The 54813-nt window shown below is 38.3% G+C and overlaps 2 protein-coding genes across 6 annotated transcripts; one reads left to right on the top strand and one right to left on the bottom strand.

Annotated features, from left to right (window-relative positions):
- Positions 1 to 16833: 16833 nt before the first annotated feature.
- On the top strand, positions 16834 to 34611 carry GUF1 (GTP binding elongation factor GUF1). 3 transcript variants are annotated; one of them, XM_040555303.1, is made up of 18 exons: positions 16834 to 16927; positions 16965 to 17186; positions 18147 to 18258; positions 19788 to 19936; positions 20190 to 20270; positions 20720 to 20797; positions 21198 to 21281; positions 21589 to 21653; positions 22724 to 22927; positions 24467 to 24606; positions 25758 to 25881; positions 26488 to 26620; positions 28850 to 28993; positions 30016 to 30149; positions 31119 to 31220; positions 32005 to 32124; positions 32997 to 33033; positions 33977 to 34611. In XM_040555303.1, exons 2-18 carry the CDS (start codon positions 17049 to 17051, stop codon positions 34112 to 34114), a joined length of 1983 nt encoding a protein of 660 aa, XP_040411237.1. In that variant the 5' UTR covers positions 16834 to 16927; positions 16965 to 17048; the 3' UTR covers positions 34115 to 34611. The 3 variants fall into 3 exon arrangements, with proteins under 3 accessions (XP_040411237.1, XP_040411236.1, XP_040411238.1); XM_040555302.1 differs by having other exon boundaries at positions 16850 to 17186; positions 33436 to 34104; XM_040555304.1 differs by lacking the exons at positions 16834 to 16927; positions 16965 to 17186; positions 18147 to 18258 and having other exon boundaries at positions 19930 to 19941.
- Positions 34612 to 35993: 1382 nt separating this feature from the next.
- GNPDA2 (glucosamine-6-phosphate deaminase 2) lies at positions 35994 to 43866 on the bottom strand. Of its 3 annotated transcripts, XM_040555306.1 has the most exons (8): positions 43717 to 43839; positions 43453 to 43581; positions 42566 to 42729; positions 42156 to 42257; positions 41472 to 41654; positions 40943 to 41127; positions 40675 to 40849; positions 35994 to 37018 (listed from the first exon to the last, which is right to left on the bottom strand). In XM_040555306.1, the coding sequence occupies exons 3-8, from the start codon at positions 42687 to 42689 to the stop codon at positions 36960 to 36962; spliced, it is 828 nt and encodes a 275-aa protein (XP_040411240.1). In that variant the 5' UTR covers positions 42690 to 42729; positions 43453 to 43581; positions 43717 to 43839; the 3' UTR covers positions 35994 to 36959. The 3 variants fall into 3 exon arrangements, with proteins under 3 accessions (XP_040411240.1, XP_040411242.1, XP_040411239.1); XM_040555308.1 differs by lacking the exon at positions 43453 to 43581 and having other exon boundaries at positions 43717 to 43866; XM_040555305.1 differs by having other exon boundaries at positions 43453 to 43842.
- Between the last annotated feature and the right edge of the window lie 10947 nt (positions 43867 to 54813).

The raw sequence follows: 54813 nt of genomic DNA, 5'->3' as shown, positions 1-54813 counted from the left end.
AAAAATACATTAATCTTTTACTTTTTTTTGTAGTAATTTCTGCACAATAGATCATGAAGTGTTTTACTCAGGAAGCTGGTATTGTTACTGTTTACAGTTGAAAAGAGAGTTTAGGCAACCTATTAAAATGTACTCAGTCAACAATGTACATGGGAACAGAATTTTAAACTTCTAAGACAGACCTAGGACAGAATTCTTCTACTATTCATAGAAATATTGGTTCTGTGACAAGTTTTCTATAAGACCACAAGCCTTAAAATAAAATGTGATGCTTTTTAACAAGCACAAGCTATTCAACATTTGAGAAGTATTGTTCCTTACTTCTCAAAGGGCTCTTAGTGGGGTAGCTAAACTGCAACCATACATCCTACATAATCACCATGAATCTTCTGAAACTGTACTGAGAAGAGGAGAGATTATAACAGTTCAGCAAAAAGTTTCTTCTATGTGGAGGTCATAAAGCTCCTAAGGACAAACTGTAATTATTTCTTTAGAATAAGCGCACATGGGCTCATAAGCTCTAAAGGTTTCACAAGAGCAGCTGCAGCATTTTGTGTCCATAATCTATGGATCACAAGTTGCCTAAAGGGAATGTTATCTCCAGAAAGTGAGTTTGATTTTTGGAAAATATGTAGATGCATTCAGTATCCTTACAGGGCTTCTCAGGCAAAATTTCAGTTTCCTTCCTGTGCCTAAAGTAATTATGCACAGAGCAGTGTAGCCAGGCTTGGAGCCATATAAAAAGCAGAAAAAAAGTTGTTGATGATTTATAAATCTGACAATCAACCTCTGGAGATATATGGTGCTTTGTTGCTGTTATTTTGTGCATATAGTGGTTGTACAGGACAGAAATGTTAAGAGAAGAGAAAAGCATGCGACAAAAGACTCTTATTTTGCTCCCACAGGAGGGGAGGAAAAGGAAGAGGAAATAAATCCAAATCTTGGAAACAAACCTAAATCACAGGGAGAAAGCCTTCACAAATAATTAATCTGGGCCTCCTAATGAATTTCTCTTTAGCTGACCTTGCCAAAAGTCTGAGAGGCGTAACATAGATCCTGCAAGCTCCTAACACAGAAACGGGATAGTGGCACAGAGCATGTTCCCTTGTGCAGCAAAATCTGCCATCACACATGAGGATGGCCTTCTTAGACCTTGTACAATTTGAATAGGAAAAATATACACAAGCCATGTTTGTCCAGAAGTGAATTCTATACAGTGACACAACGCTGGATGCCAAACTGGAGCAAAAGAGATCTGTGAGTTCAGCATTCATCTCAGCTAAGGTCATCCAGGGTACAGGCTTGTCGTGACACAGTGTGCGCTCAGTCATAAACCAAGCAACAGATTAGTGCCATAACCTGTGCTGTAATTAAAGACCTTATGTAAAGACCTTGTTGCTTATAAGTTTGTAAAATCTTAAGATGCCCCATGCATCTAATTTTCAAGGCAAAGAAAATTCAGTGCAAAAAATCTTACTATTTTCTGATAATTATGTTAGGAAAAAGAAGATATGGTTTATGAAAGAAAAAGTATTTAATCAAATAAACGCTAATACATGAGGAAAAAAAAAACTAATTTAAATCATATTTGTAAAGAGAAGCTCACGCTTCAAACTTTTCAGCACCTGAATAACATTTAATATTTGTTTAGCCCAGTTCTTGCGTGTTCTCTTATGGCTAAGAGCCAACAGCATAAGTTCAAGAAACATGGGACTAAGGTATTTTGTCTATCAACCCAGAAAAGATCCACAACAAAATAAAAATACAGCTATAGGTGTACAAATATCAGATACAAAATTCTAATGGGAGAAGTGCTTTTGGAAGTGCTTATTAAAATTATCGCTATTCACTATTAACTGCATTTAACATTAAGCTGAGTACGGAGAGAAGGATAACTAGGAAGGGAAAAATGTAAAAGTTTTATGGCAAGGTTTACTAGAATTCTTACTGCATATCAGTTTATTCTTTTTGAATCCCACTTTTGAAAGATAAAGAAAAGCCTGTCATGATTACATGATTAACCAATTCTTACTTATTGTTACTGATTGAAGAAGTACCCAGAAATATACCATGTAATTTTCAAACAAAGACGTTCATTTATCTGGCTGGGCAAGTCATGCAGCTTAGATATTGCTAGCTCAAGGGAAACCTACATGGACAAATAATAATAATAATAAACACAATAGTACAGAAGACATGTATCCTTCTATTATTGCTGAAAATATAAAGTAGAGTTACAACTCTCATTCACAAGATATCAGGTTTTAAAAATCAAATCTTCAAAGCTGTCCTTTTGGAATATCTTTCAGTCTAATAGGAACAATCCTTTCTCTCTTGCTCAGAAACTTTTTTTTTTTTAACTTGTAACTGTTTTTTAGGCAATAACCATCAAAAAGATTTTAATTGTCCCTTCTCCACAGCTGGATGAGTCAAGCTTTCTAACACAGACAAGTTAATGGTAAAGAAAAGCAATTAAAATAGGGATGAATGACCTCCGCCTGATCTATGTCTGGAGGAAATTGAATAGAAATAGCAAGGAACATGGATTTTCTTCCTCCAGATATGCTTCGTATGCCCTGTTGAATTACTGTTGTCATCCTCAGGACTGTCCCATATAAAGGGCCCTCATTTTTAAACATGTGCTAAATTGTCTTTTCTGCTTCAGGAAAATAAAGCCTTAAGAAGAGATGGTAATCTACTAGAATTAAAGAGAGATGGCAACCAAAGGGATGCAGCTGTCTTGTGTGTCTAAAAAGGCTGGGATTCTGCATGCTGGAGGGAAGGCAAAGAGAAGCATGACTGAAGGCAAAGGGATTGATTGTACTGGCCAAGCTTGCATGGTCCTGGTAAATAGTATGTCCTGCTACTGGCACTGGGCAGCACACTGGGCTGGGCAAACTATTCATGTCACCCCATGTGGGTTATCTTATGCTCTTACTCTGTTGAACTGCTGTGATAAATTACCTTAAATAATATATCTAATTAATTAAGAGATAGGTGTGAGTTAGGTCTATCAAGGTATGTAAAGTCTTGTTCTATTAGACAAATGAGGAAATTAAAGTGAGGCCATTTTTTGTGGATAATGAAATAAGCTATATTAACCCATATATACTCTTTGATTTTCTTGACTTTAAGAAATGCCACAATTGGTAATCTGCTTCCTCCTGCAAAATATGCATTAGTCTTAAGAATTGACCAATTTTTTGTTTTATTTTATTTATTTTTCTGAGAAACCTAGTTGCTGCTGTTTCACTACAGTTTTGAGAAGTCATGTAGCTGTGATGGTGGCTGAGGTGGCAGGAATGTAGTGATGAAACTTACACACTACACAAACCCATCAGATATGTTCTCCACAGGCAACTGTTAAGTTGCATAGGTTAAGTTAAGTCACAGGCTGGCCAGCTTTCCCTTTTCCAGGAGAATCTAAACTCATTCTTCTAACAGTTTGGCAAAGTAACTTTCTTTTGTTCCTATCCTTTTGAAGCTGAGCTGCTCCAAACTGAACACCAGTTGTGAGAAAACATTATTTGGTAGGTCTGTCACAGGGAAGTACTAAGTCGTTGAGGGAAGCAGAATGACTGCAGTACCACATTTCTACAATATTCCCAGTTAATGCAATTGTGACTCCGACTCTTTTCGCTAGTAAATACCAAGGAAGGGTAAAATTCAGGTAGCAGTTGGGCAGCAGGTGAAATCGATCGAACCAGAAAACAGAAGACCTTGGGGTGGGGTGAAATGGGGATGTGACAGTATGTTACCATGTGACACACTTCATGTGGCACGCAGAACATTTATTCCCAAGGCAGAGTCAAGCAATCCCTGAAATGAAGACAGAGCAGACGTGTGTCTTGGAAGGAAGCCTAATGAACGAGCAGCTGCAGCAGACAGCAACTGGCATAATCACAGTGACACCAAAAGAAATACCTATCCCTCAGGGAGCTTAGTAACAGAGGAGTTGCTCAGACTACAAATGCAAATTGGGCTGAAAGGCCAATGCCTTAGAGAAAGTGAAAAGTTTCTCAATAGGCTGTAGTAGCTCAGAAATTGTTTTTTGACGGTGGATGTGGACCAGGAGCACGTGATAGGATAGCTGTCATATTAACCATAAGTATACTTGAATCGCTTATGGACACTCAGGAAGAAAGTTCCTCACCTGTCTTGAAACCTGAGCTTGGGATTTTGACAATGTGCCTGTAGCTGCTTGACATAATTTTCTCAGTTAATCTATTCCATTTTTTTTTAATAAACATTTCAAGTTAAATAGTTAAAATTGATACATTTCTGGGTATCATAGTGAGTGGTTAGCGGGTCTTCCTCTTCTCTCTTTTAGGTGCGTCCTTCTCTAATGAGATCTGGCTCTCTTCCATGCCATCTCAAAAACAAACACTACTGCAACAAAATGAACGATCTCCTTTGCAGACTCTCACACTTCACAATCTTATTCTTTTAGTGCCATGGAAAAGGTGCTTTAGGAATATGTACAATGCATTGATCAATGCATCACTGAGTAGACCTCTGGTATTCTGAAAATACATCTCCAGGCCTCACATATTACAGACATGACAGAGTAATATAGGTTAGCAGCAGTGTTTATTCTCACTAAAGATGTGGTAATTAAAATCACTGTGTGTATAGAGATATTTACGGTTTCGTATCAAAAGCAAACTTGAAAAAAGCATTTTAATATGAAAGTCGGAATCTATTATCACTCTGTTGCAGGTTCTGTACTATTCAAAATATCAGTAAGTAGTATGTACTCATTCTCACGGATGGCTGGAGCTGAAAGGTGTTCCTGCTTCAGTGACTTACTCACTCTTTGCCTGACTGAAGTAATTTTAAATAAAACTATGTATTTATCTTTTTACACAGGTAACATTGGTTAAAAATATTTTATATAAATATAATATATAATAAACTTATAGATATATAAATATATATAATAAATATTGTGCTGCCTTCTGTTAACCATTGAATCACCTGTTTTCCAGGCAACTGTTGTGAAGATATACATGTAAAATAATATTATACTTGCTTGTTTCACACAAAGAACTGAATTCTGTCCTGAAAGACAGTTCAAACTGACTCACATTGGCTGAAAGCCTCTGTGAAAAGGCAGTATCAGAGCCACTACTTTGGAAATAAATAAATAAATAAATAAATCAGGTCAAACTGGAAGCAGTATTAACAAGCCTAAAAAAGTTGTATACAGGACTGAGACATCTTGGTGGAAGATATGGGAAATGTGTGGTATGAAAGCTTTTTTCTTTTTTTTTTTTTTTTGGTAATGCTTATGAGGCCCCAAATCATTAAAAGAGTTTATTGTTATTTTCAAAAAGTTTAAGCAATATATTTATTAAATGGTTAAAAGAAATAGTTATGATAGATGAGGGCTCACTTTTATGTTCTACAAGCTAGGAATACAAGCACAGAAAATCAATCTTCTATAGTAATGAGCAAATCTGTTGCCTTTCCTAGCTCTGTTTGCACTCATACATAATTGCAGAATGCCTCTTGCAGTATTGCTATTAAATTTTAACTCAGAAAAATAATCACTGAATTACATTAACAAAGGGAAAGACAGCAAAAATGGTTTCTGAACTAAACAAGCTAAAATATTCTGCTCTGTAGCATAAAAATGGAGAAAAAAGAAAAGAAAATGGTAAAAATATTCAATTTCTTAATTTGTTATTTATCTAGCTAGCATGATCTGATTACTAGACACTGACATGGTGAATCTTGGCTCTTGAATTCTGTCAGTGCCACTTTTCCCTGGATAATAAAGAAAATTTCTTTTTTGAAAAATGAACAACCTTTATAAACCTTTTTAGAAAGGATGGGTAAGGGAACAAATGCAGCGTGGCATCCTAAATCTGGGTTTCCTTGGAGCAGTAAGGCTCAAAGTCAGGCTAGTTTGACATGGCAATTTCATAGACTTGATTTGTTTTTGAGAAAGCCTACCCTAAATATTTTAAAACATAAAGTAACCTGTTGGGAACTCTGCTTCTAATACCCATTAACTATAACAGAACATAAATGTGGGCCTAGGGTACAAGGCTCTGTCTGAAATCCAGAACCAACAAGCATTTTGTTAGCTGCTTAAAGAACCACAGTGTAGTCAGTGAAGACAAAGGCTAGTTAAAGCTAAAGATTAGTCTTAGAAGGGAAGTAAAGGTATGTATTGGGTTTACATGGCAAGGTTTTGGTAGCAGGTGAGGCACTCCAGTGGTAGCCTCTGTGAGAAGAGCCCTGAAGCTGCCCCATGTCAGAAAAAGGGACCTGCTGCTGGCCAGAGCCGAGTCAGTAAGCAATGCTGGTTAGGACTCTGGGAGAGCAGATTTAAGAAAGGGGAAAAAAATAAAACTGCTGCACAACAGCACCTGGGAGAGCAAAGAGTGAGAAACAGCCTTGCAGACCCCAAGGTCAGTGCAGGAGGAGCTCCAGGCATGGAGCAGCAGTTCCCCTGTAGCCTGTGAGGGGCCCCTGTCCCCCTGGAGCAGGCTGTCCCCCTGCAGCTCATGGGTCTCACATGGAGCAGATCTCCACGCTGCAGCCCATGGAGGAGCCCCCGGTGGAGCAGGTGGATGTGGCCTGGAGAAGGCTGCGGCCCATGGAGAGCCCCCGCAGGAGCAGGCCCCAGGCTGGAGCTGCAGCCCGTGGAGAGGAGCCCATGCAGGGTATCTGGGGGGAGCAGCCGCCCGTGGGGGACCTGTGCTGGAGCAGTTTGCTCCTGATGGATGGACCCTGTGGTACGGAGCCATGTGGGAGCAGTTCTTGGAGAGCTGCTGCCTGTGGGCAGCCTCCACAGGAGGATGGCATCCTGTAGGAGGGACCCCATGTGGAGCAGGGGCAGAGAGTGCAGGAGTGGTGGAGACGAAGTGTTAGGGACTGACCACAGCCCCCATTTCCCGTTACCCTGCCCTGCCTGGGAGGAGGATGTAGAAGAGGGTGGATGGGGGGGAAGATGCTTTTAGTTTGCTTTTAGTTTCTCAACGCTCTGTTCTATTAGTAATCAGCAATAAATTATTTTAATCTCTCTATACTGAGTCTGTTTTGCCCGTGACAGTAATTGCAGAGCGATTTCCCCATCCTTAACTCAACCCTTGAACCCTTTTCATTGTATTTTCTCCTCTTTTTCCTTTGAGGAGGGGGAATGAGAGAGCAGTTGTGGTTCAACTGCCCAGCTGGGTAAAACCACCACAAGGTAAAAGAAAAAAGTAATCCAGAAATGAAAGAAAGTGAGTTGATAATAATTACTGTAAATAAGGAGATAAGAACTGTAGACATATAAGAAAGTTGTTTAGCAGAATTAAAGATGGTAAGTGCTGACTATTTAAAGTTTTCAAGGAATTAAATCTATTTCTCAGGAGAAAAAGACTTCCAATCATATTGACCCATTAGGTGATTGACTTTTTGGATGAAACATAATATTTATTATACAGAACAGTTAATTTCTGTCCAAATACAAACCAAGAAGATACACGAACATACATATGTACACATGTCCATCTATCTATCTATACATGCAAAAGATAATGAGGGTTCAATTCTTTCCATTCTAATAGCAAACCAGAAAATGTTGTAAAGTTAAATTTCAAAAATCGTTGTATCCAGATAATTTGCATACAAAACTTTTTAAAGTGCTGCCTGATAAGACTCTGTGCATTGCTTTTCAGTAACTCTTGAAATTCTGTGTCAGTTCCAGAATGCTGGTAGACAGCTAATGTGTTTCAGCTTTAAAGAGAACAATTATATGCCTGTCAGCTTAATGTCAATCATATGCAGAATAATGGAATGGATGTAACAGGACTATAATTAAAAATTAAAGGAGGATAACATAATTAATGCCAATCAAGCTGGATTTGTGAAAAATATATCCCATCAGAGTAACTTATTTTTTACTTAAAGTGAGGTTACAAGTTGGGTTGACAGAGGTAGTAGACAACACTCTCAATAGAAAAAGTGTAGATCTCTATAAGGGAGAGGAAATGATCATTAAGTACTTGTGCTTCTAGTGGAAGTCTAGCAGAGTTTTTCCTTAGTCGTATACATTTGAACAATTCTGTCTGTTGTCTCTAGAATACATTTCTAATAGACTTGAAGGTAACGATAAATAACTCAAAGGTCCTCTAATAATAAATAAATGACTTGAAGGTCACTCCAATAGACTTGAAGATAACACAAAGATAGAGGATTGTTTAGATAATGAGAGGGACAAGTGTTACAGATGCAAAGCAGAGTGAATTGTACTGTTAGGCAAGCATAACCAACCTGGGTATTTATGAGGTGGTCAAACAAAAAGTTACTCATCCAGGAACAAAGAAAGCAGGCTTTGCTTTCATGGTGGCAGCACTAACTTCAGAAACTTCATGGCAAAAATTTGTCCTTGATACATATACAGGTTAATAATGAAGGCAGGGTTATGCTACCAGCCTTTCCTCATTGAACAAACAAACAAAATAATTAGGGGAAAACTATCCAAATATGATAGGAAAAATAACTAATTAGGAAATAGAGAAAGAAAAACAGTAAGAGAAATGTAACTCCAAGGATCAAAAACTCAAGGAACTTAGTTTGGTTTACAAAGTGGAGATTAAAGGAAGACTTCTAATCATGTAAGAATTTATATGGGAGAGAAACTTTTATGATGGTCTTGGCAACAGGCAGCTGAAAATACAGTCAGAACAGAAATGAATCCCTTTATAAAAAGATTTAAAACTAGCTAGCTACTAGAGTAATTCCCCCATGTGGAAAAAGATTCTGTGTCACTGACAGCCTTCTAAATCAAGATGTCATCCTTTTATTAATAAACGTGTTCGAGGGAAAAGGAGAACTAAATCCAGAAAGTCTTAGAGACTTTTTTATGTTTCGTTAGAAATAAAACTTCTCTCATCTGTAATCTTTACTGTTCATGTATTTTTTCTCAATATGCAGTTTGTTAAAACGATGCTACCTATAAAACATTATTTTGTAAACACAAATCAAATGGATAGAATCACAGAATCATAGAATGGCTTGGGTTGGAAGGAACCTCAAACATGATCTAACTCCAACCCCCCTGCTGTAGGCAGGGAGGCCACCCAGTAGATCAGGCTGGCCAAGGCCCAATCCAGCCTGGCCTTGAACACCTCCAGAGATGAGGCATCCACAACTTCGCTTGGCAACCTGTTCCAGTGCCTCACTACCCTTACAGTGAAGTATTTCCTCCTAATGGATGAGAGTCCATCTAACATTCATTAAGCCTCCTCAATAAAACCTTAAAGCAGGCAATTTTCCATTAGATTAGTAAACTCATGCAAAGCTGCTGTTCATAGCCTATATTTTAATAACTTAATTTGAGGGAGAGGTAGGAGAAGAAATATTCATTATTACTACTTAGTAAAATGCATTGGAATTATGAACCCAGGGAAGTATACACAACATAATTCTAAAGCATTGTCTTTCTAGTAAGTAGAGTGTAGAAGATGAATGTCTTAAATGACAAAGGTATCCGGTATGAAGAAAACTAACAATTATTCTGTTAAATTATGTATTTCACTATACTCTTTTTCCTCCGTAGGCTATGGCCTAGAATCATGTAATTTGGCATGACTTATGGGAAAAAAATGAAGCTTTCATTTCTTTTTTCTTCTTTTTTTTTTTTCTTTTCATTAGACAGACTAGAATAATCTCAGGTGTTTACTTTCAGAGACTAAATCACTGTTATTTTCCTCGGAGTCTGCTATGGCTTTTGATGATTAGACAGGAAGATTCTAACTGCCTTTTATATTTTATTTTTAAGGCAATAAATACATGTGTTTTCTACTTCTGTCAGCTTGGCTACAACAGAAATGTTTGGCAACTGTCACCACAAAGTGCTGAGAAATAGAAGTTTAAGCTGCATTTTCAAGCACAACTTGAGAACAACTTGACATATTGCGGTAATGTGACAAGTTAATGTCAAGGAAAGGCTCCAAAACAGAAATTGACTGTCAACTTGAAGAGACAAAATAGTTATTCCAGCCACTGCCATCACTTTGCACTATTTTCCCTTCACCTTAAATTTGGCTGAGAAAGGTATATCGCAGATACAATGGCAAGTATTTTTGGACATTGCAGTTAACATTTCTGCTTGCAAGAGGAAAAATAAGAAAAAAAAAAAAAAACAGATTTTCTAGTTTTCCGTCCTCACAAGAACAATACGGACTTGACAAACTCAAACAGATTACCTGAGGCAAATGGGGTGACTCTCCTGGTTAAGAAACTCACTGGCTGACCAGGTTACTTAATTCAGGTGTCTCTTCAGGCACCTCACTCTGCTGCGTAGACATACATTGAGAAGTTGAGTATTAGTGACCTGTCATATAAAGTGTTTAGAAGTTCCAAGGCTGAAATTTATTAACTTTGGTTTTGTTTGTGTTTTGTTGTTGTTGTTTTTTCCCCAGGGTAAATTTTATTCTTTTAATTCAGTTCATTACTATGCAATTGAAAGCCTGTGAATTTGGCTTAGGAGAACACATTCTAGAGAAAGGGAAAATTTCTGCCAATGTTATCAGTAAGGAAATCACCCTGCTCACAACTGTGCCTCCCAGTGACAGAAAAGGTTTTTGGCATGGCTATTTAATGTGCAGCTAACTACATGTGGAGAATAGAAATCTTTGATTTGCTTTACCCACCTTCTGTCACAGAAATCGTTACAAAGGACATACAGAAATCCTTCCCCCCACTTTTTTTTTTTAACAACCACCATGAAATCTTATTCTGTTTTCATTTCTACATTTCCACAGTCCCATAGTGTTATCAAAGATTGCTTCCAAATTAGATATGTTCCCGACTGAATAGAAAGTGTTATACTTTCCACTGTGCTTCATAGATACCGTTCATTATCAATCTTGTGCATGTATATATGTACATATCTTATGCTAAGAAACCTAGGCTGCATTTTATCAGCTCATATTTTCCTATCGAGGGAATGCTTGTTTACCTTTCCTATTCTTCACTGCATTGTGATATGCTATTCCATTCTGTGTGACCGTCACACTTAAGGAAGTTTAGCAGATGACTAAAATCACTGAATGTGTAAATGCTCACTTCTGCAGTTTTGTCAGTTTATAGGAAAACATACAGCCCCTATTAAAATTCAGGCTGTGGCACCACATCAATTAGGGAACATATTTGCTTCTATTGAACACAATTGCCAGGAAATAACACAGAACACTGACTGATCTGAAACTATGTCAGAATTATATTAGCTCTTCAACTGAAATAATTATTGATAAGACATGCAATGCTGCATCCATGTGTAGCTATAATAAAATTCTTGTCTTGGGAATTAGACAAGAAATTTATATTTCTTTTTCTTTTTTTTCTTTTTTTTTTTTCCCCCCATATTTTCAGTCATGAATTGGCAAATATTTGAATTCATCATTCTGTGTAGTTGGCTTCAATGTTAGTCAATACAGCTAATGGTAGCTACATTTAATTTACCCTCATTATAACTAATGGCTTTTGGAGTACAGGAAATGTTAATTGTGTACATCCATCCATCCCATTTTGACACATAAATGGATCACTTGAAAATTCACGTTTATACCACTAATATGCTGTCCTGTAAATACGTTAACATTTATTATTTTGCTGAACTGTACATCTTTCCATAAGTGTTCTAGTAAATATACTTCATTGCATATGGAGCTAAAAGCAAATAGCTGAAAAATCTTTGCATTTGCTTCACATATTTGTGCAAGCTGAAAAATGAAGGTAAAGACAGATGACTTTATCATTTTTACTGTGCTCTATTGTGGCTTAATGAAAGATCAGTGATCTGAACTTGTTTAATATATTGTTGTGGCATGACTAGGAGTCACACTTGAAAAGCAGGTCCATTCCTTGTTTTCATCTTTTATTTCAGAATGCTAAAATAGGTGAAGTTGCCAATAGCTCACTATTAAGCACCAATCTCTCTCTGTGTGGACCAGCACTCACTCCATAGTTGTTCACGCCATGCCACCAAGGCAGGTTCCAGCATGAAGATGCAGTGCACGAGCTCATTCAGCAACCTCTCCAGCACACTTCCTTGAATCACAGCTATATTCAGCAAGCCTTATGTGCAGGTTCTCTAAGGAGTAGGCATGGAGTATAACTGCAACATTAGTCATGCTATTTGGTTTGTAATAACTTTTGCTTCTGCAGGTATTTTCATGACTCTGAATGTGCAATTTAGCTCTGAAGGTTTTTTCTTCTTTTGAATTCCTCAAACTTTGTATCTGTCTACATTGCTCTGTAGTGGTGATATTTGAAGATATTCTATAAAGCATAGTTTAATTCCTACTACTAAAGAGATTTGGCTATATAATAAAGATTTAGCTTTGTTGGCATTCTTGTCTGTTGGGATAGTGAAGATAATATCCATTTAGCAGTTATGGGATTGCTATGTATTTATGTTCTTTGTTATTACACTTAGGTAAGTCAATGTCTGCAGTGCATCAAACATTCTATGTCAAGCCAGAACAGAGTTTTTCTCCAAAAATGGCTGCTATACTTCTTTGTATGCTATGGACCACGGCTTTGGATTCATGGCTCTTGTCACACTCATTGTCCATTCATGAACATGCTTCTCGTTCCCTATACATTTTCATGAATTTGCTAAAGGTCTCTATCCCATTACTACATGAGTTCAATGTGATCTGACAGCATAGTGAACTATCCTAGCAAATTTACTACTGCGTGCTCCCTGGCTCGTATACATAGAAGAAGTCTTACACCCTCTGCACTATTTATCAGATACTTTTATGCAGCTTTTTGAAATGAAATAATTTTAACTTAAAATGAATTTATGAATTTCACATTTATTCTGCTATTAAACCTCCTTTAAATGGTTTTAACCTCAAAATGCAGTATATCTTGCTTTATTTGGCATGGCTTCAGATTGTGAATCTGACAAATACATTTGTAGTGTTCTTAGCTAAGTGACCTACTGGCATTTCTGAAATATTTTATGTAGCTACAGCTGAAATTCTGATTAGATTGCACAAATGAGAAAGATAAAGCCAGTATATGTAAACTGAGGAGTGACCTTAGGCCTGCATATGTTTCCCCAAGTCTGTGAAACGTTAATGGAAAATGTTCAAATAAGAAAAAACAAAACAACAACAGCAAACAACATGTGGGTAGTACTACAAGCTAAACTACGGAAAATATAGACTAGAAGAATATCTGGAAAAGGCAATGTTAACCCATGAAGACTTTGATAAAGACTAACGCATGGAAAGCAGCTCTGAGAAGACAACACCATTCTTCTGTTCCTAAAATTTTACAAACCACAACTGAGAAGGACAGAAAGCTGTATGCTGACAATGTAGCAGGCATATAAGACAACAGATCTCTCTGCAAATAGGTATTTCAGGAAAAAATATCATAGAATCATAGAATTCACAGAATCATAGAATGGCTTGGGTTGGAAGGGACCTTAAAGATCATCTTGTTCCAATCCCCCTGCCATGTGCAGGGACACCTCCCACTAGTCCAGGTTGCCCAGGGCCTCATCTAACCTGGTCTTGAACACCTCCAGAGATGTGGCATCCACAACTTCTCTGGGCAACATGGTCCAGTGCCTCAACAAGGTCTGTGTGAAGAATTTCCTCCTAACCTCTAATCTAAATCTCCTCTCTTTTAGTTTAAAGCCATTCCCCCTCGACCTGTCATTGTCTGTCCGAGCAAAAAGTTGTTCTCCATCTTTTTTATAAGCCCCCTTTAAATACTGAAAAGCTGCAATAAGGTCACTCCTGATCTTTCTCTTCTCCAGGCTAAACAACCCCAGCTCCCTCTGCATTTCTTTGTAGGAGAGATGCTCCAGTCCTCTGATCATCTTCGTCTGGACCTGCTGTATATACAGATCAACATCTTTCTTGTGCTGGGGGCCTCAGACCTGGTTGCAGCACTGCAATTGGGGCCTCACAAGGGAAGAGTAGAGGGCGACAGTCACCTCCCTTAACCTGGTGGCCATACCTCTGTTGATGCAGCCCAGGATGCAGTTGGCCTCAGCTGCAAATGTGCACTGCTGGTTCACGTCAAGCTCAAAATGGGACCCTCTAGTTTGATCTTTAACCTATCAGAGCTTTTCTTTGTTGCTTCTTGCTGAACTGCCTGCATAAAGCATATCTGAAGAGCAATTCTAAAATCAGTATTTACAGCTAGAGGCCCCTCTGTTGTGAAAGCTAGAATTTGGACAAAAAGACAAACACATTTTCCTTGTGCTTGAAGAATAGCCAGTAATGACTACAGTAGCACAGTCTCTAAGGTATGAAAAAAGGAAGGTTAGCAAAAGCAAAAAAATAATGGAGACAGTTCTATGGTATGCTTGTAATATTTGAGATTAATAAAACAAAATATCATTTTGATAACGAGCAAAATTTATGCTCTCTGTCTAAATACTTCATGGAGCTTAGAAAAAGTACAACAGAAAAGAAATCCTAGGAATGTTCTTGCTAAGACATTGGGTACAGAACTCAAATGCATACAAACTTTGCAGACAACACTAAATCAGAAGAAGCTGTTGACTCCCTTGACAGTAGAGAGGCCTTGCAGAGAGATTTTGACAAATTAGAGGGCTGGACAATCACCAGCCACATGAAGTTCAACAAGAGCAGGTGCTGGATTCTGCACTTGGGACAGAGCAACCCTGGCTATATCACAAAACCATAGAAACACAAGGTTGGAAAGGACCTACGAGGTCATCTAGTCCAACCGTCCTCCTATCACCAATACTACCCACTAAGCTACTAAATCATATCTTGCAGCATCTCGTCCAGGCGCTTCTTGAACACCAGGAGGGATGGTGACTCCACCACCTCCCTTGGCAGGCCATTCCAGTGCCTGGCCACTATTTGAGAGAAAATTTTTTTCCTGACATCTAATCTAAATCTCCCCAGGCGCAACTTGTGGCCATTTCCTCGAGTCCTATAATTAGTTATCTGAGAGAAGAGGCTGACCCCCTCCTCATCACAACCTCCCTTCAGGAAGTTGTAGAGTGCAATAAGGTCTCCCCTGAGCCTCCTCTTTTCCAGACTAAACAACCCCAGCTCCCTCAGCTGCTCCTCACAAGACCTGTGCTCCAGACCCCTCACCAGTTTTGCTGCCCTTCTCTGGACACGCTCCGGGGCCTTGATGTCTTTCTTGTAGTGAGGGGCCCAAAACTGAACACAGTATTCGAGGTGCGGCCTCACCAAAGCTGAGTACAGGGGGATGATCACCTCCCTGGTCCTGCTGGCTACACTATTCCTGATACAGGCCAGGATGACATTGGCCTTCTTGGCCACCTGAGCACACTGCCGGCTCAGTTCAGCCAAGCATCGATCAACACTTCCATGTCCCTTTCCTCTTGGTAGTCTTCTAGCCACTCTGCCCCAAGCCCCCTATAGCACTGCATGGGGTTATTGTGGCCAAAGTGTAGGACCCAGCACTTGGTCTTGTTAAACCTCATACCATTGGCCTCTGCCCAGCAGTCCAGCCTATCCAGACCCCTCTGAAGGGCCACCCGACCCTCAAGCAATTCGACACTACCTCCCAACTTGGTGTCGTCATCAAATTTACTGAGGGTACACTAAATCCCCTCATCTAGGTCATCAATAAAGATATTAAACAAGATAGGACCCAGAACCAACCCCTGGGGGACACCACTTATAACGGGACACCAGCTGGACTTAACTCCATTAACCACTACCCGCTGGGCATGGCCCTCCAGCCAGTTCTTTACCCAGAAAAGAGTATGCCTGTCCAGGCCACAGACAGCCAGTTTGCCCAGGAGAATACTGTGGGAGACGGTGTCAAAGGCTTTGCTGAAGTCTAAGTAGACTACATCAACAGCCCTTCCCTCGTCTACCAGTCTGGTTGCACGATCATTGAAGGAGATGAGGTTGGACAAGCACAACCTGCCTTTTGGGAACCCATGCTGTCTGGGCGTGATCCCCTGGATGCCATGCAAGAGCTGTGTGATCTCACCCAAGATAATTTGCTCCATAGCTTTTCCTGGAACCAAGGTCAGACTGACAGGCCTGAATGTACAGAATGGGGGTTGAGAGGCTGGAGAGCAGCCCAGCGGAAAAACATCTGGGGGTTCTGGCTGATGTCAAGTTGAAAAAGAGCCAACAGCATGTCCTTGCAGCCAGAACGGCCAACCATATCCTGGGTGCATCAAGCATGGCACTGCTAGCTGGTTGAGGGAAGGGATTGTCCCGCTCTGCTCTGCACTGGTGTGGCCTCACTTTGTGCAGTTTGGGGCATCACAGTATAAAATGGTTGTAACACTATTAGAGAGCATCCAATGGAGGGCGACAGATGTGGTGAAGGGTCCAGAGGGCAAGACATATGAGGAGCAGCTGAGGTCCCTTGATTTGTCCAGCCCAGAGCAGAGCAGAGCAGACTGAGGGGATGCCTCATGGCAGCCTGCAGCTCCCTCATGAGGGGAGCGGAGGGGCAGGCACTGAGCTCTGCTCTCTGGGGACAGCGACAGGACTCAAGGGAATGGCATGGAGCTGGGACAGGGGAGGGTCAGGCTGGGTGTTAGGGAAAGGTTCTTCAGTGAGAGGGTGCTCGGGCACTGGGACAGGGTCCCCAGGTCAGTGGTCACAGCACTGAGCCTGCCAGAGTTCAAGAAGCATTTGGACAACACTCTCAGACACATGGTCTGATTTTTGGGTGGTCCTGTGTGGAACCAGGAGTTGGATTCGATGAGCCTCGTGGGTCCCTTCCACCAACTCAGGATATTCTATGATTCTGTTGGTAACTGCAGCTGGACCAAACTTTTTTTTTTTTTTTTTCGCGAGGGTCGGGCAGGAGGCGGGGGCGTTGCCCATATAGCTTCCGCCTCCGGCCAACGTTGCTTCCGGCGGCTGCTGTGGCGGCGGCCATCTCAGGGCGCCGGCGGGCGGGTCTTGAGGCGGCACTGGGGCAGGCGGCGGGAGGGGTGGTTGCGGGGCCGTCAGGGAGCCGCAGCGCTGAGGGTAGCGACCGGAGGCGGGCCGCCATGGGGGCTGAGACCACGCCGTGAGGGGCTGAGCCCAGCGGCGGGCGTCATGGCTCTCGGCAGCAGGGCGGCCTTGTGGTGGGCCCGGCTGCTCAGTCCCGGCCCCGCTGCTGCCCCGCGGGGCTCGCCGGCATGGCTGGCTGCGGGGCTTGTGGTGTGCCGGCGGCCCTACAGTTCCGGCGGCAAGGTGAGTCCCCTCCCCGTGGCCGCGAAGTAGCCTGCTCGGGGTTTGTTTGGAGCGGGTCCCGGATTTGACGGCCCTACGTGTAGAAGGTGGTTTTTTCAAATAGGTGGTGTCTTCTCGAGTCAGGCTTCTCGCTGCAGAAGCGTTTGCAGCTCTCTGGCAGTAGGAGGTCATGCACTTGCAAGCTGAGGCATCCTGCAAGTGCTTACAACATACATCGTTGCTTTATGCTGTGCATTGATGCTAGCATAGGTCTCCGGGCATCGCTGAAGATCTCCAGACATCTTCTTCTGCCAGGCCCGGAGCTGCAAGCACAGCCTGGGTAGGAGAGATGAGCCAGTGTATCTCAAAAATCAGGGATCAGTTTTTCAGCAATTGTTACTGGGGGTCTCCTGGTACCTGATGAAAAAAGGCTTTGAAAAAAGCTTTTGTTGAAAGCTTTGAAAAGCAAAGCTGCCTGTCTTCAAAGCGTTGTATTACTTGGAATGAACAGGAGTAACGAAAAGTTTTAGTGTTGGTATTGTTCTGTGTGTGAGTCAAGGTAGTCAGGCTTTTTCTACTTTTATTTTTGCTTTAGACAAAGTGCATTTTACCTGTAGCTTCCTTTTCAACAAAGGTGCTCCTTATCATAAGGCTGGCATTGTTATCTGAATTGTCAGGTAATGTCACAACATTTTTCTTAAGTAGTTTAACAAACTTAAACTGTTTCAAGTTTTTCAACTTACTATATTTAAAGGAATGTAGTACCTTTCATAACACATTGTTGCATACTCCTTGATTAATAAATCAGGGAAGTACATGTTTATGTATGACTAAAATGCTAGCATTTTAAACACCGATGACAATTTAAGGTTTTCCACCTGTGCCTATTCTAGAGAAAAGTTACATTTCTTTTAAAGGTTTAGTCATATTGAACATAGAGATTGTATCTGTGGTTTGTGAAAAGAAATTTCTATTTTTCAGGAAAAAATAGATATGTCAATATATTCTGTTGAAAGCATAAGAAACTTCAGTATTATAGCTCATGTAGACCATGGCAAAAGTACATTAGCAGACAGGCTGCTGGAAATTACAGGTAAGTGTTCTAATCTCATCCACACTACCTTCTCTTGACATGTAAATTTCTGTAGCTTTGATTATTACTGAACTTGCTATTAGCTTTGTTCTTCTTACTGCTAGGTTGCTTGTACTTTTAGGCTGCCACTTTTGTAGTGTTATATATGTGAATATGATGCACTTCTCTTTCTGGTTGAGATCTAGTTAGAGTAGTGGTAAGAAAGTGTGTAATCCTCTCAAGGAAGGAATGCATTCCGGAAAGAGATTGAAAAGGAGTATGGTTCCTAGCTTAAGATGCTACTCTTGTCATTCCTGACTGGTCATCCATTAGACCAGTACACAGCAAGTATAAGGCTTACTGCCAGCTTTTGGGATGGACAAAAGGGGACTGGTCATGACCTAGGCGTTCTGGTTAAAGTAGTTTTCAGAAGTGTGATTGAAAGAGGGAGGAACTAACTGTTTTTACTTAATATGAAAGTAACAGTGTGCCTCCCTCTTGAGAGCAAACTGTAAACAACTGTTTCACATGGTGGGGCAGCTCACTGGTACTAAAGCTGATATAATCCTGTATGAGTAAGTACAGCTCTGTTTTGATTTAGATTTAGTGTGTAGAATAACTGCTAGTAGTCAAGTGTAAATTTTATGGATTCTCAACTGATTCATAGACTTGCTTTTTCCTCCACCTTAAGTGTTAGTGCAGTTGTGTTGCTTTCTTCTTCAGAGGTATTTATTTTGGCCTCCTCTGAGATACTCTCTGTCTTCAGTGTTCTTATTTTTGTGTTGTTATTCAGGGAAGGAAAACTAAATCCCCTTAAAAAATGAAAGTGTGACAGAAGTGCTAAGGAATCTCTATAGATATAACTGACACAGAAACTAGGCTTACCTCAGAGGAGAGAGACCAAGGTTACCTTAGAGGGTGCTTTGAAGTAAGCTATGAAGCAGTTGCTATGTCTACCAAGAAAAGCCCAATTTAGGAGGAGAGCTTTACTTAGCTACTCAGAAATACCCTTTGGAAGAGTCTTGCTTTTCCGCATTTAAGGAGTAGGCAAAACAAAACCTGGGAGAGAAGCTTTAGATCAAAGTTATTCTTTGTTGTTACCTCATAAATGTCACTACAGGCAGTTTTACTTGTTATAGAATGCTGTAGAATGGAGTTTTGAATTTGGGTCTTCCAGACTAATGCTCCTTTTGCCCTTGAGATGAGCACTGTTTGGAGCCACAGAGTTGCTCTCCAGTGATAAGAGTTGAAATTTATTTAAACATCAAAATTATTTAGCTACTTCCGAATCTCCAATTTAGACTTAACGTACTGTTTTGTGTTCTGTTTATTCAGGAAAGTTTTTTTTTTACATAACTTCAAATGTAAGTCTATTTAACAAATGTTAAGAGTTGAAGCATAGTTTTAGTTGAAAATTTAGCTTAATCAGATGGAAAAGCTCCATTTGAAGCTGCAAGTCCCATGTTCTTCTGGTTAGTGGCATTTTCAAGAATGGTTTATTTGCAGAGCTTATCTTTTAAATGAGGCTAATGAAACTTTTTCCATCTTAGGAACAATTGCTAAAACTGACTGTAACAAACAAGTGCTGGATAAACTGCAAGTGGAACGTGAAAGGGGAATTACAGTTAAAGCACAATCTGCGTCTCTCTTTTACAATCACAAAGGAGTAAACTACCTCTTAAATCTTATTGATACGCCAGTAAGTTAAGTACAAACAGTGATTCATTCACACAAAGTTATGTCTTTATATTTAAAAATGACCTATCAGATTTCTGGCTTTTTGTGTTCATTCAGTGCTTTCTCTCCATTTTTTAGTTTTCCTTTTTTTTGTTATTAAAGGTAAGAATTGTGTTTTGGATGGACAGATACAGAAATGAAACTGTTACAATATAGAAGCGTTTGCAAAGGACTCCAGAAATTTGTGAAGTAATAAACATTTATTTTCTCCACAGGGCCATGTAGATTTCAACTATGAAGTATCCCGGTCACTGTCTGCCTGTCAAGGTGTTATACTTGTAGTGGATGCAAATGAGGTGGATTTCTTATTTCTTGCTTCCTGCTTAGAATTTCAGCAGTTTGCTTAAGGAAACTAAAGTTTGTTTAAGGAAATGATTTGACATATGATTTTAAATATGGACATATTCTCACAGAGTGCTTAGATAATAATGCTCTCTATGGCATATTTATGATTTTACCATCATTTATTATGAAAGTCAAATGAATGCTATTTTTTCCTTAATACAGTGTTAGCTATAAATAATTATCTATAAAAATGTAATTACACATACAGCATTATTAATTTGTGTACTTTCAGATAATGAGAAATGATACTTGGGAATTTTCTTTCTCAGCAATGTGTATAACAAATAACCATTTTGCACTTCCCAAGTGAAGGAGTAAATAGAATAGCAAAGTAGTCTTAATATGCTTAAAAAGAAACAGGGAAATTCTATGTTAAATGTCTTTAATGCGTATTTTCTAGGGTATTCAGGCTCAGACAGTAGCAAACTTCTATCTTGCTTTTGAAGCACAACTTGCAATAATTCCTGTCATAAACAAGGTAATACAGTTTTAATTTCATATTAAGCAGTTCATTGGTATAAATTTAAAGAAAGAAGATTGCTAAGAAATGTGTCCTTAAATAGGAGCATATAATGAATAATTAACTAGTATGTAATAAGAACTTTTGTGTTTAATGTCTTTGTTTTACAGTAAATACTGGAAACTTCAGTTTTTATTTCCTAAAATACATGCAGAAGTATTTTTATAACCAACAATGGAAAATTGCACTTTTTTAAACATGGTAGTGAAAAGTTCTTGATACAGATCTTTTCCTAAAAATGTTTAATATTTATGAATAAACATACAAAGATTCCTTAATTTGTACACTTGGGAACTACATTGCTGGATTGTGTATAAGATGCCGTTGCCTGTATATTTAGCAATCTGTTGTTTTTCAGATTGACTTGAAGAATGCAGACCCTGAAAGAGTTGAAAAACAAATTGAGAAACTGTTTGATATCCCTGTTAATGAATGTATAAGGGTAAGATCTCTAAAAGTTTTATAATATTGCTGATAGTATACCTGTATCTACTTTCTAGCCAAGGAAAGATGTGTACACACAAATAATTCAACAGGCTGTCATCTGTCTGCATGTATTTGTCTGATTCATTACAGGCATTTATAATCAAGTAAGCATTTCATAGTAATAGCATCCTGTGCTTCAGATTGCTTGTATGGGTAGTATTGCCCCTGACCAGCAAAACTATCTTAAGTAAAGGTGATGCTTTTAATGGATACTGAATAAGTGAAAAACATGTCTGATAAAATTATTGTTGGATTTGTTTTAGATTTCTGCTAAACAAGGGACAAACATTGAAAAAGTTCTTGAAAAGGTCATTGAGAAGATTCCACCGTAAGTTACAATACCTTGTAAGGCTATCTATGAAACCATGAGTTGTATATTATGGTATATTACTGTATTTATGGTATATTGGTATATTAGTTTTGCACTTACTATTAATATCAGATCTATATTTTATAAAGAGATGTGGGGGAAATCTAACTTTTGAGCTGGAGATCTAATTTTTGAATTAATTTTCTAATTAGGAAAAAATGACACTTCACACTTAAGATACCTTTTAAAAAATGAATGTGTGTATCTGTGGTGAAGTTAAGTATTAATGGATATCAGCAGAGAAGACTTTTTTTTCTTAAGCAGGGGAGGGAAATGAATTATCCATAATGAAAATTGAGAGGTAAGCCACTAAAGATGTTTTCATTGAATATATAGCTTCCATTTGAAGACATTGATTTCTCCTCTGAAGCTCAGTGTTTGAGGGTATATTATTTCTTTTGAATGTTATGGTGTTACAGTGATAAAGGCAATTTAAGTCTGCTGAGTTTAGTGTTTCATATCCTGAACTTAATATTTAAAGTTAACTTTTATTTAAATTTATCTAGGAATTTGATGACAAAACTTATAAATTACAGTTAAAATTCAAACCATTTTTCAAACCAAAATGCTTTTTTCTATTATTAGCTAATAATTGAAGTTTTCATATTAAGTAATTATATTTAAAAAAAATCACAACGAAAATTCAAGCTTAAGCTTCCATGAAAGATAACAAAAAGTATTGGTGGACTTTTTTTAACCTGATTGTTGGAATATAACAGATTTTTTTGATTCTAAATAATACAATATTTTATGCATGTTTCACTTGTTGTGAAATGGGAATGATGGGTATGCATTTGGTTCTCTTCTATTCATACTACTACTGCACACAGGAAAAATTAAATGTAAAGACCTGCTGCATAATACATACTGAAACAGTGAAATGAGGTCTGGTATGTGTTTGTTTACTGAAAATTACTCTATAGTTTCAGCTATATTAACATGGATGCTTTTGGGGTGGGGGGTGCTAGTTCATTTCATATTGAATGATAAATAATCTTAACTACATTGTTTTAAATCTTTTGTGGCAGACCCCATTTTAATACTACTGATCCGTTGAAAGCTTTAGTATTCGACTCCACCTTTGACCATTACCGAGGTGTCATAGCTAACATTGCACTCTTTGGTGGGGAGATTCAGAAAGGGCATAAAATTGTTTCTGCACACACAAAGAAAAGATATGAAGTTAATGAAGTAGGAATTCTGACTCCAAACGAACAACCAACAGATAAACTGTAAGTAAAAATTTCTTTCAATGGAACAAATCATAAATTGATGTAAGATACAAAATCCTGCATTTTTTCTGTTTTTACTTTGAGTAGTGAGGCTGGGTTTTCTGCTTTTGTTCTTTTTTGGTTTGTTTATTTTTTCTTATTATTTGCAATTGAATGCTAAATGACAGTCTTTATCATAGTGGGCGTGCTGAGACAAGCTTTAAGAGACTGCTTTTCAGGCACTGCCAGTGGGAGAGAGCCATTGTATCAGTGCACCTGTAGTACACATAAAATCTGGACAGCTAGGTCTTTTTAAGACTAGCATTTGATATTGTTATTTAGCTGTCCAATTTATTTCTAGGAACTACCTTGTTTGAGAGTGGAAGGGAATGGGGCTTCATCTTAGTAATTGCTGTGGCATATTTTGAGGGTGGAAAACTTTAAATCCATGAATGCAACAGCGTCCAGAATCTGGCTCCTCATGGCAGCAATGGGAAGAAAATCAGGTACTCTAGAATTAGTGGAGAAGCTTTATCAGTTTCTCCAAGTACATGTTAATGACTTTCTTGGGAGATTCTTAAGTGAAAGACTGTTACTTTGTGTGGCGGGTTGAACCCAGCCATCAACTAAGCACTCAGTCAGCCACTTGCTTGCTTCCCCAACAGCAGCAAGGCATGGGAGAAAATCAGAAGTGAAAATGAAGGAAGACTCATGGGTTGATGTAATGACAATAAGTGAAAGGGAGGGAAGGGAAATAAAGTGATACAAAGGCAATTGTTTACCACCACCCACAAGCAGCCTGATAGCCAGCCAGTCAATGAGTGGCCACCTTGGAAAGACTACACACTGTTTTTTTATTACTGAGTATGACATTATGTGGCATGGAATATCCCTTTGGGCAGTTCGGCTGTCCTGGCTGTGACACCTGCTGGCCTCTCACCCTCCTGCTAGCTTGGGAGGGGCAAAGTGAGAATGGGAAAAAGACTTTGTTGTGCGGGCACTATTCAGCTAAAACACTGTTGTATTATCAACACTGTTTTTGTCATGAACCCAAAACACAGCAAAATATGGGGCTGCTATTCAGAAAATTAACTCCATCCTATCCAAAAACAGTGCATTGTTTTTATCTGCCATGGGTTCCTCAACATTGTGATATACTGATGGAGAGCACTTGTCTTTGTTTCTCCCATTTAGTGTATGAGAATTGCTGTGGTGGCAGCTAACAACTGTTATGGCTTCTGTGTCGTAAATGCTTGACAACTTGCTACTAGCTCCAGCTTTCAAATTGGGAATAGCACAGAATTCAAAATCGAGAACTAAACGTGCTGTTTAATTGTAACAAAAATACATCTACTTGAATCGACAGATGGTTCTTCCCCTGAGATGGAAGTTCAGAACTCAGAGCAGAAACAGCTTAAATGTGATCTTTGGACTGTGCATGGGCTCTTGGGTGGGGGTGGGGGTGTGTGATTTATTTTAACACCTGGCTGGACTGGGGAAAAATAGTGGAAATATTAGTAATGCAAAGAAGCATGTCCATATAATACCAATTTTATTCAGATATGCAGGACAGGTGGGCTACCTGATTGCTGGAATGAAAGAAGTAACAGAAGCCCAAATAGGAGACACACTGTTTATGCATAAACAGCCAGTGGAGCCTTTGCCTGGCTTTAAGTCAGCGAAGCCAATGGTTTTTGCAGGTGAGGAGTAAACTGATTAAAGGGGAATCATTTTTTTCCAGCAGCAAGAGCAGGAAAGCTGTTAGAGCTTCTAATAGCTTTTAGAGCTTCTAACACAGGTGTATATTAAAGAGTTGTAAGGATTAGAATTTTAGCAGAATTAAGCTGCAGAGGCACATGCTATTATATAGCTTTGTGTAATTTTGCCTCTTTGTGACTTAGGTAAAATTAATAGTAGTTTTAGACTGGTTTTAGATGAATACAGGACTAACATGTATTTTTAGCCGTGGTTATTGCTTCTGATGCCAGTAAACTTTTGTAGCTGGAAAAGGATTAACACTTTCAAAAATTAAGTCAATTTTTTGGAATAGACTTTTTCATCTTGATAATTAATTTCTATATACTTACTATGGAATCTTTATTTCTTTTAAGAAATAAGCAGTTTTTTCCTTTTTGTTAAATGTGGTGAAGTACAAAAGCTAATACTTGAGATGGTTCAAAAATATTTGACTTACTAAGGTCAGTCAGTTCTGTTGAGTTGTTGCCATCGTCAGTAACTACTACACATGCTGTGTGTATATAGAAGGGAAAGTATAATCCTGTAAATGTGATTTTTGTGCATGTGTTGCATCCTAGTGAAGAGGAATCTGTTTCACGTCACGTGCCTTCATGTAAAGGGAACCTATTTCAAGCAGTAATTGTATAGACAACTGCTTGTATTCACTTATAAAATTACAGAAACATTAGCAATGGCCTTCTTATTTTCCTGTTCATTCTGACATGTTGAAGGGACATCCCTGTGACACTTGTCTGCTCATTTACTTATGCTGAAGCTGTATGTTTACACTGTAGGCCTGCAAAAAATTGAACTCAGAACTGCGTCTTTCACAGCTGTGAGGGACGAGATGAGTACAGTATACCTACTGTTATGGTTTGTATGTTAATTCCTGTTTTTCTGAGGTGATATAAAACTTTTTTCCAAAGACTTATTAAAATACAATATTTTTCAGATGAAAAAAAGTTAAATTTCTAGTTGTAACAAAGTAAGCTATTTCTGATTTTATTAATATGTTCGTGGTAAGAGGCATATTTGAAAGGTAAGTGCACACTAAATGAAGTGTGACTAAGTAAAGAAAGTTCTGCATCACAGCACTTCTAATGTGTTTTGACAGGAATGTATCCTGTAGATCAAACAGAATATAATAACCTCAAAAGTGCTTTGGAAAGGCTGACATTGAATGATTCCAGTGTGACGGTTCATCGTGACAGTAGTCTTGCCTTAGGAGCTGGATGGAGGTGAGGCTTTTATAATGTTTTCATTTTTGGAACTGTTCAGAAATTGAGAATTCAGGTTTAAGTCAATTGAAAATTGAATTAAAATGAATTCAGGATTGTAGCATCATAGAATTAATGGTTTGGGTTGGAAGGGACCTTAAAGACCATCCAGTTCCAACTCCCCCTGCCATGGGCAGGGACACCTCTCACCAGGCCAAGTTGCCCAAAGCCCCATCCAGCCTGGCCTTGGACACCTCCACGGATGGGGCATCTACAGCTTCTCTGGGCAGCCTGTTCCAGTGCCTCACCACCCTCTGTGTGAAGAACTTCTTCCATCTTCTAAAAGATTAGAAGCTTTAATTTAGCTTAATGATACGTAAAGATCAAAAGCATTTGTTTTTCTAATGTTCTGTATTCACATGGAGTATGCAATTTGTTGTGATACTGTTTGTTTTCAGAGACTCATAATATTCATTTTTAGGACTTCCATTTAATCTCGTGGACATCCTTTGCTGTGCCTGATGTTGCCAAACTAGCTGTGTAAACATATTGGAGGGAAGAAAAAAAGTACTCTGAAATTTCAGGTGATAAACAAATACTTAAACCAACAAGATTTTTTTCCCCCAGGTTGGGTTTTCTTGGCCTTTTACATATGGAAGTTTTTAATCAACGTTTGGAGCAAGAATATAATATGTCTGTTATTTTGACTGCACCTACTGTTCCATATAAAGCTATTCTTTCTTCAGCAAAGTTGATAAAGGTAAGTAAACAGCAGCTTAAAAGCGTCCTCTAATAAATGTGTACACTTTCTTATGTAGACTAGTACTTTATTTTATGGTAAACATTAAGATCACTGATATTTAACTTAAAGCTTATTTTAATGGATTTTTTTAAGAATGTTAGCTCTTTTCCCTTTTGACTTTCAGTGCTTTTTTGTCACCTGTACACCTGTATTTGAAAATGGGAATAAAAGACACAATATACAATACAGTGTACATTATATAGGACATTATATATAATGCAGCATTTCTTGTTGTATTCTTTTAAGTGCATATTGACTGGGCTGAACTTAAAGCAGGGAAGATAACATTTTCTGACTGAAGTCTGGAAAATTAACATTTCTGGGAATAGCATGTAATGCTACTGTAGACTGGCAGGAATTGGTGGAGATGAGTCTGTTTTATCACAGTGATACAGCTATATGCAAAGCTCATTGAACTGATTGCAATGAAAATTCCTGTTTGAGACAGACAGATAAAGCTGGACTTAAGAAAATCTGTTGACAGAGGAAGCTGCAAATAGGCTGACTGATTATTCAACATATACCTCTAAACACTACAGAAAATCTGTGAATTCCAAACTCGAATGAGAAACCTTGCAGGTACAGCAACCTATGAGACATAGGGCTTCTTTCTCTGCAGTTATTTTGATTTTTTTTTCCTGAAGTGTAGCAGCTATGAATTAAACAGTTGACACCTCTGTTGCATAGGTGGTTCTTGGTTGCTGGTATGGGACACTGGAATAAAGTTTTCAAACAATGCAGGATGTTGGGTCCTTGTTCAAAAACACTGTTACTGGGGAAAGTGATATAATCACTTGCTTTGTTGTGCAGGTGGGTTGTACACATACAGTAAGAAACACAACCTTCCTTCTGTCCATATTTCAGAAGGATAGCTCCTGTCCCTAAAGGGATGTTGAACTAGAAAAGCTAGGTAATGAAAACACCTGCACAGGAATTGAAAACTTAAGTTCTAAGCCCACTACTAATACCATTTTTGTGAATTAACACTGGATTATAGTCTAGCTCTGAGCACTTCTGTTTTAAAAAAAAAAAACACTGGATAAAATGCTTAAAAATAGTTTCCCTAGTGAACAGTAATTTCTATTATCTTTCCCAAAAGCACTTTGAGGAACCAGATATAGAAAACAATATTCATTGAGGTCTTCCAACTTTGTTTGAGAGATACAGAGGTGAGAGGGTTAAATACTGTCAAGATTCAAACTTACTATAGTTGTTCTCAAAGTTCAGAAGTGAAAAAAGATGCTATTTAATAGTAAGTCCAACATTGAAAATACTAAATTTATTAAATTCTAATCTTCTCCAAACAAGTTAATCTTCAGTTGTTTGTTGAGTCTGTGAACTCTACATATACTTTTGTTTAAAACAGAATAATAGCTTCTAGGCTAATTGGGTCAAGAAATTTATTATTATAATATTAAACACTGTATTTTCTCTTAAGCTATTCCTGCAAAGTTATTACATGGACCAACTTCCTTATACTGCACGGGATTCCAAGCTTTTAGTGTCAAAAATTTTAATACTTGTACGTGAAGAGATTGAGAATATTGATTTCATGTTTAGGGCAGTGTGGGAACTTAACAATGGGCAATAAATAAGAGATCTCTCAGTGAAGGAGAACCAAAAATGCTGGACAACAGCTGCCTCATTGATGACTTCCCAGCTGTAACATTTCATATGTAGCTCCATATAAAATGCTGTACTTTCAATCCATACAGACTCTGATTACCACTGTACATAATAAATTGTGCTATTTATATAACTAAAAATGGAAAGATGCCCTATTTTCTAAGAACTGAATTAACGTGTGAAACTTAACCTTTTGAAATTGATACTTGAAATTGATACGGAACTTAAAAATCCTGAGGAAATGAAATAGCATGTTTTGTTCTTGTAGTCTGCATTTTCACTGATTGCAGAGAAAACAGTTTTTCCAGTTCATCACGCAACTGATGATCTAGGTGACATGTTTAAAGATATGCTGATCCAGGAACTGCTATATGTGATGTAGAAGTCTCTTTTTTAAAATTGTGCTTGGTGTGAATTTGGGTTCCATAATTCACAGTTGTCCCTAAACAATTGAAATACTTTTTAGCCTTTTCCAGTGCTGTATTTGTCTCATTTCCTAAATATGTAATTCACTCTGCTTGTAAAATAAAATCTGTTAGTTGACTTCTGTTTGTTTTTCAGGAGTATGGTAAAGCAGAGATTACCATTATCAGCCCTGCTCAGTTTCCTGATAAATTTTCAGTATCTGAATATTTGGAGCCAACTGTTCTTGGTACTATTGTAACACCCCAAGAATATATTGGGAAAATAATTGCTTTATGTCAGGTTGGTATACAGTTTTAGTTTTGTCATAAGTATTTAAGATCTTCATATCATACTTAAAAAAAAAAAAAAAATGAAGATTCTAGATGGCAATATATTAGATAATAGCAAAGAGTATCTTTGACAATAAATTTTTTTTGAAGGAAAATATTTTAAGCTATATTTTACACTGTGTAAAATGACTTCTGTAGAATCCCTATACTGAAAGTTAGTGTTCAAGCTTAATGACAATCAAGTACCTGCTTGAGCACTGTGTAATAGAAAAGTTCATAGCTAGTTTTCTTTTCCAGAAAGAATGGAATCTGCAGCAAGAGAGTAAGATCTTTTGTTTTTTAGAAGTAAATTCATGAAATAAGATACTTGTCAACACTTACTGAGGCTTCATATTTGTTTTTCAGTGCTTCACTGGAGAGTACACTTACAATAGTGATAGTAAAACACATTTCCCAAACAGCATTTGAAATGGTTTTAACTAAAAATATTTCAACTACCATGTGTATTGTCTTTATGTAATTTGTTCACAGTATTTTTCTGAACTTCTAACATTTTAAGATACATGATATAAAACAGTATAATTGTATGTTAGCACAGAGAATTATATGATCTATTGAAAAGAATTCATAAAATATTTTTAAGAATTTCCTCCTGGCAGGAAAGAACATGAGCATGCCAGTCCTACTGTGTAATCCTCTAATGTATGTGGAAAAAGTTAATTGTAGTCAGATTTTGTGGACTAATGCCTATGCACTTAAACAGAAATAAGCAGAAGTGGTTAAGGATTTCAGAAATACAGCTTTTGGAGGGGATAGAGCTGAACCATTTGTCCACCTAAGTTGCAACCAGTTCATTTACTATAGTGCTGAAATTTATTTCTTCTGAGACTTCAGCAGATGATCAAGAAGAGTTACTTTGGCTTGAAGTACTGGAGTTCTTGTGTAACTAGACAGTTGTTTATTTTAATCTGCCTTGTATTTATTTGTAGAAAATATATTTCAAGGGGACCTGAAATATTTTTTATTGTCTAGGACCGTAGAGCAGTCCAGAAAGATATGCTGTACATTGATGAACACAGGGTTATGCTAAAGTACCTTTTTCCACTGAATGAAATCGTGGTGGATTTTTATGATGCTCTTAAGTCTCTGTCTTCTGGTTATGCAAGGTAACTATATCCTCTTTCCCTCTTCCTTTTCCCTCTGCCCTGGACCATGAGGAGGAAATGAAAAAAGATCTGAGAAGAAAACATGGAAGGGCACAAAAAAGAATATTCCTTTGTTAGTGCTGCAAATCTAGTTTTACTTCAACCCTAATACATTAGATTCAATGTGAAGAAGAGTGGAAATAAATCTGAAAAACACTTAATATGCGTTACTACCTAATAATCATTTGCATTTGTGATACTTATTTATCCAGTATCTCTTACAGAGTGTCACTCACTTCTACATGGGTCTTTCTCACTGTAATGAGAATGAGTGGGGCTCTAGCCCTTGATCATGTCTGTGGCCCTCTTCTGGACCTGCTCTGTTCTGCGTCCTTCTTGTGCTGGGGGCCCCAGACCTGGATGCAGTACTCCAAGTGGGGCCTCACAAGGACAGAGTAGAGGGGGACAATCAGAGGATTCCCTTGTTTCAGAGAGAAATGTGGTTTTCAGAGATTATGATAATACGGATCATATAAACTTATTATCAAATGAGAAGGGTAAAAAAAATCATCTAATGTTAGTGTTTGATTCCTTTGACATCTACAATGCTCAGTGTCTAGAGGCTGTGTTGAAGGGCTTTGGCTGGAGTTTTAAGGAATTTCCAACTGATGCTTCCAAGTGTTTGAATAAACTCTTTAAGAGATTGCAATAACCATGTGGGTGTTTGATTGATTTGCCTTGCTTAGTAGCTGGAAGATAAGATGTTGTCCTCTGCTGCCTTGGAGACGAGATTTATCTGCAGCAAATTTCTAGTTGTTTTGAATAACAGTGACCTGCTGTGAGACTATTAAACACTATGCTCCAATTTTAATAGAAAGCTCAAGTGTTGTATGAAGAATTGTTTAAGAAAGTTAAAATTTAATGAACAAAGAATGCAGAATATATTTTTTACAAAACCATCGCTAACATTTAAGCTACTGTTTTGTTTAGTTTTGATTATGAAGATGCAGGATACCAGGCAGCAGACCTTATCAAGATGGATATTCTTCTAAATGGAAATGCAGTTGAAGAACTGGCAACTATCATACACAGGTAGGTTGACTGGATTCTCTGATCTAAAGAACCAAGATTCTTATTAATATACAATGAAAACGTGTATTACTAATATATGATGATTGTTTGCTAAAATGATTCAATTTACATAAGTGTCTCAGGAATTACTTATTTGCTGGTGAAAATAATGCCTTTCTGTTTCCAGTCTCTTTGCTTTCTTCTCACAATGTCTTTGTTAGTTCTCCTTTCTGTAACTTCACCATCTCTTTCCAATAATCCTGAGATCAACTTTTTTGTGTTTTTGTCCTCCTTCAAATGTTATCTTGTAATTCTCTAGACCTTCTGTCATTTTTCTTTCCAAAATCTGCTGTATATGCATAAGCTAAATATGGTTGGATAACTTTGATTAGCAGGTTGCTACAGTATGTTAAAACACAACCCAACTTTCATTGTAATATAAGGTATTTCCAAAATGTAGGTATGAAAGGTCAGAAGATCTACTTATTACAGAAACAATCGATAAAATTTCCCTTTGAACTTCGAGTTCAAAATAACATTTAAAGCTGTGAAATTCTTCAATACAGCTTCAGTGTGATAGATGATTGGGATATGTATTACAAATTTTTTTAATTTATATGGAGGCCTTCTGTAATGGGTGACATAGAGAGACCACTCATTAGAAGTAAACTTGCTGTCTGGTCAGTTTAACTCAGAAGATAAAACGAAAACCTCTATTATAACTTTCTCAAACACTTTGTTCTCTGGGTATATTTGAGGAGTTGCTTACTTTCTGACATTAACTTCTGAAAACTTTCTGTTTCAGTGATAAAGCTTATGCTACCGGTAAATTCCTGTGCGAACGTTTAAAGGATGCTATACCTAGACAGTTGTTTGAAATAGCCATTCAGGCTGCTATTGGCAAGAAAATAATTGCAAGAGAAACGTAAGTGAAACCATTGTTTTCCTTCTTTTTAAGCTATTTAAAGTTTGAACTTTTAATGTCTTGTCTAATTTTATACATTACAATACTTGGTTTTACTGTAGAATGATATTTTCTTGTATGTGCTACCAGACCTCATGGAATAAAAACAAACTTCTGAGCTGTGACTATGAATAAGGACTTAAATATTTTCATTTAAATTTATACTATCTTATTTTAAATTGCCTGTGGTCAGCACTTAATGGCCAAAGTATAACTTGCCACATGTGTGTCGACTTCCTCTCTGGCAGTGGGAAAAGATTGAGTGTTGAGAAAGATTATCTGGCTGTGGAATAGTTGATTTTCTGCCAGAGTCAGCAAAATAAAGAACTGAACTGTGCTACTGCAAAGGAAATGTGTTGCAAGCTGAGCACATACAGCTATTTCTAAGCAATGCTCACTTTTAGAACAAATTGTTTACTTCATTGTTGTTTCATGTCACATTTTTGCTGATGATGTCTAAATTAAATTTAAATTGTGGTTTAAAAAAAATTAAAGGTGCATCTCCAAGCAGAGATGCTGTAAGAACTCATGTGTGCATTTGTGCTATATGTGCATGTAGGAAACCTGAATGTTGTGAATCATAGCAGAAGTCCTACATAATGAAATAACTTTTACATACGTGTTATGCACCTTAAGGAATATTTCTCAAATTGAGAAATGTGAATTAAAATCTTGTTTAAAGCTTCATCTTCTGTATACAAACTATGAAAACGATTCTGGTGCTTTTTAAAAATCTAGCAGAAAAGCAGTGCTCAGCATTTTGAGAACTCACTATTCAGCTTTACAGGAGATGCTCTACTCTGTTAATATATGTATGGTATTCTATTTTACAGACTGAAAGCTTACAGAAAAAATGTTGTGGCAAAATGTGTAAGTTTCTTTATATTTTTTATTTCTAATATATGTAAACCCAAGAGTTTTGCTAACATGGCCTATATTCTCTTAAAAACCCAACAAAGACACGTTCTACTTGTGTTCCAAATGGAATATTGACAGACACTTTTAAAATTTTACTTTTAAATTTGTGTAACCTTTAGTTATTTCCAGTAAGAGTGGGGATCAGAAGGAGTAATTGGCCTTTTCAAAGTTACGCTCTTAACACTTAGTGTGTGTTCACTCCTGTCTCCTCAATATCTTACTAAAAGTAGTAGACACATAATAAATGTGTAACTTCACACATTTCCTAACTAGTTTTTTCAGACGATTAACATAACTATAATAAAGTGCTTCCTTAAAGACTGGTTGCAATTAAACTTCAGATTTGGTTTTCAGTAAGAAATCAATGCCAACAGGACTGGACAAACCTATAGGAAAAACATGATGCCTCAGTTATCTTGTCCTCAGATCTCAAGCTAACATGTTTAAGTTAAGCGAGTGTCCCTTTCTCACAACTGTTAAGAGTTCTGACAACCTATGTTGGATGGTGTTCATTTAACACTGTATAAGGGTTCAGTTAATTTATCTAGATGTAAGTGGTAGTCAAGATGCCCAGAGTATTAGAGCTGGCATCCTGCTGTTGTTCCAAAAGGATTTGGATACCTTACAGTATACCATAGTTGTATCTAATGTCAGCCAGGCTTATGTGATAAAAATATATGTGTAACTGAATTTACCTGTAATTGTCCAAATGAAAGTGCTCAGTTGCTCCTGTTCTTTGTAACTACTGTTTTTTGTGATAACTTTGCAGTATAAAATGATCTTATTTTGTAATATAAGCAGGCTTTCTGAGTATTGTTTAAGCCCTTGAGTTCAGTGTTACTGAGGTGTACTGTAGTTGCATTTAAGCTTAATAAAATATTTTTCCTTTTCTTAGTATGGTGGAGACATTACAAGAAGAATGAAGCTTTTAAAAAGGCAGGCAGAAGGGAAGAAGTTGATGAGAAAAGTTGGCAATGTGGAAGTACCAAAAGATGCCTTTATACGTGTTTTAAAGAGACAGCCTGACAAATAGATCACTGCCATGCAGCTGATTATCTTCTTACAGTAGCATACTTGAATTAATGTATAATTTATCACTGTGAGAGTGATTAATTTATAATTTTCTTAAAATGATGTAAATGTAAATATATGTGGGAATATAAGCTTTGTACTTAACATATCCAAACTGTTGCAGATTATCATGAAGTTAGTTATTTCATTTTACTTCACTGAATCTGAAAGTTATCAGTATAACTTAACCCAAGTTTGATACTCTTAACACTTGAAAGTCTTTGTATGACAGAACAGGGAAAATGTGGCAAAAAATATTAAAAATAATTTAAAGGTAGGGATATTTTTTTAATGTTATTGCCACGGAAATATGTTACTTCCTCTTTACTTGCTAAAGTTGTTCTTTTCAGGAAATCACAGCAGGAAAAGCTATAATCCTAGCTTTCTCCATGAACATGACTGATTTAGGCCTTAAAGACTTCCTTCTGGACATGTCCTAATAAAATATTCATGCTAGTCTACTGTTGTAAAATGTGCAATCTATGTTCTTCACATGCTAAAGTTTGTCAGTGAGTTCTTACTTAAAAACTGTAGTTAAATGCATTTACTAGTATCTGTTGCTTTTGGTAGGGTACACAAAGCAATCAGAAACACAAGTCAATGACCATGCTATATACAGTTTGCGACTACCTGCCTACCTTGGAGAAGACTCAAGGCTGCTTTTGTTCATAGATCTTCAGGACTAAAGCGGGGGGGGGCTGTGGAATTCTATATCTAGAATTCCATAGCTTCATTTCTGTTACATTCTTCTTACATGTGTGCAGGATGCACTGGACATCCTGGTCAGCAGGGGTTTCTGAAAGACAGACCCTGCCTGACTAACATGATCTTCTATGGCAAAATAACCTATTTAGTGGACAAGGAACAGGCTGTGGATGTTGTTTACTTGGACTTTAGCAAGGCATTGATACTGTTTCCCATAGCATTCTCCAAGAGAAAGTGGCTGCTCAGGGCATGGGTGGGTGTACTTGTTCAGTAGGTAAAAATGTGGCTGGTGGTTGTGCCCAAAGGGTCATGAAATCTGGTTGGTGGCTAGTCACAAGGGATGGTTCTTGGGGCTTACTCTTCAAGCCAGTTTTGTTTAGTATCTTTATGAATGAGTTAGATGAAGGGACTGAGTGCATCCTCAGTAAGGTTGCAGATGACACCAACTTAGGTAGGAGTGTTGAGCTGCTTGAGGGGAAGAAAGCTCTGCAGAGGGATCTTGATGGGCTGGGATAAAAGTGGATTTCCACTCTCAGTTGGAACTGTATTGAGGAACCAACAGTTTCAAAAAGGCTGTCCAGTGCAAACCATATTTGGGTTTTACATACATACAAAATACTATACCAAAAAAGAAATTCAAGTAGAAATCTGGTCAAACTAATAATTTCAAATTTACTCGGTATTAAGTGTATACCTATATGGTATAAGTGTATATCTCAAACAAATACTTCATTTAACTTTTTAACACTGGTAAACACTAGTAAAATCTGTTTTACAGTTTAAGGCTGAAAATGTATTTGATAGCTTAGGGTCTGTTTAAAAGAGGTTTGTTAGTAATTAAAGATTTTGCTCTTCAATAAATATGTTGTAAGGCATCACCTTTTATTTTTTTTACGTTAAGCACAAAACTGGCAGCAGGACACAGAACAAAATTACTAACTTCAAGAATTTTCTTGTTCATCTAGATATATTACTCTTTCTACCACTGGGGATCCAAAAAAAGTAAATTAAGTTCTTAAGTTCTTAACCTCTTTCTTACATGGAAGGAGACAAAATACTTAACCTCTCCATTAAAGCCTGAAGTACTTGCACATTTCAGAATTTGCATTAGAAACAAAACAATTTGGAAATGATAGATTTATATTTACATTTTACTTTTTCAAAGTAGGAAATAACATTCCTTGTAACAGATCAATATTTATAGTGATACAATGAGAGGTAATTATTACAGAGTGGTTAACAGTGACTTTAATACATGATAATTTAAACTAGTAGACATTATGTTCCTAGAAATTAACCTTTTTGCAGGTAACAGCTGATACAGTTAAACATATCTCCAGAAAGGAACACCTCGCTTTTTCCTTATGGATAAAGCTCAATTATAAAAAAAATTGAAAAATCCTAAACTAATTTGAAATACATGAGAAGAAAGTACGATGACAGAAGTTTAATGTTTGCAACTAGAATAAGTTATGACACTTTCAAGAATCGGGTGCGTTTATAGGCACTGTTTTTGTATTTTTATTTGCCTGAATTGTACAGCAGGACTTGAGATGCCCCAAACCTGTTTGTATAAGATAAATTTAAGGCAACCAAGTGCAAAAGCTCAGTGTGCATTAGATACACGTAAACAGAACATTTCATAGTAGAAATTGTACAGCTATTACAAGTCCATAGTATTTAACAAAGGCCAAAACCATTCTGCCTAGAAACACAAATGCAAAGTGTAGTTGCACTAATGGAGCCAAAATTATAAATTCTTAGAAATAAGATATTCTAACAGATGCATTACATTGCTGTGCTAAAATAAGTGCTCTGCCCCACCCACCCCCCTCCACCCCTATGTAACATGCAGTCTCCCACAGGTTTGTTCTGTTTCATTTAGTTATTGTAACAGCCAACAGAGTTCCAAGTGTTAAAGCAAAACGCATGACACAGCAAATAGAGATGGAATGTAAATGTACAGATATTGGACCTTTAAAAAATACAGTACATGGATTCCCCATTTTAAACAGTTTTCAACATATTGCATAGCAGTGAACTCATCTGCTACCTAAAACTGTTGCTGTTGACCCACATGGAGTTCTTCTTCAATTCTTCTTTCAGTTTTCTTTCATACTGTACAGTGGGTCCACAAGTTTATTGTGCACATGCATTAAACCTTGAGGGGAAAGCAACAATGCCAGCTTTACAATTGTTATACTTTTTCAACATTTCTGTCTATCCACATTTTTATTTGGGCTTTACTTCAAATTACACATTTTAAACAGTTCACTGAAGAGAAAGAGAATGGCTATTCAAGGTAGGTTAAAATCAGAAGTAAGTTAAGACAGCATGCATATATATATATATATATATATGTGTTTGTGTGTGTGTGTGTGTGTGTGTATATATATATATATATATATATATATATTCCTTTATCACTTAAATACTATTGCCATCTTCAGTATAAACTGAACAGGGACAAGACAGCTGTAACAAACCAGTCAAAGAGATCTGGAATACTTCCAAATCAATTGAACACATGATGAGAGATCCACCCATCTCTCCTTTGTACTAAAAACTGCATAATAGCAACATAAAATTCTTTGTATCACAATTTGCCATAAAAATCAGATTTATACATACTAATACTTTTACAGCTTGAGTTGCAACATTCTAGCATTGTGGTATCTTTGCAATTAATCATATACTTCTGGTCCTAGACAGGCAGAAATCAAACAGACTGTTAATGCAGATTTAGAACTTGAGTAGTTCAACTGTGAACTTGATTTAGAACTTGACTAGTTCCTATTCTAGTATAGATTTTTTCTTGTCATATACAAATTACCCACAGTTGTGACTTGAAGTATTGCTTTTATTTCCTATTCAGAAAATATTGGAGTGCTAGGAAAAAAAGAGATCAATTTAACAAGGAAAAAAAATAGTGCTTCTGACATGATTTGGTTACAACTTAATAGAAGTGTTACCTATCAAGTGTTAACCAATACATGCTATTCAGTCACTGGTATGTTTTTAACTTTATTTCACCTTACAAACCAGTAAAAATAAATGATCGACATTCACATTCTGCAGAGAGTCCAGTTTGGCACCAAACTGAAGATTAACTTCTAAAACTATAAATTTAAGTAATATGCAACATTAAAAGTAGAGATTTTCTTAAAAACCATGGAAGAAGTCTGACAGTAAGTGCACATTTGAGGGATCATCAGTGGCAAAGAATATACAAATACCTTTGCTATATCATGTATCCAGTGGCAAACTTCCCATCACTGCAGCAAAGTCTGAATAACTGTACAGTCTGAGCTCATTGCTTCAGGTGACCAGAGCAAAAACCATTTTATGCAGCATCTATTTCTAATTTGTGTGGTTAATTAATATAAAATTCAAATCTACTATTCCTTTTTCTATTGAGTGACACATTCAATCATACTAAAAAGCCAACACACCTAGAACAGACTAAAAGACCCAGGTCATTTTTGTCTCTGGAAGTAATGACTTACTTAGCTGCAGATCTTTGTGCTAAAACAAAACAAGACAAAATACCACAACCCTTGGAAATCAACATAACTAAGGCGCAAAGAAGAGTTTCTTAAATTTCATGAAGGATAACTATTTGTCTGACATACATAGGAAAGATCAAGTCAATAAAGTTTTCTAGGAGTTTGACAGTAAGTGGGAAAATACTAAGTACAAATTTGATACAAAAGGAATTTGTACTGAAAGAGCAGTAACAGCTTCATACATTACTCAAACTGGAACCATGTTTTGAACTTTAAAAGCACTGCACTTCCAACCAGTGCTTTTCTTTTCTAAAAAAAAAAAAGGGAAAAGAGAGAATTACCCACTTCCTGAAGGCATGAAAAATGCCTACAAAGTACTGCCACTTCCATATGTAATGAAGTATATTTAAATCCTGTTAGTTGATGTGTTTCAGGAAGTACAGTTAGAAACAAAAGCTTTTTTCTTTTTTAAATAAAGGTATGCACCAGAGTCCCTTACTTGATAGATACCAAAGCAATTATTTCAAATGAAGAAAGTTTATTTTCTGCTTCCTTCTGCAAGAAAGTAAATAAAGGGAAAGAGTCTTTCAAGAGTCTTGCTGCCTACTCAACCTGGATCAAGTTAAAATATTACACAGAAATTTAGGAGCATGTACAAGTACAGAAAAGCTATCCTGAATTAACTTTTCTTCAGACTGGTTAGTAAATTCAAAGTTTATTTACTTTCTTACAGAAGGAAGCAGAAAATAAAGGGAAAGGTAAAGAAGGATACCTTTCCCTCTTTCGATAATAACATTTAAGTATACTTGATAATTCTAGCCTCTAACAGTTTCAGCAAGTTAAAAAGTGAAGGGGAATAAGAGCTATTCTAGTTACCAGACAGGGTGGTGATTTATTATCAGAAAGTATTTGAAGTTTCAAGTAGTACCTTGAGATTTTTTTAAATAGTAAAAGATTGCAGTAACTAGCTACCATGATTAGCAGTCAGTCATCAAGAACTACCCAGCTTCCTAAGAACAAAGATGAGCACCCTGGAGATCAAGATTCAGAAATAATTCCAGGTTTGATTTCTCCTCTATCTTAAAACAAGAAAACCTGACTGATTTATGAACAGGAAAAATTATGCCAGTCAAAACAATCTTTAAGAATTTTGTCACTTCGTATGTGCTTACAGGGTAATTATATGGTGTGACAACACATTCATATACTGAAGCCCTTTTTTTTTTAAGCAATATTCAATATCAGCATCATTCATCAATAATTGTACGTTAGTAGGTTTATATCTTTCTCAAGCAAAGCTTTTGTTTATATGAACACTGGATAATGTTTAAAATTCACCCAAGCAGTTAAAGAGGTTTATCTTTGAAAACAGTAAGTACTATCTAGCAGTGTGACACAGGTAAAGACTACCCCTCTCCCGAATACATAGCAAAGAACAATATACTGAGAAATCCAAAGTTAGAGTTAGCTACAAATGATATCAGGATCAAACCACAGTAATGCCAGATTTTATAATCTAATGCACCTAAGGACAGTAGTGATAAAATGCTCAAAAAAAGGTCATCAATGACAGCTGTGATGCCAGATGCCTCAGCTACTACAAAGAACCATGCCAGTAAGATGACTGACATATACAATCACAATTTGCTGTGCTAATTTAGTTAGAAGAAAACTAAATTTCTCAGCTTCTACAGACTCAGTTAAACTGAAGTAGCCATGTTCATGGATGTTAATATCAAAAGTCCAAACTTTAAGCCTGCCTCAATATACCTACTACAGATACAAAAAGCACAGTAAGTGCAATGCATTAACAGTCAATATAGATTGTTATGCAAATTGCACTGTATGAAAAACATCCTCAGTTGACTCCAAAGTCTGTATCACACATTTGATGTTTACCAGATAGCACTTACAAGACACTTAAGTGGAAAGACACCATAGAAAAAGCAGTATGAAATTTATCAGGCTTAAAAGAAAACGCAAATGAAACTTTTCCACTTTCTATTTAAAATCAGTATTCTGGAACACCAGACAGCTGCTGTCTTATATACAGCTGAAGTTTATATATTATCATGTCAAATAGGAAGCAAAGGAAATATTTTATTCAAAGGAGATTTGTCAAGACTGTATCAAGCAACACTGTCCTTTCAGGTGGAAGGAACGTAAGTCACATCTCCTAGTGCTTTTCCACTCACAAGACATAAGTTAACATTTAGTATTTTGAATAAATAACATTATACGTTGGGCCTTCTGACACATTATGGTAGCTAGACTTAATTTTCATACAGGTAACTTCTGATTCAGTGCTCACCTTTAAAGTACTTCACAGTTTTAACTCTTAGTTCTAAAGTAGCATCTTCATCACACACAAAGATAGTACGAGGGTGCTGCTGGAAAGCAGAAACTGTCCACATGTGATTGACGCCTTCTTCAATCGCTTTGTACAATGCAAAAGCCTTATGTGCACCTGTTATAAGAATCATCACCTGCAAAACAAAGGTCTCTACTTTCAATCCTCATATCAACACAAACGAGTCTTGAAAACAGATACATGCAACTAGAACTAAATGAGTTCTTACTTCTCTAGCATCCATCACTGTACCCACACCAACTGTTAGCGCCATAGTTGGTACTTTAGATAAGTCTCCATCAAAGTACTTAGCATTTGCCAAAATGGTGTCCATTGCTAAAGTCTTTAATCTTGTTCTTGAAGACAAACTTGATCCGGGTTCATTGAATGCAATGTGGCCATCTGGACCAATGCCTTTTCAAAGTTAAAGAGAGCAAATCATTCCAGACCTGCGAGTCAACAAATATCCTCAAACATTGTGAAAGAATAAAAAGGTTTTAGGATTCATTCTTTTGTTTTGCTTTCTCATTTTCAATTAAGAAAAAAAAAAAAAGGCATTCAAAACTTACTTAAACTACATTATCATTAGAAACTTGGACACCAAGCATTCTATTTCGGTATCTATACCAATTCTTTGTCAGTTACAGAATTTTCTTACACTACAATAAAAAGTAGTTTTAGCTATGTTCTGAAGATCATGTCTAAAGAGTCAATATATTTGTTTGAACCATAACTAACCACAGAGTATTTCCTCATACCTCCAACAAACAGATCGATCCCCCCTGCTTCTTCAATTTTCTTTTCAAACGCATCACATTCTGCCTGTAAGTCTGGAGCATTCCCGTCAAGGATATGAGCATTATTTGGGTCTATGTCAATATGCTTAAAGAAGTTATTCCACATATACGAATGATAGCTCTCTGGATGATTTCTGGGAAGCCCTGAAATCATTTAAAATCAAATTAACATATTGCAAGACTTCATCAATTAGCCTTAATCCTAGCCTACACGTAGCCAACATGGGGCATGCAAGACAAGCCTTTCTTGAGCAGTAAGAAATAAGACAAAGAAGTATTTGAAATTATACTAAGATAGACTTCCTGTTGATATACATGAGACAATTTTACTTTCACTTGGTATACATCATATCAGTAAGAGTATTAAGTCTTCAAAACAAATGTAGTCATAGTGCTACGGAACAACACTTTCTGTAGGAATGAAGTGATTTGTGATCACATAATTTAGCCCAGGATCCACTTGGACTAGTTAATTGTTTGCATTTTGGTAGATAAACAGATCAAATGCTTCAAATGTCCCCAGGTTTAATGTAGAAGCATAAAAACAAAATGCTAATCTTGTGCTTTGTGGAAGCGTACAACAGTTAATAAAGGAAAAAAAAATTCTGTATACTGTCTTCTCAAATAATTAGCACTAGAGCTTACCTACATATTCATCCATGTTGAACGTCTTTACATATTTGAAAGAGAGATCTCCATTCTTGTGATATTCTATCAGCTTTTTGTAGCATCCCAAGGGCGTACTCCCTGTTAAACAAAGTTTTTCCACTGTTCTATATATCCATTCACTTTGTGTATTTAAATCTTTTTATAGTCACATTTTGCTATGATGCTTTTCAACATAATTAAAAGAACTGTTATTTCTCATCTACTATTTCTCAGCTTCTCAAACCTTTTCACCACTTTTGACACAGAATCAAATCCATATTAAAATAGAAATATGTTGAAACATTACCAGAAGTACGTTTGTGTTCTTTTGAATACAGTATCTTTTAGCAATGATGCAAATACAGTTCTAAGTTCAGTCAATTACATAGGCTTCTAATAAGACTTGCCTGTTGGTAGACCAAGCGTGAAATACCTTCCTTGACTGGGCTTGAATTGGATAATACGATTGCAGATGTATTTTGCTGCCCATTCACTTGCCTGATCGTAATCTTCAAGAATGACTAGCCTCATTATGGCAGCGAGGAGCTTGTACAGTAAAATAAACTTAAACCTGGAGAAAATAAAGTTTTAAAAATAAGCACCACATCAATAGCTGTAAAACTCTTGGACAACAGACAGGTAAAAGTCCTTTTTTACAATGACAAGGTATAGTACAAAATAAATAGAATGTTTTTTTGTTTTTTTTTTTAACCTGCATCAATGTACTGTAGTCTTGCAGTTCTAGTTCAAACTGGACTGCCAGACAATCAAAAAACAAGCTACAAGTGACATATTCCAGTCAAAAGATGCATTAAAAGTTGCACGCTAATTTAAAGGAACTCAAAGAAAAGTTCAAACAAAATGGGAGCAAGTCATTTTGAATTTCAGTCTTCTAATTTTTGTCAGAAAAAAAGGAATATATTCTGCTTGAAATACAAAGCAAAGAAAGACAAACACTGAGATTAAACCTTGTTTCCTGCTACCAGCTGAGTGTCAAAAATGTCAAAACCAACTCTTCTTTCTCTGCAGGCCATAGAGTGCTTGGTACCAGCACAAACCCGGTAGCACTGTCAGGAGCCTGAGGCCTCCTAGGTGCCAAGCCCCGACTAACACACGCTACTTGTAGCTAACCTGAGATGGGAGACCAGTTTCAGAAGACACATGAATTAAGGTACCGTAGCGCTTAGCAGGACACAGTATCTGCTGCTCACACAAAAGAAGGCAAGGGGGCACACCACTGGTGTAAAACTGGTGTAAAACTGGCTGGTGTAAAACCGTGACAAACCAAACTCACCTTTGTATGGGAAACGCTATCCCACTGGCACTGAAAAACCCAACACCTCTCCTCCAGGAGAACACCCAGCAGACAGAGACCCCGCAGTTCTAGGGCCGCAAGCTAAAGCTTTACCAGGTCGCGGCGATGCTAAAGAGGAGAAGGGCGGCCCGAGAACGGCGCTTCAGGCGGGCCGCCGAGGGACAGACAGACCTACAGACAGACCTACGGCCCCACCGACCGCCTCCACCCCACCAAACGCGCCCCTGCCCCGGCGCCGCTCACCGCCAGGAGAGGCCTCAGCGGTGCCGAGCGGCAGCGGGAGAAGGGCGATGGGAGCCACCGCCGCCACCGCCCCTCCTCAGGCCGGCCGCGACCCGGAGGCAGCCGGCGAGGAGCGGAAGCGGGCGGGCGGGAGGGAGGCTCCGCGCATGCGGGGGGGCAGCGGCCTCGGGCGGGGCCTTCAGGAGGGACGGGGCGGGCCATCAGAGGTTGGAAAAGAGCTCCAGTATCACCTGGTACAACCGTTCCGCCACCACCGACGTCACTCACTAAACCATGTCCCGAAGCGCCACATCCAACCTTTCCTTGGACACCCCCAGGGACGGTGACTCCACCACTTCCCTGGGCAACCCATACCAATGCCTGACTGCTCTTTCTGAGAAGAAATGTCTCCTCATTTCCAACCTAAACCTCCCCTGGCGCAAGTTGAGGCCATTCCCTCTAGTCCTGTCACTGGCTACCTGTGAGAAGAGGCCGACCCCCAGCTCTCCTTGTAGGGTCCTATGGTGAGGCTTTTGTTCAGAGCCCCTGTCTGGGGCAAAAGGGCTGCTGGGGAAGCTCTGACATCTTCAGGAGGGAAGCTGTGCTTTTTACTTCAACTCTTTTTACTTGAACTTACTTGAGGCAGCGGTGAAAGCTGCTGATAATTGTTAGTGTGAAAATAATGGGTACAGCAACCACAGCTTTCTCATCTTCCTGGTTTAAAGGGAGATTTGCCCCATCCCTGGAGGCGTTCAAGGCCAGGCTGGCCAACCTGATCAAGTGGATGGCATCCCTGTCTATGGTGGGGAGTTGGAGTTGGATGATCCCTTCCAACCCGAACCATTCTATGATTCTATGATTTATAGACTTAGCTGGGCTGTATTCTAAACAGTTATGGTATGGTGGGTGTTGCTGGTTGGGACAGGGCTCATAATCTTGAAGGGTGCTTGAAAACTGAGTGGGGAAACTGGAGAAAAGGTAAAAGCAAGCAGCATAATTGTGTTTATATGTACATGCTGTAGGGTTCATTGAGAACTCAACATCTTGGAAAACCAGGGTAAATCTTCTACTGGGCAGGAGTATAACTGCTTGAGAAAATTGCTGTGATTAAAGTGAGGGAAGCTGGTAGAAGTGAGGGAAAACTTAAAATCAGGAGTCATGTTCACGTGAGAGCAATGACGTGTTTTCTCGTAATCTCACTACAGTGTGGTAGTGTGGAAGGATTAACAATTTGCCAAGGGCTTAAAAGGTGCATTTGCAACTTCAGGACAAAAATAAATCTTAATGGAGTCTTTGGGGCTTAGCAGAAACTAAAATATTTTGTTTGAATTTAACTTTCAAATATCAGCAATTTGTCACCCCTTTGATTTTGCTCATGCCTGTTCTTCCTATAGTCTTTATCTCGAAGTTTACTGGGCCACAAAGAATGCTTTTTCTTACACCATTTCTTGAGCCGTGCTCTGAACCTCTCTTTCTCTCTGTGCTGCCGGGAATATTTTAGAGAATATTACTGTGGAGGTTGCGATTTTCAGATCCTATGTAAAAACCCAAATTTTGCCCATAGATTTCTGTTCTGTTCTTTCCTGCCTACATGGACCATGTGTAACATTTTCAAGGTAAACTGCTTCTGTGTATAGCAGACTATTTAATGCATTTATTCAGAACAAAACATCACTAAGTGTTATCTCTGTTTCCCTTGGCATTCCCAAGTCATTCAACTTTCTCTCAATATTCCCATCTCTTTGATCCCATTCCTAGCCCTACCTTGCAGTTATGACCCTACCACCTGTTCCTTACCCTACTATAGTCCATTGACTTTGTTTATCACTCTGCAGATGAAGTTGTTGTAAGAATCTGAGATCTTTCAGACAAGTTCTGCTGGTTTCTGCACCTTGAGATTGCACTACATTCAGCACTAATGGAAAATAATATTAAAATTTGGATAATAGGCTCCCCATGTTGCATATTTTTGTGGAGGTCAGAGAATACACAATTCACCTGTTGGAACTTCTTGCACTTTTTCTTGCTGTTTCTAAATTCTGAACAACCTTCTATGTTAGTTTCCTTTTAGCAAACATGGCAAAATTATCAACTGCTTTTTCTAGACATGTTCTCCAACAAATTTCTCTTTTGTGACTATGTTCAATTCTACCTCTCCTTGTCGGTATCCTAATGGGTAGGGTAGTAGGGTGACTTTTTCCCCAAGTAACTCTTCAGATTTTCCTTTCTAATTGTTAGTAGATGTAAAATTCACTACATGCACTGAGTTGTTGCAGGCAATTAGGTGAAGTCTTAATTAGTCCTTATTAGGTTTCAGTCCTTTGAGTAGCATGACTAGAGATTTCTTAAAATCTCACTGTCACATTATTTAAAATGTCAATGTTTCTTCTGTTGCTTCTGGAAACTGTGATACATTTTCTTTCCTTTTTTTTTGTTTTGTTTTGTTTTGTTTTCCTTAATGTCCCCTTCTGTTCAATATTAAATCATTTACTAGTCATGGTGATCTGATTTTTATATATCTGCTACGAGCAGGTAGTTTTTCGTATTACCTTTATTTAAATGTCCAAATGTTTAGGATCCTAACTTTTGTGTTTGAGTGACTAGGAATTTAAACCGGTGTAGTTCAATAGTAACCAGGTTGCATTGAAATTTAACTGAGGAGGGTCACCTGAACTTTGAAGGTTGAATCTAATTTTTAACAAAGTAGTTATTCCCTCAGATTCCCTCCTTTTTAGTTCAAAGAATAAAGGAACCTGCCCAACATTGGGGCCTATGAAGGGCAATTACTCAAATGGACTATTTATAATAACATAACATTTAGCCATGTAAGCACTTCAGAATAGTCTCCCATGTTTCTTACTGATCAAGCACCATGAGCAGCTGCCCATCTAGGAGGGACCAGCTGTGTCCCTCCTTATCTCCTTTCAATACCAGCCTTAACAGGGCTAAAACAAGTGGCCACCATTTTGCAGATACCCTGAGTGGCAAATATTTCCAGCTCATCACTGCAGGTCCACTTCGGTTTCACTAAGCACAGAGTGCACCTTGCAATTGAAAAAACTGAATCTGCTCAGGCCATAGCAAACTGGAGGTTCAGTAAAAGCTGCTCAAATTTTGATTATAGTCCCACAGGGTGTCACTCAGTGACCTGATGCCTTCTCTTCAAGCCCCTGATGATTAGCCAATGCCTGGAAGTCACAGGGAGATTTGCAAAGCCAGATTGCATAGTAAAATAAAAATTAGACAGGCTCATACAACAGGTAGCAGTTAAGTTCATTGTACTAAACTGACATAAGCAAAGACTCCAAGAAGAAGCCAAAAAGGTTAAAATGAAGATATTTGCCAAGTAAGGCATTAAATGCAGAGGTTGATAAACAAGTGATTCTGAAAAGAGCAAAATACAAGACAGAATTAAACTCTGCTTTGTACCAGGTGTGCAAATCAAGATTAAGAATATAAAATAGCATAGGAACTGAAACCTTTTAAATGGCTATAACTGTATCGGGAGAAGGAGGAAAAATGCAATGGAAAGTTTGTTGTTGTTGTTGTCCCTGGTTTTTAATTTTTGGAGCTCTGAAAGAATCTGAAGAGAGTAAAAGTTGCCCCAGGTACTCTGTTTAATGCCACTGGGTCAATTAGCCTTCTGTATTTCTGTGACTGAAGATTAGTGTATTTCTGATTAGTCTTCCAGACATAAACAAGAAGGGGCTGAATCCACTTGGAAACATTGCTTACTGCTCACAAAGCATCCCTGTGCTTGTCACAGCTTTCCTCCAAACCTGCTTTATAGCTCTCACCATGTTCCTGTGAGCCGGGGAGTACATGGCATGCGATGTCTTTTGGTATTGTGCTTTATGCAGCAATCCAACTGGATCCACTTTCCAGTAAAATAGGAAACATCAGATTCTGTGATACCCTGAATATACCAACAGGTGCTTATGCCAATTAGCACCCTGTGCTTTTGTTTTCAGTTTCTGTTCTCCCTTGCCATGTGCTGTTTCTAACATGGATTCTGGTACAATCTGTACTAAAACAGGCAGTTACCCAGCACCAGCTGGTTCTGGATGTAAGAGTCGATCTCTACAGAGTAAGCATTCAAGATGATGAGGAGGGTGGTGCATGGTGTAAGTATCATACCATCACCATTTTACCTTATTTTGCTGGAAAATTCTTCAGTTCTTCCATTCTTCAAAGTAGGGGTTCAGTGCTGGAGTTTCCTACTCAGTACAGCTTCATTAATCCACATAAAGAGAGCTGAAGATCATTTTCTAATATGTCTGCAGTGCCAGGATGTTTCTCCCCGAGCATCTCTTTCAAGCATCTCTGCCTGAACCAGCAGGAACAGCTGCCTGCTGCATTCCCTGCAGACCAGATCTTGCCCCTGTTACTGATGGGAGTGCTGGCTGCCTCGTAGGTATGAGTGCATAAATCTGTGGCTGGCTGTGCCCCTGTAGCATGGGACATTCTTGATGTACTCAAGGATGTTGCTGAGTGAAATTTCTGGCAGTGTTCTCAGCTGTTGTTCAAGATTATTCCTTTCAGAGTGCACAGATTAGATGTTCTTCATCTTTGTCCTTTCTCATCTCTCTCTTATCTCCTAATCCACTCCTTTCTGGGTTGAATGTTTTAGCCTTTCCAGCCCTTCCAGGAATGTGCCTGGGCTGAAATGCATACTATAGGTGGTCCACCTGACTTTATGTGTGTCTTTTGTGGACTGAAGGTATTTCTAAGGGTAGAAATAAGAGGTACCAAGTGCAGTGTCCTTTGCAGGTTTCAGATGAAAGTTGTGCCCCTACTTCAAGTGCTATCTGATGGAAAGCCACTATTAATTAATTAATTAATTAATTTCATCTACAGAGAATCTCTGTTTGGTCTCGTGCTTCATAGAAGTTTTATACATCATGAAGATTGATTGTTTTAGACGCCTTTTTGCAAGGGGTATAGTGACACTTGTTAAGAAGGAGCAAGAGTGAATGACAAGGGATTTGGATATGGACATTTGCTCAGTGTGCTGACTCCTGCCTGCCCAGTTAGGCAGCCCGATTAAAGCATCGGGGGGCTGATTCCCACCATCTGCAGGTCTAAGCTTCTAGAATGTGATCTGCTGAGTGACGGGGGGAAGTAAGGCATCTGTTCTGGGTGGTTGAATTCTTATTAATCTTAAACGTCTTCCAAAAAATGTGAATAACCTGAATATGAATGTTTATGTGGAGTGAATTCTTGAATACGTAGTCAGATGAATGGCAGCCCAGGTGGCAGTGTTCCAAAACTTAGCTAGCATCGGTCATTTCAGGTTCTTACGTGAACAGACTTTCCACTTTAACTGTATGCATAATGGGGAAATCAATACTCTGATCATCTCCTCTCAGGAAATCACAACACAAGCACATAGTGTATTTGTAGTCCCGTGTCACAATATACTGTCAGGCAAACAGACAGCTGCTCTCACTTCTCTGCCTCCCCTGCCAGCATGTTTTCAAAGGATAGGGAAGCCAGGGTGAAGTGCAGAGGAACAGGAGGGCCTGACCCCAATGCTGACTGCTCCATCTAAAACATTCTTCCACTGCAGGCAGTGCAAGACAGCAGGAAGAGGTGTTGCGTGCAACGTGGGATGTGGAAATGCCTGGCCTGTCCCCTGGGGCTCTCCCTTGCTGCTGTTTGCTGAGCGTGAGCATCCTGCACTACTCTGGCAGCCACTGTGGACAGGGGGTTGCAGCACTAAGTATCCAGTAGAGGCTGCTGATCTGAGGAGATGTTTTTAAAAGCTCTCTCTTATGGGCTGTAGGCATATTACCATGTGCTGCACAAGGCCAGGGAGAAAGCAGCAGAAGTAGGAGGTGTTGCTACAGAGATATGCAGAAGACTGGGCACAGAAATATGCAGGGTATGTTCAATCCTCCATCCCATCCCAGCTGTGCACACATGAAATAGGCACGCTGGTTTTGCAGCCCGTGAACTCTTTTACTAGCTTATACATAACCTGACACCTGCTGCGGGTCAGCTTGGGAACGTGTCTGTGTGTATGCCATATATAAGGACCAAGAAACTCCGAGAGCCCCCCTGGTGCTAATAAACGTGTTCTCCTTTCATCGTGCTTGCACAAAACCAAACACAGATTTAAAATTTCATGCTGAGCTTTTGGAGATGAGGAGAGAACCAGAAAAATCATGCTCGAGGTCTTTGATCAGTGCTTGTAGGAAAAAGAATATTGCGTTCCATTATATATATATATATTTCTCTTGTTAATTTTTCCTTTCTTTTTTCTCCTTTTTTTTTTTTTTGCTTTTTTTGGTGCATTTTTTACTATTATTATTATTAATTATTATTATTTGTGTGTGTGTGTGCGTGTGTTTTGTTTTGTTTTTAGAAAAGCTTCGAAAGACCACAGTTGGAAAGCAGCTTCAAGAAACGTATTCGGGACTTACCCTCCCTTGTCTTTATTAATAAACCTTCCAAATATTATCCTTGGCGGATTTTTTTAGCGTGTGTGCCGGCAGGGGGCAGCGCGGCCCCACGGACGGCGCCGTGCCCCGGAGCACGCCGACGGGAGCGGAGCCGAGCTGCTGTGCCTGCGGGTCCTGTCTTCTCCAGTCGCTGCCTTCCCTGGGTCTTCGTCGCCTTAAAGTCCGCTTGTGGTGGAGCAAAGCATTAATTGTTTAACTACTCAAAGTTAAACACCTCGTAGTCTCAACGGTTTTTACTTATTACCTCCTTTCTTTGCTTCTGCAGTTGGCATAATTATTAACTATCTGCTCCTACCAAACAACAACAAAAACATATTTATAAAAAGTATAGAATCTCCTAAAATGGAATTGATATATAATATTTCCAGTTAATTTCTTCCATTATATAAAAACTTATTTTTGTATATTTCGGTACCCTTTGTCATGTTGGCTATTCAGCGAGGCTAGTCTTGAGCAGAAGTCTGGATGTCTGTTTGCTCCGAGTATGCAGAAGGTGTAACAAACTACTGATGGATGTTCACTTGAATTGACTTCATGTTTTTTAACGATACCATTCTAACCAGAGGCTTTCTGAATCCACTTAGCTGTAACAACGCATTGTCAAGTAGAGCTTAGAAAAGGGTTATCCCTTTTTCGGTTTCTGAAACTTGGGTCCTTCCTTGGTCGTTATTTCCTGAAAGGGAAGATAAAGGTCATTGCCCCACCTGGGGTTGTTAAAAATAAATGAGGAATCAGAGGAAGCTTAAGCAAATTCTTCTCCCTGGAGAATTCTTTTTTAATCCCTACAGACACTAGTGACTGCCTGTCCCCAGAGGCTAAGTGGTTCTCTGCTGACTGTATTATTTGTGCTTGTGTACATGCCTGCTTCTTGCAGTTCAAGAGACGAAAGGGTGATCTAAAGGTGAGCCGTCATTATGAACTTTTTTTCACTCTAAATGCATATCTTTCCTTTTTTTTTTTTTTTTTTTTTTTTTTTTTTATAGGAATTTTTCCTCATATGAGGATCAGGGGGTCTCCTATGGAAATCCAGTCACAATCCAGTCACATGCCAGTGTAGTTCCCACCCATCCTATCCCCAGCCTGAGGGCAGTCAAAACATCCATCAGAGTGCAGCACTGAAAGGTACAATCATTTTCATCTATTTGTTAGCATCATTTGGAACTTTAAGAGGTATAAATTATTATATATACAGTGTTAAATATTCCCTAAATAAATTATTTATTTATATATTATAAAGATATCTTAGTCTGCTTGTTTTGAGTGGTCATGTGATGAAACATGGGATAAAAGAGGATATTTGGACATGACAAACCCTCCAGGAAGTATCTTTTATTATTATAAACAGCTTTAGCCTATTATTTGGTTTGGCTCAGCTGATTTCTGTTGCCACCTCTCAAGCTAAGGTGGTGTTGATCAGCAGGCAGAGGAGTGGAAAGACCTGAGGCCAGAATTGTCCCTGCCTCTCTAATATTACATCCTTGATTTCTTTAACAAAGTCCTTGTAGAGCCACACTTTTTACATGTTCTTTTTTGAAGATCTAAAAATGAATGTAACCCATTTATGTCAAAACCCATAAAATCTATTCATATTCTACAGGTAGGGTAGTACTGTCACAAAAGACAATATGAAAAAGTGTGCATGTCTTCATGCACCTCAAGGATAGTGCAGTTTGGGAAGGGAAATAAATTTGTGGTTGACATGATCTGTGGCTTTAAATGTTGTTCTTAGTGGGCAATCGGGGAGGCTTGAAACTATGCCAGTAGTAGGCAGAGCATACAGAAAGGATCCATCACTCCAGCATCTCCCATATCTTCTAGGGGCACAGGGAGGCAAATCACATAGTCACAAACTAGGAAAGGCAGGAAAGCTGGGCAAATGCTTAGGATGGCTACTATTTGCTGAGCGCTCAGCACCTGGGGTTGCACCCATAGACAACGACAAAAAGAGTACCTGTCTCCCTGTGGGCATGGAGGAAAGCATGATTTGATCATGGCTGAACAACTCACCCGAGCAGGGAATTACAGAACATCACTGGACTTTGGTTAACACAGGTTGCACACAAGACTTTATGGACTGTGTGTGTTTGCCTTTCCATCATCAGTGGGTCGTCCTTGAAGATCACACTCATCTTCATTCCACCTTCCTCTCACGGCGTTCCTCTGCTGTGGCTTTACCGTGCTTGACATCCTCTGGCAGGAAGGACAGAACCTCTCCTAATGTTGCTTTGAACTATGTAGACAACTGCCAAAGATAGTTTTCAGCAAGTAATCTGTCAAGCTCCATATCAATCCAGTCCCAGCCTTCTGGAGCTGTCATACTGCTTATTGGCATTTCAGCCTGCTTAAAATCAGGTTATTTTCATTAAGTTAGACAGTGCCCCATTTCATTTAAGTTGCACTTTATCAGTGATGTGAATGTTTCGCTTGTTAGTGGAAAACTTGTGTTTTGTGCTGAACTCTCTTAAGAAGTTTCAAGTTGTTTGACTGCATTTAGCAGTTTAAGTGGTAATACATGGGGAACCATTTTCTTCAGCTTGCTCCAGCACTCCCCCAGGATGTTTAGATAATGAAGAAAACAGGTTGCGTATTACCTCCTGTAGCTTTCTCTGAGGGGCAAAGAGTACATCAGGAGGGTAGAAGACACAATCTGGGAATTGGGATGACTTGCAGATTAGTAAAGTATTTGAAGATCGAAGGCCTGATATGTGCTGCATACAAAGCTATGCTAAAACACTCTGCCAAGTCAATGCTGTTCTTACTATAGGGTTTTTTACCTTGGAAGGACTGGCAATTGGGCTTGTGACAATAGGATTGTGAATAGAAAACCGGGTGGGGCAGGCTCAGACCAGATCTAAACATAAGGTGGACCCACCCTTATGGATTACATTGATTAGTGTATTCAGCATTTTTCAAAATGTTTTCCTATTTTCAGAGAGATGAATTTAAAAAGGTGCATAGTTGTGAGTGATGGCAACACAAACCTAGCATTTTTCAAAATGTTTTCCTATTTTCAGAGAGATGAATTTAAAAAGGTGCATAGTTGTGAGTGATGGCAACACAAACCTAGCAGAAATGCTTCTTGCCATGTTCTTTAAAATTCAATAGATAAAAAAAAATCTATGGCTATGATTGGTCTCAATTTTATTAGTTCTGTTACTAAAATGATTGTCCTCCTGTAGTAAGAGTGGGCCTATGTTTCTAATTGTTTATTGTCACATCTTCACCTCGCTGCTTTATGTACCTCTGGTAAGGTTCCCAGCACAGGAAATAAAAAGGCATTTTCATACTGAGAATTGTATGTGATTCTAGAAGGCAAATGAAAGCAGGGAGTGCTCTGAATGTGCATGATGGTTGCAAAGTGTGATTTTTAGCTGCTGGTTTGATTTGTGGCTGGAGCTGTTGGAACTTCCACATGGCACGTAGGACTGCTTGCATTCGGAAATTAAGTCTCATGCCTGTGTTGCTACAACCGACATCTGTTTCGATAACTTGCAGCCAATGTTCCCCATGAGTTTCCGTAATTGCTGTTGGCAACTGACACAGCCAGATTATGTCTAGGAGTAGATGTTCCTGCTGATTTCAATTTAGGCAAGGCATGAATCCACAAACAAGTGACTTCAGAAGGCGGAAACGGATGGAAGGAGTCAGCTCTTAACTGATTCACTGATGTATAGTAAGAGTGCACTGAGAACAAATCACACAGACTCTTTTTGCATACAGATGACTGCTTTTGCTTAATGAAGGCCTTCTTTGGTAGTTCTGGGGAAATGTCTACTGCTCTTTGACTAAGAATAAGGGATAGGTACCTTCATCCTTTCAGCTGCTTTCAATTCAAAACCAAATAGCACCCATAATGCTAAATTCCTTTTCCCCTCATAAAACCTTCTTCCCAGTAGCCCACATAAATGGGTGTACCTCATGGACTATTGTGGCAGTCATAACCCCCTGTGCTATTCCTAGACAGAGGAGCCAGGTCTTTCACAAAGACTTTTCCTCTCCCATTCCAATTATTCTTCCTGACCTGCTCTTTGAAAATTTTGGCTGTTCATGCCCTTGTCTCTTCTCCACTCATTCCACAACCCTATGGCCAAATCACCATTTTTAGCAGTGTTATTATGTGCTCTAAGATTTGTGTTAAATTTATTATGTGTACAGATATAAGAGAAGAAGGGGAGGTGTGGCAAACTTCATGTTCCAGCACAGGGGCTCTTAAGAAGGGGAAGACAAATTTAAATGGGGGACATTTATCATAAGAGACCTATTTAGTGAGATGACAAAAACTTGCAAAGCTGTGCTGTGCTTTATCTTATAGTCTAGCCTCTTACAAGGCTTCCAAAAGCAACAGGACCATTTGATACAGGGAAGATCCAGATGAGGCTTTTTAATGCAAATACAAAATGTTACTGTGGTACTGGGGGAGCAGTAAAACATTTTCCTGCCATTTTTCCACTCTTCCATATATTTCTGCTGCTAGCTGCTCTCTCGCTGAATTCTCCAAGACAACTTGCTGGGCTAGATGGACACAGTACAGTTGTTCTTTATTCTTATGAAAAATAAATTAAAATTTTCTGGCTTTTTAAACTTATCTACAGCTGGAAAGCATTCTTGGCACAGCAGAAGCCAGCTGAGAACATGGTGGTCAATGCTGTGGGAA

Source organism: Cygnus olor, chromosome 4 (genome assembly GCF_009769625.2).
Source record: "Cygnus olor isolate bCygOlo1 chromosome 4, bCygOlo1.pri.v2, whole genome shotgun sequence".
NCBI lineage: Eukaryota > Metazoa > Chordata > Aves > Anseriformes > Anatidae > Cygnus > Cygnus olor.
This window is presented reverse-complemented; position numbering and strand designations above follow the sequence as displayed.

Excerpts from the sequence above, each read along its gene's own strand:
- GUF1 (XM_040555303.1), top strand. The coding sequence starts at position 17,049 with ATGGCTCTCGGCAGCAGGGCGGCCTTGTGGTGGGCCCGGCTGCTCAGT. Across the intron at positions 20,798-21,197 it reads TAATTCCTGTCATAAACAAG|ATTGACTTGAAGAATGCAGA; the intron begins GTAATACAGTTT and ends GTTGTTTTTCAG. Across the intron at positions 24,607-25,757 it reads GAAGCCAATGGTTTTTGCAG|GAATGTATCCTGTAGATCAA; the intron begins GTGAGGAGTAAA and ends GTGTTTTGACAG.
- GNPDA2 (XM_040555308.1), bottom strand. The coding sequence starts at position 42,689 with ATGAGGCTAGTCATTCTTGAAGATTACGATCAGGCAAGTGAATGGGCA. Across the intron at positions 42,258-42,565 it reads CACGCTTGGTCTACCAACAG|GGAGTACGCCCTTGGGATGC; the intron begins GCAAGTCTTATT and ends TTTGTTTAACAG. Across the intron at positions 37,019-40,674 it reads AACTGTGAAGTACTTTAAAG|GTTTAATGCATGTGCACAAT; the intron begins GTGAGCACTGAA and ends TTTCCCCTCAAG.